The sequence below is a fragment of the Dromaius novaehollandiae genome, chromosome Z (genome assembly GCF_036370855.1).
Source record: "Dromaius novaehollandiae isolate bDroNov1 chromosome Z, bDroNov1.hap1, whole genome shotgun sequence".
Classification (NCBI taxonomy): domain Eukaryota; kingdom Metazoa; phylum Chordata; class Aves; order Casuariiformes; family Dromaiidae; genus Dromaius; species Dromaius novaehollandiae.
Window position 1 is genome coordinate 2,838,310 of NC_088132.1, and position 69,217 is coordinate 2,907,526.

Sequence of the window (69,217 nt, forward strand, 5' to 3'; positions counted from 1 at the left end):
GTGAGGTTCCTTGGTGAGCCACACCCCCGGGGTCCCTCTGTTTGCAACTTGCTCCTAGGCCCAGCTGCCCCTGCCCGGCAGCAAGCCCTGTGGCTGCCAGGGCCCAGACTGCCTGGTGCAGGGCCTGGGCTTGCAGGAGCCCCGCTGGGTGGACGGGAGACTTGCTCGTTCCCACCCCAGCCCCCGAACCTCCCCCATCGGCTACTGTGCTTCCCTGGGCTCAGCCCCGCCAAAGGGGAGGAGGGTGTGTCGCGAAGCTGGCAGGGCCGGCGGGGAGCTGTGCTGCGGCGAGCGTGCTGGGGAGCGTCAGGTGTGAAGGCTGCTGTGTGCCTAGGGCTTGCCGGGCGACGCTTGAAGAACTCAAGGGAGGAGACGCTGCGGGATATCTGCAACGGTGAGTAAGAGCAGTGCCGTGCTGGCAGCGGTGGGCAGAGGGCAAGGGAGGCGGAGCGTGGGCAGTGTGCTGCAGTTGCCATGGCCTGCTACCATCCTCATCTTGAGAACTCCATGGAAACAGCCAGCATCAGGCCGGAACCTGCAGGCTCTGCGCTGCTGGCTCCGGAGAGCACGGGAGGGCTGGAAGTGTCCTCTGGGAAACGGCTCTGCTTGTGAGGAGAAGGAGGACAACAATCCCAGGCCCACGGTGCCCTTGCACTGGCGACCGCCTGAGCAGGCAAACAGTCTGGGTCGTCTGCAACAGTGTCATCATCCTGCTTCCCAGGATCCAGACCAGGGGGTGAGTTCAATGGCGTTGTGCCACCTGAAGCAGGACAGAAGCCCTTGGACGGGAGAGGTGCGTGCGTATGACTTCATCCATGCCCTCTTGGTGGTGGGCTGCCTGGGCCCTGCGGCTGATGCAGCCCAGCTGCTCCCCTGCTCCTACACTGGAAGGGTTTCCCGTTGCTTCCTGTGGCTGAGGAGCGTGGCAGGGTGGCGCGGTGCTTTGCTTGGACACCTGTCTGTGCCTGGAAGGACCCAACCCACGACACTTTGCCTTACTCTCTCGCTGCAGGGCGAATCTGTAGAGGTAGTGAAGAGCATCCGCAGCCCCACAGCTGGTCCTTGCCAGCACAGCAGAGGAGGAGTCGCCCCACCAGCTTCCCCAGCATGTGGAAGTCGTCCGTGGCAGCGAGGGCAGGCTTGTCTCTGACGCCATCAGAGGGGACGCAGGACTGGGGGAGGGCGGGAGCAGTGGGAGCAGGGCGAAGGTGAGGCGGTTGTGGGCGACACCTTGCTCACAGCCGTGATGAGAGGGCTGTGGCAGGGTGTGTCCCAGCCCATCCGCCTCTGCATACTGCCAGGTGTTTGGCCCAGCCAAGGGGCAACCTCGCCTCCCTCTGAGCAACCCCTGATCCTGCACAGCAGCCATGGCAAGGTGAGCAGGAGGCTGCCTCCCTGCCAAGGCTGAGGATTACCTGGCTTAGCACCAGGCTGATGGGGAAATGAGCCTGTCCCCAGTAGGGGCAGCATCCCATGCAGCCCTGTGGTCATTCAGAAATCGGCGGACTTCTCCGCAGCCGCGTCTTCTCCGTGGGAGAAGTCAACACCCCAGCGAGGAAGGAGGGGCGCCCCGGCAAACCTGGGCCTACACACAGCAGTCGCTCTTCCACAGAGCCCTGCCCAAAGTGGCCCCGAGGCTCGTCTGCTGGCCCCGTTGGCTTACCATTCTCTGAGAGGCCCTCAGAAAGCTGTGGGCGGCAAGCAGACCCAGCGCCTTCCCACTGCGCAGGCAGGAGCCATTGACGCTGCATGGCAGCGCTCACCGCGGCCCCTTGCTGGCCCCCACCAGCTCTCGGGACCACACTGCCATGCCTAAGCACAGGGCTTTTGGGGGGGCCTGGTCCTGTAGCAGAGCAGGTGATCTGAGCAGGTTTGTAAAGTGGGGCTTTGGCATCACAAGAGTCACCCGAAAAGCGCTAAGGTTGGGACAGTTCCAAAGGGACGGAGAATTTGTTGCTTGAAGAGCTGCATGCTATCCAGTGGCAGAAAGACTGGGGAAGCTTCTGAGGTCCGGAGGAAGCCTGTTTGCTGAGGCGGTGCGGCTGGGAAATCGGGAGGGGGACATGAGCTGGGTTGGAGGGCGGGGGGCACACAGTTCTGCACCCTTTTCCCCAGGCCATGTGGTCAGCAGGCACGGGGTGGTCTTCACCTCTCCATCGCCTCTACCTTCCCAGAGAAGCGAGCTCACAAGTACATCTGTGGCTGCGGGCAGCACCTGCTCACTGGGTGGGGAGCAAAGCAGGATTTGGCTCTGCAGCTCACCTGCCAACAACCTCCTCCCATCCTGGTGGGGGAGGGTGGGGCGGGTGGTGGAAGCAGAAGCCACCCCTTCCCCTACAGCTGGCCTTCTTTTCTGGGACACTTTTATTTTGTTGTTTTGTTTTTGTTTTTGCAGAAGTGGTAGACCTCTGACTGTGCGTCTGAGTGTGAAAAACCACGACCAAGCCCATGGTTTCTTTAAGCTCTACATACTGAAGGACTCGAGGCAGTGCTTGGCTGGGCAATATGCGTGTGCTGTCTGGGCAGCTTGCTGCTGTGAGGCTAGGAGGCTTTCAGCGCTGGGCAGGCTGCTGGTCACCACGATGTCCCCATGTGCAGCACTTTTGTCTTGTCTGGACAGCACAACACCTCCAGTACCTTTTGGTGTGTGCAGGTGTGGCTGCCGTTTGCTGCAGACGCATCCGATACGTGGGGCACGTGCAAGTGGCCAGAAACACAGATGGCAATCGGACTGACATATTTCAGGAGTGAGAGAGGGGCAATGAGGCATGGCGAAGGGAACTGAGGCACTGAGATGCGGAGTGTCCAGTTGGCTGGGAATGTGGCGGTGTTGCTGTGGAGGGGCAACCTCCGTGCAGAAACCTCAGCGTGCAAAAGCTCAAGCCCGCTTCCCCGCCCAAAAAAGCCAGGAGAAATGCTCAGAGGGCTCAAGGAGCAGAAGCTGAGCCTCACGGGCTTCGAGCACACAGCGCCCACAAGGCTCGACAAAAAGCTGACAAGCTGCTCGCCCCATGTGTGTGCTCACCACTGCTCCCTTGACCCCAGGTCCTAGTAGCACTGCCTCTAGCACCAAGCCGGGCTACGCGCTGCCACCCACAATGCAGGCACAAACCAGGATGTTGCCAGTGGCAGCACCAAACTAAAACACGCTCCTGCCTATGCACAGCAAGTCTTAGCGCCATTCCCTGCTGCAGCATGGGCATGTCACACGACAGCAGCACATCGGAGGAGGCCCTCACAGAGACTGCACGGGGAACGCAGAGAGACAGGGGCTGCTCAGCCCATTAAGACCGCTCTGGCCTTGGTCTGCATCCTGAATGGCACTGCTTGCCTAAGCATATTGGGCACAGGAAGGCAGCAGCCCTTGCCATTCCTTGCCCAGCTGCCTCCCTGCTTCACAAGAGCCCCACGGCAGAAGGCCTTCAGTTATCCCAGAAGCTGTCACCAAGCAAAGGACTAGCCTTCCAGAAGCCTCGCCAGTGCCTTCCTCTTCCCTCATCCCTCGCTGCTGCAGAGCAAAGCTTGCCCGAGGCCTGGCCGGCGAGAGACAAGCAGGAAAAAAAGCATGCTTGTGCTGCCTCTTTGCAGAAACGCTCCTTGCCTGTTAGGCGCCATGCTGCGGGGTGCAGAAGAAAGCACTTGCCTCTCCCTCAAACACCTCCTCCGCCACCCAGGGCTCAAGGGCAAGAGCTGTGCCCACGTCAAACTTGCCTCCACATGGCTGGGGCAGCCACACAACGGGTGCTCCGCTTCCCTTCCTCCGCTCCCAAGAAGGAGCGCAAGGCCCACTCGCAGCTTACTACTTGCAGAGCCGCCCTGCGAAAAAGTCTCCAGGACCCAGCAGGGCTCAAAGGGAAGACCAGGGCAGAAGCCGAGCATGCCTCCGCAAATCGAGGGCAGCCACGCAAGAAGTGCCCTGCAAGACTTTCTCCCATCCCCAAACTTACACTAGGCCTACTCACGCATCACTACTAGGCGGGCCAAACTGCTAAATGCCTACCTAGCCTACCATCTACAGCTCTCAGGCAAGAGCTTAGGGCATGCTAAGATTCCTCGGCTTTGGGAGGGCAGCCATAAAGCACGTGCCCTGCCGCCATTCCTCCCTTGCTGACGATTTCACCACTGCTGCCCTCAAGATCTGCCCAGATGCCTGGGCCGGGGCATGTCCCAGCTCTCCAAGGGCATGACCCCCCCGCCACCCGGGAACACAAGTCCTTCTCACTAGGCTCAGCCTGCATTAGGCCAGTGATGCAGAGGGAAGGTGCAGCACCTGCAAGGCATGAGAGAGAGAGCCAGCGCCCCTCCCCGCCCAGGACCCCCAGCCAGGGTAGGGACGAGTCAGCAAAAGGGAGATGCAGCCAGGACAGGGCACTGGCCAGCTATCCGGGGCTCAAGGCTCTGGCCAGCTGGAGCCTGGGCATGAGGGAGCAGTGATGGAGCAGCATGGGCGAGCCAGGCACTTTGAAGCCACTTGAGACTCTGCCCCCGCATCTTCCCACAATGGGCTGGCAAAGGGGCAGAGCTGAGCCAAGGTGAGGGGGACAGCAGGCCTCCTGCCCCAGGCTGTGCTGCCATTTCCTGGTCTCTGCTGCTGCCTGCGCAGGCCTCCTGGGAAGCCCTCGTTGCCGCTGCAGCATGCCTGAAGCGGGCACAGCTCAGGGACCAGACCCAGGCAGAGCAGCCCTGGAGGACTGGCGAATGCTTGGTAGGGAGAACGCCCACGGGCTCAGGCCGGACAAGGCCTTCGCCCCCACCAACAGCCGTACCTGGGGTAGGCAGCTGTGCCTCTGCTGTACTGCTCCAGCCCCAAGCCCACAGCCTGCACCTGCGTGCTTGATCCCTTTCCTCAAGCTCATCGCCCCAGTGGGCTCTTTGGCAGACCCCCCCTCCCCTCCCCTCCCCGACCTCCTGCCAGCTTGCTGCGACCTGGCATCCATCCCCACCTGGGCCTTGGCAGCACACAGGGTTCTCAGCACCCCCAGGCCACACGCTGACAGCTGTCCTCTCCAAACCTCAGCCCCACGTGGCTCCTGGCTGGGAGATGCCCGTGCCCTGATGCCCAGAAGGGAAAGAGAGGAGGTGCGGGGAGCAGGGCTTGGCCTGCCTCTTTGGGGAAGGCCTGTGGCAGCCCTGTGCTCTCTGCAGCTGGCAAGAGGCAGGAGCCAAGTGGACGACTACCTGTGTCAGAGCCTGCCGTACTTGGAGGACTCTCAGGCATCCTTGCGAGAGGTGGCCGTGAGGTTCCTTGGTGAGCCACACCCCCGGGGTCCCTCTGTTTGCAACTTGCTCCTAGGCCCAGCTGCCCCTGCCCGGCAGCAAGCCCTGTGGCTGCCAGGGCCCAGACTGCCTGGTGCAGGGCCTGGGCTTGCAGGAGCCCCGCTGGGTGGACGGGAGACTTGCTCGTTCCCACCCCAGCCCCCGAACCTCCCCCATCGGCTACTGTGCTTCCCTGGGCTCAGCCCCGCCAAAGGGGAGGAGGGTGTGTCGCGAAGCTGGCAGGGCCGGCGGGGAGCTGTGCTGCGGCGAGCGTGCTGGGGAGCGTCAGGTGTGAAGGCTGCTGTGTGCCTAGGGCTTGCCGGGCGACGCTTGAAGAACCCAAGGGAGGAGACGCTGCGGGATATCTGCAACGGTGAGTAAGAGCAGTGCCGTGCTGGCAGCGGTGGGCAGAGGGCAAGGGAGGCGGAGCGTGGGCAGTGTGCTGCAGTTGCCATGGCCTGCTACCATCCTCATCTTGAGAACTCCATGGAAACAGCCAGCATCAGGCCGGAACCTGCAGGCTCTGCGCTGCTGGCTCCGGAGAGCACGGGAGGGCTGGAAGTGTCCTCTGGGAAACGGCTCTGCTTGTGAGGAGAAGGAGGACAACAATCCCAGGCCCACGGTGCCCTTGCACTGGCGACCGCCTGAGCAGGCAAACAGTCTGGGTCGTCTGCAACAGTGTCATCATCCTGCTTCCCAGGATCCAGACCAGGGGGTGAGTTCAATGGCGTTGTGCCACCTGAAGCAGGACAGAAGCCCTTGGACGGGAGAGGTGCGTGCGTATGACTTCATCCATGCCCTCTTGGTGGTGGGCTGCCTGGGCCCTGCGGCTGATGCAGCCCAGCTGCTCCCCTGCTCCTACACTGGAAGGGTTTCCCGTTGCTTCCTGTGGCTGAGGAGCGTGGCAGGGTGGCGCGGTGCTTTGCTTGGACACCTGTCTGTGCCTGGAAGGACCCAACCCACGACACTTTGCCTTACTCTCTCGCTGCAGGGCGAATCTGTAGAGGTAGTGAAGAGCATCCGCAGCCCCACAGCTGGTCCTTGCCAGCACAGCAGAGGAGGAGTCGCCCCACCAGCTTCCCCAGCATGTGGAAGTCGTCCGTGGCAGCGAGGGCAGGCTTGTCTCTGACGCCATCAGAGGGGACGCAGGACTGGGGGAGGGCGGGAGCAGTGGGAGCAGGGCGAAGGTGAGGCGGTTGTGGGCGACACCTTGCTCACAGCCGTGATGAGAGGGCTGTGGCAGGGTGTGTCCCAGCCCATCCGCCTCTGCATACTGCCAGGTGTTTGGCCCAGCCAAGGGGCAACCTCGCCTCCCTCTGAGCAACCCCTGATCCTGCACAGCAGCCATGGCAAGGTGAGCAGGAGGCTGCCTCCCTGCCAAGGCTGAGGATTACCTGGCTTAGCACCAGGCTGATGGGGAAATGAGCCTGTCCCCAGTAGGGGCAGCATCCCATGCAGCCCTGTGGTCATTCAGAAATCGGCGGACTTCTCCGCAGCCGCGTCTTCTCCGTGGGAGAAGTCAACACCCCAGCGAGGAAGGAGGGGCGCCCCGGCAAACCTGGGCCTACACACAGCAGTCGCTCTTCCACAGAGCCCTGCCCAAAGTGGCCCCGAGGCTCGTCTGCTGGCCCCGTTGGCTTACCATTCTCTGAGAGGCCCTCAGAAAGCTGTGGGCGGCAAGCAGACCCAGCGCCTTCCCACTGCGCAGGCAGGAGCCATTGACGCTGCATGGCAGCGCTCACCGCGGCCCCTTGCTGGCCCCCACCAGCTCTCGGGACCACACTGCCACGCCTAAGCACAGGGCTTTTGGGGGGGCCTGGTCCTGTAGCAGAGCAGGTGATCTGAGCAGGTTTGTAAAGTGGGGCTTTGGCATCACAAGAGTCACCCGAAAAGCGCTAAGGTTGGGACAGTTCCAAAGGGACGGAGAATTTGTTGCTTGAAGAGCTGCATGCTACCCAGTGGCAGAAAGACTGGGGAAGCTTCTGAGGTCCGGAGGAAGCCTGTTTGCTGAGGCGGTGCGGCTGGGAAATCGGGAGGGGGACATGAGCTGGGTTGGAGGGCGGGGGGCACACAGTTCTGCACCCTTTTCCCCAGGCCATGTGGTCAGCAGGCATGGGGTGGTCTTCACCTCTCCATCGCCTCTACCTTCCCAGAGAAGCGAGCTCACAAGTACATCTGTGGCTGCGGGCAGCACCTGCTCACTGGGTGGGGAGCAAAGCAGGATTTGGCTCTGCAGCTCACCTGCCAACAACCTCCTCCCATCCTGGTGGGGGAGGGTGGGGCGGGTGGTGGAAGCAGAAGCCACCCCTTCCCCTACAGCTGGCCTTCTTTTCTGGGACACTTTTTTGTTGTTGTTTTGTTTTTGTTTTTGCAGAAGTGGTAGACCTCTGACTGTGCGTCTGAGTGTGAAAAACCACGACCAAGCCCATGGTTTCTTTAAGCTCTACATACTGAAGGACTCGAGGCAGTGCTTGGCTGGGCAATATGCGTGTGCTGTCTGGGCAGCTTGCTGCTGTGAGGCTAGGAGGCTTTCAGCGCTGGGCAGGCTGCTGGTCACCACGATGTCCCCATGTGCAGCACTTTTGTCTTGTCTGGACAGCACAACACCTCCAGTACCTTTTGGTGTGTGCAGGTGTGGCTGCCGTTTGCTGCAGACGCATCCGATACGTGGGGCACGTGCAAGTGGCCAGAACCCCAGAAGGCAATCGGATTGACATATTTCAGGAGAGAGAGGGGCAATGAGGCATGGCGAAGGGAACTGAGGCACTGAGATGCGGAGTGTCCAGTTGGCTGGGAATGTGGCGGTGTTGCTGTGGAGGGGCAACCTCCGTGCAGAAACCTCAGCGTGCAAAAGCTCAAGCCCGCTTCCCCGCCCAAAAAAGCCAGGAGAAATGCTCAGAGGGCTCAAGGAGCAGAAGCTGAGCCTCACGGGCTTCGAGCACACAGCGCCCACAAGGCTCGACAAAAAGCTGACAAGCTGCTCGCCCCATGTGTGTGCTCACCACTGCTCCCTTGACCCCAGGTCCTAGTAGCACTGCCTCTAGCACCAAGCCGGGCTACGCGCTGCCACCCACAATGCAGGCACAAACCAGGATGTTGCCAGTGGCAGCACCAAACTAAAACACGCTCCTGCCTATGCACAGCAAGTCTTAGCGCCATTCCCTGCTGCAGCATGGGCATGTCACACGACAGCAGCACATCGGAGGAGGCCCTCACAGAGACTGCACGGGGAACGCAGAGAGACAGGGGCTGCTCAGCCCATTAAGACCGCTCTGGCCTTGGTCTGCATCCTGAATGGCACTGCTTGCCTAAGCATATTGGGCACAGGAAGGCAGCAGCCCTTGCCATTCCTTGCCCAGCTGCCTCCCTGCTTCACAAGAGCCCCACGGCAGAAGGCCTTCAGTTATCCCAGAAGCTGTCACCAAGCAAAGGACTAGCCTTCCAGAAGCCTCGCCAGTGCCTTCCTCTTCCCTCATCCCTCGCTGCTGCAGAGCAAAGCTTGCCCGAGGCCTGGCCGGCGAGAGACAAGCAGGAAAAAAAGCATGCTTGTGCTGCCTCTTTGCAGAAACGCTCCTTGCCTGTTAGGCGCCATGCTGCGGGGTGCAGAAGAAAGCACTTGCCTCTCCCTCAAACACCTCCTCCGCCACCCAGGGCTCAAGGGCAAGAGCTGTGCCCACGTCAAACTTGCCTCCACATGGCTGGGGCAGCCACACAACGGGTGCTCCGCTTCCCTTCCTCCGCTCCCAAGAAGGAGCGCAAGGCCCACTCGCAGCTTACTACTTGCAGAGCCGCCCTGCGAAAAAGTCTCCAGGACCCAGCAGGGCTCAAAGGGAAGACCAGGGCAGAAGCCGAGCATGCCTCCGCAAATCGAGGGCAGCCACGCAAGAAGTGCCCTGCAAGACTTTCTCCCATCCCCAAACTTACACTAGGCCTACTCACGCATCACTACTAGGCGGGCCAAACTGCTAAATGCCTACCTAGCCTACCATCTACAGCTCTCAGGCAAGAGCTTAGGGCATGCTAAGATTCCTCGGCTTTGGGAGGGCAGCCATAAAGCACGTGCCCTGCCGCCATTCCTCCCTTGCTGACGATTTCACCACTGCTGCCCTCAAGATCTGCCCAGATGCCTGGGCCGGGGCATGTCCCAGCTCTCCAAGGGCATGACCCCCCCGCCACCCGGGAACACAAGTCCTTCTCACTAGGCTCAGCCTGCATTAGGCCAGTGATGCAGAGGGAAGGTGCAGCACCTGCAAGGCATGAGAGAGAGAGCCAGCGCCCCTCCCCGCCCAGGACCCCCAGCCAGGGTAGGGACGAGTCAGCAAAAGGGAGATGCAGCCAGGACAGGGCACTGGCCAGCTATCCGGGGCTCAAGGCTCTGGCCAGCTGGAGCCTGGGCATGAGGGAGCAGTGATGGAGCAGCATGGGCGAGCCAGGCACTTTGAAGCCACTTGAGACTCTGCCCCCGCATCTTCCCACAATGGGCTGGCAAAGGGGCAGAGCTGAGCCAAGGTGAGGGGGACAGCAGGCCTCCTGCCCCAGGCTGTGCTGCCATTTCCTGGTCTCTGCTGCTGCCTGCGCAGGCCTCCTGGGAAGCCCTCGTTGCCGCTGCAGCATGCCTGAAGCGGGCACAGCTCAGGGACCAGACCCAGGCAGAGCAGCCCTGGAGGACTGGCGAATGCTTGGTAGGGAGAACGCCCACGGGCTCAGGCCGGACAAGGCCTTCGCCCCCACCAACAGCCGTACCTGGGGTAGGCAGCTGTGCCTCTGCTGTACTGCTCCAGCCCCAAGCCCACAGCCTGCACCTGCGTGCTTGATCCCTTTCCTCAAGCTCATCGCCCCAGTGGGCTCTTTGGCAGACCCCCCCTCCCCTCCCCTCCCCGACCTCCTGCCAGCTTGCTGCGACCTGGCATCCATCCCCACCTGGGCCTTGGCAGCACACAGGGTTCTCAGCACCCCCAGGCCACACGCTGACAGCTGTCCTCTCCAAACCTCAGCCCCACGTGGCTCCTGGCTGGGAGATGCCCGTGCCCTGATGCCCAGAAGGGAAAGAGAGGAGGTGCGGGGAGCAGGGCTTGGCCTGCCTCTTTGGGGAAGGCCTGTGGCAGCCCTGTGCTCTCTGCAGCTGGCAAGAGGCAGGAGCCAAGTGGACGACTACCTGTGTCAGAGCCTGCCGTACTTGGAGGACTCTCAGGCATCCTTGCGAGAGGTGGCCGTGAGGTTCCTTGGTGAGCCACACCCCCGGGGTCCCTCTGTTTGCAACTTGCTCCTAGGCCCAGCTGCCCCTGCCCGGCAGCAAGCCCTGTGGCTGCCAGGGCCCAGACTGCCTGGTGCAGGGCCTGGGCTTGCAGGAGCCCCGCTGGGTGGACGGGAGACTTGCTCGTTCCCACCCCAGCCCCCGAACCTCCCCCATCGGCTACTGTGCTTCCCTGGGCTCAGCCCCGCCAAAGGGGAGGAGGGTGTGTCGCGAAGCTGGCAGGGCCGGCGGGGAGCTGTGCTGCGGCGAGCGTGCTGGGGAGCGTCAGGTGTGAAGGCTGCTGTGTGCCTAGGGCTTGCCGGGCGACGCTTGAAGAACTCAAGGGAGGAGACGCTGCGGGATATCTGCAACGGTGAGTAAGAGCAGTGCCGTGCTGGCAGCGGTGGGCAGAGGGCAAGGGAGGCGGAGCGTGGGCAGTGTGCTGCAGTTGCCATGGCCTGCTACCATCCTCATCTTGAGAACTCCATGGAAACAGCCAGCATCAGGCCGGAACCTGCAGGCTCTGCGCTGCTGGCTCCGGAGAGCACGGGAGGGCTGGAAGTGTCCTCTGGGAAACGGCTCTGCTTGTGAGGAGAAGGAGGACAACAATCCCAGGCCCACGGTGCCCTTGCACTGGCGACCGCCTGAGCAGGCAAACAGTCTGGGTCGTCTGCAACAGTGTCATCATCCTGCTTCCCAGGATCCAGACCAGGGGGTGAGTTCAATGGCGTTGTGCCACCTGAAGCAGGACAGAAGCCCTTGGACGGGAGAGGTGCGTGCGTATGACTTCATCCATGCCCTCTTGGTGGTGGGCTGCCTGGGCCCTGCGGCTGATGCAGCCCAGCTGCTCCCCTGCTCCTACACTGGAAGGGTTTCCCGTTGCTTCCTGTGGCTGAGGAGCGTGGCAGGGTGGCGCGGTGCTTTGCTTGGACACCTGTCTGTGCCTGGAAGGACCCAACCCACGACACTTTGCCTTACTCTCTCGCTGCAGGGCGAATCTGTAGAGGTAGTGAAGAGCATCCGCAGCCCCACAGCTGGTCCTTGCCAGCACAGCAGAGGAGGAGTCGCCCCACCAGCTTCCCCAGCATGTGGAAGTCGTCCGTGGCAGCGAGGGCAGGCTTGTCTCTGACGCCATCAGAGGGGACGCAGGACTGGGGGAGGGCGGGAGCAGTGGGAGCAGGGCGAAGGTGAGGCGGTTGTGGGCGACACCTTGCTCACAGCCGTGATGAGAGGGCTGTGGCAGGGTGTGTCCCAGCCCATCCGCCTCTGCATACTGCCAGGTGTTTGGCCCAGCCAAGGGGCAACCTCGCCTCCCTCTGAGCAACCCCTGATCCTGCACAGCAGCCATGGCAAGGTGAGCAGGAGGCTGCCTCCCTGCCAAGGCTGAGGATTACCTGGCTTAGCACCAGGCTGATGGGGAAATGAGCCTGTCCCCAGTAGGGGCAGCATCCCATGCAGCCCTGTGGTCATTCAGAAATCGGCGGACTTCTCCGCAGCCGCGTCTTCTCCGTGGGAGAAGTCAACACCCCAGCGAGGAAGGAGGGGCGCCCCGGCAAACCTGGGCCTACACACAGCAGTCGCTCTTCCACAGAGCCCTGCCCAAAGTGGCCCCGAGGCTCGTCTGCTGGCCCCGTTGGCTTACCATTCTCTGAGAGGCCCTCAGAAAGCTGTGGGCGGCAAGCAGACCCAGCGCCTTCCCACTGCGCAGGCAGGAGCCATTGACGCTGCATGGCAGCGCTCACCGCGGCCCCTTGCTGGCCCCCACCAGCTCTCGGGACCACACTGCCATGCCTAAGCACAGGGCTTTTGGGGGGGCCTGGTCCTGTAGCAGAGCAGGTGATCTGAGCAGGTTTGTAAAGTGGGGCTTTGGCATCACAAGAGTCACCCGAAAAGCGCTAAGGTTGGGACAGTTCCAAAGGGACGGAGAATTTGTTGCTTGAAGAGCTGCATGCTATCCAGTGGCAGAAAGACTGGGGAAGCTTCTGAGGTCCGGAGGAAGCCTGTTTGCTGAGGCGGTGCGGCTGGGAAATCGGGAGGGGGACATGAGCTGGGTTGGAGGGCGGGGGGCACACAGTTCTGCACCCTTTTCCCCAGGCCATGTGGTCAGCAGGCACGGGGTGGTCTTCACCTCTCCATCGCCTCTACCTTCCCAGAGAAGCGAGCTCACAAGTACATCTGTGGCTGCGGGCAGCACCTGCTCACTGGGTGGGGAGCAAAGCAGGATTTGGCTCTGCAGCTCACCTGCCAACAACCTCCTCCCATCCTGGTGGGGGAGGGTGGGGCGGGTGGTGGAAGCAGAAGCCACCCCTTCCCCTACAGCTGGCCTTCTTTTCTGGGACACTTTTATTTTGTTGTTTTGTTTTTGTTTTTGCAGAAGTGGTAGACCTCTGACTGTGCGTCTGAGTGTGAAAAACCACGACCAAGCCCATGGTTTCTTTAAGCTCTACATACTGAAGGACTCGAGGCAGTGCTTGGCTGGGCAATATGCGTGTGCTGTCTGGGCAGCTTGCTGCTGTGAGGCTAGGAGGCTTTCAGCGCTGGGCAGGCTGCTGGTCACCACGATGTCCCCATGTGCAGCACTTTTGTCTTGTCTGGACAGCACAACACCTCCAGTACCTTTTGGTGTGTGCAGGTGTGGCTGCCGTTTGCTGCAGACGCATCCGATACGTGGGGCACGTGCAAGTGGCCAGAAACACAGATGGCAATCGGACTGACATATTTCAGGAGTGAGAGAGGGGCAATGAGGCATGGCGAAGGGAACTGAGGCACTGAGATGCGGAGTGTCCAGTTGGCTGGGAATGTGGCGGTGTTGCTGTGGAGGGGCAACCTCCGTGCAGAAACCTCAGCGTGCAAAAGCTCAAGCCCGCTTCCCCGCCCAAAAAAGCCAGGAGAAATGCTCAGAGGGCTCAAGGAGCAGAAGCTGAGCCTCACGGGCTTCGAGCACACAGCGCCCACAAGGCTCGACAAAAAGCTGACAAGCTGCTCGCCCCATGTGTGTGCTCACCACTGCTCCCTTGACCCCAGGTCCTAGTAGCACTGCCTCTAGCACCAAGCCGGGCTACGCGCTGCCACCCACAATGCAGGCACAAACCAGGATGTTGCCAGTGGCAGCACCAAACTAAAACACGCTCCTGCCTATGCACAGCAAGTCTTAGCGCCATTCCCTGCTGCAGCATGGGCATGTCACACGACAGCAGCACATCGGAGGAGGCCCTCACAGAGACTGCACGGGGAACGCAGAGAGACAGGGGCTGCTCAGCCCATTAAGACCGCTCTGGCCTTGGTCTGCATCCTGAATGGCACTGCTTGCCTAAGCATATTGGGCACAGGAAGGCAGCAGCCCTTGCCATTCCTTGCCCAGCTGCCTCCCTGCTTCACAAGAGCCCCACGGCAGAAGGCCTTCAGTTATCCCAGAAGCTGTCACCAAGCAAAGGACTAGCCTTCCAGAAGCCTCGCCAGTGCCTTCCTCTTCCCTCATCCCTCGCTGCTGCAGAGCAAAGCTTGCCCGAGGCCTGGCCGGCGAGAGACAAGCAGGAAAAAAAGCATGCTTGTGCTGCCTCTTTGCAGAAACGCTCCTTGCCTGTTAGGCGCCATGCTGCGGGGTGCAGAAGAAAGCACTTGCCTCTCCCTCAAACACCTCCTCCGCCACCCAGGGCTCAAGGGCAAGAGCTGTGCCCACGTCAAACTTGCCTCCACATGGCTGGGGCAGCCACACAACGGGTGCTCCGCTTCCCTTCCTCCGCTCCCAAGAAGGAGCGCAAGGCCCACTCGCAGCTTACTACTTGCAGAGCCGCCCTGCGAAAAAGTCTCCAGGACCCAGCAGGGCTCAAAGGGAAGACCAGGGCAGAAGCCGAGCATGCCTCCGCAAATCGAGGGCAGCCACGCAAGAAGTGCCCTGCAAGACTTTCTCCCATCCCCAAACTTACACTAGGCCTACTCACGCATCACTACTAGGCGGGCCAAACTGCTAAATGCCTACCTAGCCTACCATCTACAGCTCTCAGGCAAGAGCTTAGGGCATGCTAAGATTCCTCGGCTTTGGGAGGGCAGCCATAAAGCACGTGCCCTGCCGCCATTCCTCCCTTGCTGACGATTTCACCACTGCTGCCCTCAAGATCTGCCCAGATGCCTGGGCCGGGGCATGTCCCAGCTCTCCAAGGGCATGACCCCCCCGCCACCCGGGAACACAAGTCCTTCTCACTAGGCTCAGCCTGCATTAGGCCAGTGATGCAGAGGGAAGGTGCAGCACCTGCAAGGCATGAGAGAGAGAGCCAGCGCCCCTCCCCGCCCAGGACCCCCAGCCAGGGTAGGGACGAGTCAGCAAAAGGGAGATGCAGCCAGGACAGGGCACTGGCCAGCTATCCGGGGCTCAAGGCTCTGGCCAGCTGGAGCCTGGGCATGAGGGAGCAGTGATGGAGCAGCATGGGCGAGCCAGGCACTTTGAAGCCACTTGAGACTCTGCCCCCGCATCTTCCCACAATGGGCTGGCAAAGGGGCAGAGCTGAGCCAAGGTGAGGGGGACAGCAGGCCTCCTGCCCCAGGCTGTGCTGCCATTTCCTGGTCTCTGCTGCTGCCTGCGCAGGCCTCCTGGGAAGCCCTCGTTGCCGCTGCAGCATGCCTGAAGCGGGCACAGCTCAGGGACCAGACCCAGGCAGAGCAGCCCTGGAGGACTGGCGAATGCTTGGTAGGGAGAACGCCCACGGGCTCAGGCCGGACAAGGCCTTCGCCCCCACCAACAGCCGTACCTGGGGTAGGCAGCTGTGCCTCTGCTGTACTGCTCCAGCCCCAAGCCCACAGCCTGCACCTGCGTGCTTGATCCCTTTCCTCAAGCTCATCGCCCCAGTGGGCTCTTTGGCAGACCCCCCCTCCCCTCCCCTCCCCGACCTCCTGCCAGCTTGCTGCGACCTGGCATCCATCCCCACCTGGGCCTTGGCAGCACACAGGGTTCTCAGCACCCCCAGGCCACACGCTGACAGCTGTCCTCTCCAAACCTCAGCCCCACGTGGCTCCTGGCTGGGAGATGCCCGTGCCCTGATGCCCAGAAGGGAAAGAGAGGAGGTGCGGGGAGCAGGGCTTGGCCTGCCTCTTTGGGGAAGGCCTGTGGCAGCCCTGTGCTCTCTGCAGCTGGCAAGAGGCAGGAGCCAAGTGGACGACTACCTGTGTCAGAGCCTGCCGTACTTGGAGGACTCTCAGGCATCCTTGCGAGAGGTGGCCGTGAGGTTCCTTGGTGAGCCACACCCCCGGGGTCCCTCTGTTTGCAACTTGCTCCTAGGCCCAGCTGCCCCTGCCCGGCAGCAAGCCCTGTGGCTGCCAGGGCCCAGACTGCCTGGTGCAGGGCCTGGGCTTGCAGGAGCCCCGCTGGGTGGACGGGAGACTTGCTCGTTCCCACCCCAGCCCCCGAACCTCCCCCATCGGCTACTGTGCTTCCCTGGGCTCAGCCCCGCCAAAGGGGAGGAGGGTGTGTCGCGAAGCTGGCAGGGCCGGCGGGGAGCTGTGCTGCGGCGAGCGTGCTGGGGAGCGTCAGGTGTGAAGGCTGCTGTGTGCCTAGGGCTTGCCGGGCGACGCTTGAAGAACCCAAGGGAGGAGACGCTGCGGGATATCTGCAACGGTGAGTAAGAGCAGTGCCGTGCTGGCAGCGGTGGGCAGAGGGCAAGGGAGGCGGAGCGTGGGCAGTGTGCTGCAGTTGCCATGGCCTGCTACCATCCTCATCTTGAGAACTCCATGGAAACAGCCAGCATCAGGCCGGAACCTGCAGGCTCTGCGCTGCTGGCTCCGGAGAGCACGGGAGGGCTGGAAGTGTCCTCTGGGAAACGGCTCTGCTTGTGAGGAGAAGGAGGACAACAATCCCAGGCCCACGGTGCCCTTGCACTGGCGACCGCCTGAGCAGGCAAACAGTCTGGGTCGTCTGCAACAGTGTCATCATCCTGCTTCCCAGGATCCAGACCAGGGGGTGAGTTCAATGGCGTTGTGCCACCTGAAGCAGGACAGAAACCCTTGGACGGGAGAGGTGCGTGCGTATGACTTCATCCATGCCCTCTTGGTGGTGGGCTGCCTGGGCCCTGCGGCTGATGCAGCCCAGCTGCTCCCCTGCTCCTACACTGGAAGGGTTTCCCGTTGCTTCCTGTGGCTGAGGAGCGTGGCAGGGTGGCGCGGTGCTTTGCTTGGACAACTGTCTGTGCCTGGAAGGACCCAACCCACGACACTTTGCCTTACTCTCTCGCTGCAGGGCGAATCTGTAGAGGTAGTGAAGAGCATCCGCAGCCCCACAGCTGGTCCTTGCCAGCACAGCAGAGGAGGAGTCGCCCCACCAGCTTCCCCAGCATGTGGAAGTCCTCCGTGGCAGCGAGGGCAGGCTTGTCTCTGACGCCATCAGAGGGGACGCAGGACTGGGGGAGGGCGGGAGCAGTGGGAGCAGGGCGAAGGTGAGGCGGTTGTGGGCGACACCTTGCTCACAGCCGTGATGAGAGGGCTGTGGCAGGGTGTGTCCCAGCCCATCCGCCTCTGCATACTGCCAGGTGTTTGGCCCAGCCAAGGGGCAACCTCGCCTCCCTCTGAGCAACCCCTGATCCTGCACAGCAGCCATGGCAAGGTGAGCAGGAGGCTGCCTCCCTGCCAAGGCTGAGGATTACCTGGCTTAGCACCAGGCTGATGGGGAAATGAGCCTGTCCCCAGTAGGGGCAGCATCCCATGCAGCCCTGTGGTCATTCAGAAATCGGCGGACTTCTCCGCAGCCGCGTCTTCTCCGTGGGAGAAGTCAACACCCCAGCGAGGAAGGAGGGGCGCCCCGGCAAACCTGGGCCTACACACAGCAGTCGCTCTTCCACAGAGCCCTGCCCAAAGTGGCCCCGAGGCTCGTCTGCTGGCCCCGTTGGCTTACCATTCTCTGAGAGGCCCTCAGAAAGCTGTGGGCGGCAAGCAGACCCAGCGCCTTCCCACTGCGCAGGCAGGAGCCATTGACGCTGCATGGCAGCGCTCACCGCGGCCCCTTGCTGGCCCCCACCAGCTCTCGGGACCACACTGCCATGCCTAAGCACAGGGCTTTTGGGGGGGCCTGGTCCTGTAGCAGAGCAGGTGATCTGAGCAGGTTTGTAAAGTGGGGCTTTGGCATCACAAGAGTCACCCGAAAAGCGCTAAGGTTGGGACAGTTCCAAAGGGACGGAGAATTTGTTGCTTGAAGAGCTGCATGCTACCCAGTGGCAGAAAGACTGGGGAAGCTTCTGAGGTCCGGAGGAAGCCTGTTTGCTGAGGCGGTGCGGCTGGGAAATCGGGAGGGGGACATGAGCTGGGTTGGAGGGCGGGGGGCACACAGTTCTGCACCCTTTTCCCCAGGCCATGTGGTCAGCAGGCACGGGGTGGTCTTCACCTCTCCATCGCCTCTACCTTCCCAGAGAAGCGAGCTCACAAGTACATCTGTGGCTGCGGGCAGCACCTGCTCACTGGGTGGGGAGCAAAGCAGGATTTGGCTCTGCAGCTCACCTGCCAACAACCTCCTCCCATCCTGGTGGGGGAGGGTGGGGCGGGTGGTGGAAGCAGAAGCCACCCCTTCCCCTACAGCTGGCCTTCTTTTCTGGGACACTTTTTTGTTGTTGTTTTGTTTTTGTTTTTGCAGAAGTGGTAGACCTCTGACTGTGCGTCTGAGTGTGAAAAACCACGACCAAGCCCATGGTTTCTTTAAGCTCTACATACTGAAGGACTCGAGGCAGTGCTTGGCTGGGCAATATGCGTGTGCTGTCTGGGCAGCTTGCTGCTGTGAGGCTAGGAGGCTTTCAGCGCTGGGCAGGCTGCTGGTCACCACGATGTCCCCATGTGCAGCACTTTTGTCTTGTCTGGACAGCACAACACCTCCAGTACCTTTTGGTGTGTGCAGGTGTGGCTGCCGTTTGCTGCAGACGCATCCGATACGTGGGGCACGTGCAAGTGGCCAGAAACACAGATGGCAATCGGACTGACATATTTCAGGAGTGAGAGAGGGGCAATGAGGCATGGCGAAGGGAACTGAGGCACTGAGATGCGGAGTGTCCAGTTGGCTGGGAATGTGGCGGTGTTGCTGTGGAGGGGCAACCTCCGTGCAGAAACCTCAGCGTGCAAAAGCTCAAGCCCGCTTCCCCGCCCAAAAAAGCCAGGAGAAATGCTCAGAGGGCTCAAGGAGCAGAAGCTGAGCCTCACGGGCTTCGAGCACACAGCGCCCACAAGGCTCGACAAAAAGCTGACAAGCTGCTCGCCCCATGTGTGTGCTCACCACTGCTCCCTTGACCCCAGGTCCTAGTAGCACTGCCTCTAGCACCAAGCCGGGCTACGCGCTGCCACCCACAATGCAGGCACAAACCAGGATGTTGCCATTGGCAGCACCAAACTAAAACACGCTCCTGCCTATGCACAGCAAGTCTTAGCGCCATTCCCTGCTGCAGCATGGGCATGTCACACGACAGCAGCACATCGGAGGAGGCCCTCACAGAGACTGCACGGGGAACGCAGAGAGACAGGGGCTGCTCAGCCCATTAAGACCGCTCTGGCCTTGGTCTGCATCCTGAATGGCACTGCTTGCCTAAGCATATTGGGCACAGGAAGGCAGCAGCCCTTGCCATTCCTTGCCCAGCTGCCTCCCTGCTTCACAAGAGCCCCACGGCAGAAGGCCTTCAGTTATCCCAGAAGCTGTCACCAAGCAAAGGACTAGCCTTCCAGAAGCCTCGCCAGTGCCTTCCTCTTCCCTCATCCCTCGCTGCTGCAGAGCAAAGCTTGCCCGAGGCCTGGCCGGCGAGAGACAAGCAGGAAAAAAGCATGCTTGTGCTGCCTCTTTGCAGAAACGCTCCTTGCCTGTTAGGCGCCATGCTGCGGGGTGCAGAAGAAAGCACTTGCCTCTCCCTCAAACACCTCCTCTGCCACCCAGGGCTCAAGGGCAAGAGCTGTGCCCACGTCAAACTTGCCTCCACATGGCTGGGGCAGCCACACAACGGGTGCTCCGCTTCCCTTCCTCCGCTCCCAAGAAGGAGCGCAAGGCCCACTCGCAGCTTACTACTTGCAGAGCCGCCCTGCGAAAAAGTCTCCAGGACCCAGCAGGGCTCAAAGGGAAGACCAGGGCAGAAGCCGAGCATGCCTCCGCAAATCGAGGGCAGCCACGCAAGAAGTGCCCTGCAAGACTTTCTCCCATCCCCAAACTTACACTAGGCCTACTCACGCATCACTACTAGGCGGGCCAAACTGCTAAATGCCTACCTAGCCTACCATCTACAGCTCTCAGGCAAGAGCTTAGGGCATGCTAAGATTCCTCGGCTTTGGGAGGGCAGCCATAAAGCACGTGCCCTGCCGCCATTCCTCCCTTGCTGACGATTTCACCACTGCTGCCCTCAAGATCTGCCCAGATGCCTGGGCCGGGGCATGTCCCAGCTCTCCAAGGGCATGACCCCCCCGCCACCCGGGAACACAAGTCCTTCTCACTAGGCTCAGCCTGCATTAGGCCAGTGATGCAGAGGGAAGGTGCAGCACCTGCAAGGCATGAGAGAGAGAGCCAGCGCCCCTCCCCGCCCAGGACCCCCAGCCAGGGTAGGGACGAGTCAGCAAAAGGGAGATGCAGCCAGGACAGGGCACTGGCCAGCTATCCGGGGCTCAAGGCTCTGGCCAGCTGGAGCCTGGGCATGAGGGAGCAGTGATGGAGCAGCATGGGCGAGCCAGGCACTTTGAAGCCACTTGAGACTCTGCCCCCGCATCTTCCCACAATGGGCTGGCAAAGGGGCAGAGCTGAGCCAAGGTGAGGGGGACAGCACGCCTCCTGCCCCAGGCTGTGCTGCCATTTCCTGGTCTCTGCTGCTGCCTGCGCAGGCCTCCTGGGAAGCCCTCGTTGCCGCTGCAGCATGCCTGAAGCGGGCACAGCTCAGGGACCAGACCCAGGCAGAGCAGCCCTGGAGGACTGGCGAATGCTTGGTAGGGAGAACGCCCACGGGCTCAGGCCGGACAAGGCCTTCGCCCCCACCAACAGCCGTACCTGGGGTAGGCAGCTGTGCCTCTGCTGTACTGCTCCAGCCCCAAGCCCACAGCCTGCACCTGCGTGCTTGATCCCTTTCCTCAAGCTCATCGCCCCAGTGGGCTCTTTGGCAGACCCCCCCTCCCCCCCGACCTCCTGCCAGCTTGCTGCGACCTGGCATCCATCCCCACCTGGGCCTTGGCAGCACACAGGGTTCTCAGCACCCCCAGGCCACACGCTGACAGCTGTCCTCTCCAAACCTCAGCCCCACGTGGCTCCTGGCTGGGAGATGCCCGTGCCCTGATGCCCAGAAGGGAAAGAGAGGAGGTGCGGGGAGCAGGGCTTGGCCTGCCTCTTTGGGGAAGGCCTGTGGCAGCCCCGTGCTCTCTGCAGCTGGCAAGAGGCAGGAGCCAAGTGGACGACTACCTGTGTCAGAGCCTGCCGTACTTGGAGGACTCTCAGGCATCCTTGCGAGAGGTGGCCGTGAGGTTCCTTGGTGAGCCACACCCCCGGGGTCCCTCTGTTTGCAACTTGCTCCTAGGCCCAGCTGCCCCTGCCCGGCAGCAAGCCCTGTGGCTGCCAGGGCCCAGACTGCCTGGTGCAGGGCCTGGGCTTGCAGGAGCCCCGCTGGGTGGACGGGAGACTTGCTCGTTCCCACCCCAGCCCCCGAACCTCCCCCATCGGCTACTGTGCTTCCCTGGGCTCAGCCCCGCCAAAGGGGAGGAGGGTGTGTCGCGAAGCTGGCAGGGCCGGCGGGGAGCTGTGCTGCGGCGAGCGTGCTGGGGAGCGTCAGGTGTGAAGGCTGCTGTGTGCCTAGGGCTTGCCGGGCGACGCTTGAAGAACCCAAGGGAGGAGACGCTGCGGGATATCTGCAACGGTGAGTAAGAGCAGTGCCGTGCTGGCAGCGGTGGGCAGAGGGCAAGGGAGGCGGAGCGTGGGCAGTGTGCTGCAGTTGCCATGGCCTGCTACCATCCTCATCTTGAGAACTCCATGGAAACAGCCAGCATCAGGCCGGAACCTGCAGGCTCTGCGCTGCTGGCTCCGGAGAGCACGGGAGGGCTGGAAGTGTCCTCTGGGAAACGGCTCTGCTTGTGAGGAGAAGGAGGACAACAATCCCAGGCCCACGGTGCCCTTGCACTGGCGACCGCCTGAGCAGGCAAACAGTCTGGGTCGTCTGCAACAGTGTCATCATCCTGCTTCCCAGGATCCAGACCAGGGGGTGAGTTCAATGGCGTTGTGCCACCTGAAGCAGGACAGAAGCCCTTGGACGGGAGAGGTGCGTGCGTATGACTTCATCCATGCCCTCTTGGTGGTGGGCTGCCTGGGCCCTGCGGCTGATGCAGCCCAGCTGCTCCCCTGCTCCTACACTGGAAGGGTTTCCCGTTGCTTCCTGTGGCTGAGGAGCGTGGCAGGGTGGCGCGGTGCTTTGCTTGGACACCTGTCTGTGCCTGGAAGGACCCAACCCACGACACTTTGCCTTACTCTTTCGCTGCAGGGCGAATCTGTAGAGGTAGTGAAGAGCATCCGCAGCCCCACAGCTGGTCCTTGCCAGCACAGCAGAGGAGGAGTCGCCCCACCAGCTTCCCCAGCATGTGGAAGTCGTCCGTGGCAGCGAGGGCAGGCTTGTCTCTGACGCCATCAGAGGGGACGCAGGACTGGGGGAGGGCGGGAGCAGTGGGAGCAGGGCGAAGGTGAGGCGGTTGTGGGCGACACCTTGCTCACAGCCGTGATGAGAGGGCTGTGGCAGGGTGTGTCCCAGCCCATCCGCCTCTGCATACTGCCAGGTGTTTGGCCCAGCCAAGGGGCAACCTCGCCTCCCTCTGAGCAACCCCTGATCCTGCACAGCAGCCATGGCAAGGTGAGCAGGAGGCTGCCTCCCTGCCAAGGCTGAGGATTACCTGGCTTAGCACCAGGCTGATGGGGAAATGAGCCTGTCCCCAGTAGGGGCAGCATCCCATGCAGCCCTGTGGTCATTCAGAAATCGGCGGACTTCTCCGCAGCCGCGTCTTCTCCGTGGGAGAAGTCAACACCCCAGCGAGGAAGGAGGGGCGCCCCGGCAAACCTGGGCCTACACACAGCAGTCGCTCTTCCACAGAGCCCTGCCCAAAGTGGCCCCGAGGCTCGTCTGCTGGCCCCGTTGGCTTACCATTCTCTGAGAGGCCCTCAGAAAGCTGTGGGCGGCAAGCAGACCCAGCGCCTTCCCACTGCGCAGGCAGGAGCCATTGACGCTGCATGGCAGCGCTCACCGCGGCCCCTTGCTGGCCCCCACCAGCTCTCGGGACCACACTGCCATGCCTAAGCACAGGGCTTTTGGGGGGGCCTGGTCCTGTAGCAGAGCAGGTGATCTGAGCAGGTTTGTAAAGTGGGGCTTTGGCATCACAAGAGTCACCCGAAAAGCACTAAGGTTGGGACAGTTCCAAAGGGACGGAGAATTTGTTGCTTGAAGAGCTGCATGCTACCCAGTGGCAGAAAGACTGGGGAAGCTTCTGAGGTCCGGAGGAAGCCTGTTTGCTGAGGCGGTGCGGCTGGGAAATCGGGAGGGGGACATGAGCTGGGTTGGAGGGCGGGGGGCACACAGTTCTGCACCCTTTTCCCCAGGCCATGTGGTCAGCAGGCACGGGGTGGTCTTCACCTCTCCATCGCCTCTACCTTCCCAGAGAAGCGAGCTCACAAGGACATCTGTGGCTGCGGGCAGCACCTGCTCACTGGGTGGGGAGCAAAGCAGGATTTGGCTCTGCAGCTCACCTGCCAACAACCTCCTCCCATCCTGGTGGGGGAGGGGGGGGCGGGTGGTGGAAGCAGAAGCCACCCCTTCCCCTACAGCTGGCCTTCTTTTCTGGGACACTTTTATTTTGTTGTTTTGTTTTTGTTTTTGCAGAAGTGGTAGACCTCTGACTGTGCGTCTGAGTGTGAAAAACCACGACCAAGCCCATGGTTTCTTTAAGCTCTACATACTGAAGGACTCGAGGCAGTGCTTGGCTGGGCAATATGCGTGTGCTGTCTGGGCAGCTTGCTGCTGTGAGGCTAGGAGGCTTTCAGCGCTGGGCAGGCTGCTGGTCACCACGATGTCCCCATGTGCAGCACTTTTGTCTTGTCTGGACAGCACAACACCTCCAGTACCTTTTGGTGTGTGCAGGTGTGGCTGCCGTTTGCTGCAGACGCATCCGATACGTGGGGCACGTGCAAGTGGCCAGAACCACAGAAGGCAATCGGATTGACATATTTCAGGAGAGAGAGGGGCAATGAGGCATGGCGAAGGGAACTGAGGCACTGAGATGCGGAGTGTCCAGTTGGCTGGGAATGTGGCGGTGTTGCTGTGGAGGGGCAACCTCCGTGCAGAAACCTCAGCGTGCAAAAGCTCAAGCCCGCTTCCCCGCCCAAAAAAGCCAGGAGAAATGCTCAGAGGGCTCAAGGAGCAGAAGCTGAGCCTCACGGGCTTCGAGCACACAGCGCCCACAAGGCTCGACAAAAAGCTGACAAGCTGCTCGCCCCATGTGTGTGCTCACCACTGCTCCCTTGACCCCAGGTCCTAGTAGCACTGCCTCTAGCACCAAGCCGGGCTACGCGCTGCCACCCACAATGCAGGCACAAACCAGGATGTTGCCAGTGGCAGCACCAAACTAAAACACGCTCCTGCCTATGCACAGCGAGTCTTAGCGCCATTCCCTGCTGCAGCATGGGCATGTCACACGACAGCAGCACATCGGAGGAGGCCCTCACAGAGACTGCACGGGGAACGCAGAGAGACAGGGGCTGCTCAGCCCATTAAGACCGCTCTGGCCTTGGTCTGCATCCTGAATGGCACTGCTTGCCTAAGCATATTGGGCACAGGAAGGCAGCAGCCCTTGCCATTCCTTGCCCAGCTGCCTCCCTGCTTCACAAGAGCCCCACGGCAGAAGGCCTTCAGTTATCCCAGAAGCTGTCACCAAGCAAAGGACTAGCCTTCCAGAAGCCTCGCCAATGCCTTCCTCTTCCCTCATCCCTCGCTGCTGCAGAGCAAAGCTTGCCCGAGGCCTGGCCGGCGGGAGACAAGCAGGAAAAAAGCATGCTTGTGCTGCCTCTTTGCAGAAACGCTCCTTGCCTGTTAGGCGCCATGCTGCGGGGTGCAGAAGAAAGCACTTGCCTCTCCCTCAAACACCTCCTCCGCCACCCAGGGCTCAAGGGCAAGAGCTGTGCCCACGTCAAACTTGCCTCCACATGGCTGGGGCAGCCACACAACGGGTGCTCCGCTTCCCTTCCTCCGCTCCCAAGAAGGAGCGCAAGGCCCACTCGCAGCTTACTACTTGCAGAGCCGCCCTGCGAAAAAGTCTCCAGGACCCAGCAGGGCTCAAAGGGAAGACCAGGGCAGAAGCCGAGCATGCCTCCGCAAATCGAGGGCAGCCACGCAAGAAGTGCCCTGCAAGACTTTCTCCCATCCCCAAACTTACACTAGGCCTACTCACGCATCACTACTAGGCGGGCCAAACTGCTAAATGCCTACCTAGCCTACCATCTACAGCTCTCAGGCAAGAGCTTAGGGCATGCTAAGATTCCTCGGCTTTGGGAGGGCAGCCATAAAGCACGTGCCCTGCCGCCATTCCTCCCTTGCTGACGATTTCACCACTGCTGCCCTCAAGATCTGCCCAGATGCCTGGGCCGGGGCATGTCCCAGCTCTCCAAGGGCATGACCCCCCCGCCACCCGGGAACACAAGTCCTTCTCACTAGGCTCAGCCTGCATTAGGCCAGTGATGCAGAGGGAAGGTGCAGCACCTGCAAGGCATGAGAGAGAGAGAGCCAGCGCCCCTCCCCGCCCAGGACCCCCAGCCAGGGTAGGGACGAGTCAGCAAAAGGGAGATGCAGCCAGGACAGGGCACTGGCCAGCTATCCGGGGCTCAAGGCTCTGGCCAGCTGGAGCCTGGGCATGAGGGAGCAGTGATGGAGCAGCATGGGCGAGCCAGGCACTTTGAAGCCACTTGAGACTCTGCCCCCGCATCTTCCCACAATGGGCTGGCAAAGGGGCAGAGCTGAGCCAAGGTGAGGGGGACAGCAGGCCTCCTGCCCCAGGCTGTGCTGCCATTTCCTGGTCTCTGCTGCTGCCTGCGCAGGCCTCCTGGGAAGCCCTCGTTGCCGCTGCAGCATGCCTGAAGCGGGCACAGCTCAGGGACCAGACCCAGGCAGAGCAGCCCTGGAGGACTGGCGAATGCTTGGTAGGGAGAACGCCCACGGGCTCAGGCCGGACAAGGCCTTCGTCCCCACCAACAGCCGTACCTGGGGTAGGCAGCTGTGCCTCTGCTGTACTGCTCCAGCCCCAAGCCCACAGCCTGCACCTGCGTGCTTGATCCCTTTCCTCAAGCTCATCGCCCCAGTGGGCTCTTTGGCAGACCCACCCTCCCCCCCCGACCTCCTGCCAGCTTGCTGCGACCTGGCATCCATCCCCACCTGGGCCTTGGCAGCACACAGGGTTCTCAGCACCCCCAGGCCACACGCTGACAGCTGTCCTCTCCAAACCTCAGCCCCACGTGGCTCCTGGCTGGGAGATGCCCGTGCCCTGATGCCCAGAAGGGAAAGAGAGGAGGTGCGGGGAGCAGGGCTTGGCCTGCCTCTTTGGGGAAGGCCTGTGGCAGCCCCGTGCTCTCTGCAGCTGGCAAGAGGCAGGAGCCAAGTGGACGACTACCTGTGTCAGAGCCTGCCGTACTTGGAGGACTCTCAGGCATCCTTGCGAGAGGTGGCCGTGAGGTTCCTTGGTGAGCCACACCCCCGGGGTCCCTCTGTTTGCAACTTGCTCCTAGGCCCAGCTGCCCCTGCCCGGCAGCAAGCCCTGTGGCTGCCAGGGCCCAGACTGCCTGGTGCAGGGCCTGGGCTTGCAGGAGCCCCGCTGGGTGGACGGGAGACTTGCTCGTTCCCACCCCAGCCCCCGAACCTCCCCCATCGGCTACTGTGCTTCCCTGGGCTCAGCCCCGCCAAAGGGGAGGAGGGTGTGTCGCGAAGCTGGCAGGGCTGGCGGGGAGCTGTGCTGCGGTGAGCGTGCTGGGGAGCGTCAGGTGTGAAGGCTGCTGTGTGCCTAGGGCTTGCCGGGCGACGCTTGAAGAACCCAAGGGAGGAGACGCTGCGGGATATCTGCAACGGTGAGTAAGAGCAGTGCCGTGCTGGCAGCGGTGGGCAGAGGGCAAGGGAGGCGGAGCGTGGGCAGTGTGCTGCAGTTGCCATGGCCTGCTACCATCCTCATCTTGAGAACTCCATGGAAACAGCCAGCATCAGGCCGGAACCTGCAGGCTCTGCGCTGCTGGCTCCGGAGAGCACGGGAGGGCTGGAAGTGTCCTCTGGGAAACGGCTCTGCTTGTGAGGAGAAGGAGGACAACAATCCCAGGCCCACGGTGCCCTTGCACTGGCGACCGCCTGAGCAGGCAAACAGTCTGGGTCGTCTGCAACAGTGTCATCATCCTGCTTCCCAGGATCCAGACCAGGGGGTGAGTTCAATGGCGTTGTGCCACCTGAAGCAGGACAGAAGCCCTTGGACGGGAGAGGTGCGTGCGTATGACTTCATCCATGCCCTCTTGGTGGTGGGCTGCCTGGGCCCTGCGGCTGATGCAGCCCAGCTGCTCCCCTGCTCCTACACTGGAAGGGTTTCCCGTTGCTTCCTGTGGCTGAGGAGCGTGGCAGGGTGGCGCGGTGCTTTGCTTGGACACCTGTCTGTGCCTGGAAGGACCCAACCCACGACACTTTGCCTTACTCTTTCGCTGCAGGGCGAATCTGTAGAGGTAGTGAAGAGCATCCGCAGCCCCACAGCTGGTCCTTGCCAGCACAGCAGAGGAGGAGTCGCCCCACCAGCTTCCCCAGCATGTGGAAGTCGTCCGTGGCAGCGAGGGCAGGCTTGTCTCTGACGCCATCAGAGGGGACGCAGGACTGGGGGAGGGCGGGAGCAGTGGGAGCAGGGCGAAGGTGAGGCGGTTGTGGGCGACACCTTGCTCACAGCCGTGATGAGAGGGCTGTGGCAGGGTGTGTCCCAGCCCATCCGCCTCTGCATACTGCCAGGTGTTTGGCCCAGCCAAGGGGCAACCTCGCCTCCCTCTGAGCAACCCCTGATCCTGCACAGCAGCCATGGCAAGGTGAGCAGGAGGCTGCCTCCCTGCCAAGGCTGAGGATTACCTGGCTTAGCACCAGGCTGATGGGGAAATGAGCCTGTCCCCAGTAGGGGCAGCATCCCATGCAGCCCTGTGGTCATTCAGAAATCGGCGGACTTCTCCGCAGCCGCGTCTTCTCCGTGGGAGAAGTCAACACCCCAGCGAGGAAGGAGGGGCGCCCCGGCAAACCTGGGCCTACACACAGCAGTCGCTCTTCCACAGAGCCCTGCCCAAAGTGGCCCCGAGGCTCGTCTGCTGGCCCCGTTGGCTTACCATTCTCTGAGAGGCCCTCAGAAAGCTGTGGGCGGCAAGCAGACCCAGCGCCTTCCCACTGCGCAGGCAGGAGCCATTGACGCTGCATGGCAGCGCTCACCGCGGCCCCTTGCTGGCCCCCACCAGCTCTCGGGACCACACTGCCATGCCTAAGCACAGGGCTTTTGGGGGGGCCTGGTCCTGTAGCAGAGCAGGTGATCTGAGCAGGTTTGTAAAGTGGGGCTTTGGCATCACAAGAGTCACCCGAAAAGCACTAAGGTTGGGACAGTTCCAAAGGGACGGAGAATTTGTTGCTTGAAGAGCTGCATGCTACCCAGTGGCAGAAAGACTGGGGAAGCTTCTGAGGTCCGGAGGAAGCCTGTTTGCTGAGGCGGTGCGGCTGGGAAATCGGGAGGGGGACATGAGCTGGGTTGGAGGGCGGGGGGCACACAGTTCTGCACCCTTTTCCCCAGGCCATGTGGTCAGCAGGCACGGGGTGGTCTTCACCTCTCCATCGCCTCTACCTTCCCAGAGAAGCGAGCTCACAAGGACATCTGTGGCTGCGGGCAGCACCTGCTCACTGGGTGGGGAGCAAAGCAGGATTTGGCTCTGCAGCTCACCTGCCAACAACCTCCTCCCATCCTGGTGGGGGAGGGGGGGGCGGGTGGTGGAAGCAGAAGCCACCCCTTCCCCTACAGCTGGCCTTCTTTTCTGGGACACTTTTATTTTGTTGTTTTGTTTTTGTTTTTGCAGAAGTGGTAGACCTCTGACTGTGCGTCTGAGTGTGAAAAACCACGACCAAGCCCATGGTTTCTTTAAGCTCTACATACTGAAGGACTCGAGGCAGTGCTTGGCTGGGCAATATGCGTGTGCTGTCTGGGCAGCTTGCTGCTGTGAGGCTAGGAGGCTTTCAGCGCTGGGCAGGCTGCTGGTCACCACGATGTCCCCATGTGCAGCACTTTTGTCTTGTCTGGACAGCACAACACCTCCAGTACCTTTTGGTGTGTGCAGGTGTGGCTGCCGTTTGCTGCAGACGCATCCGATACGTGGGGCACGTGCAAGTGGCCAGAACCACAGAAGGCAATCGGATTGACATATTTCAGGAGAGAGAGGGGCAATGAGGCATGGCGAAGGGAACTGAGGCACTGAGATGCGGAGTGTCCAGTTGGCTGGGAATGTGGCGGTGTTGCTGTGGAGGGGCAACCTCCGTGCAGAAACCTCAGCGTGCAAAAGCTCAAGCCCGCTTCCCCGCCCAAAAAAGCCAGGAGAAATGCTCAGAGGGCTCAAGGAGCAGAAGCTGAGCCTCACGGGCTTCGAGCACACAGCGCCCACAAGGCTCGACAAAAAGCTGACAAGCTGCTCGCCCCATGTGTGTGCTCACCACTGCTCCCTTGACCCCAGGTCCTAGTAGCACTGCCTCTAGCACCAAGCCGGGCTACGCGCTGCCACCCACAATGCAGGCACAAACCAGGATGTTGCCAGTGGCAGCACCAAACTAAAACACGCTCCTGCCTATGCACAGCGAGTCTTAGCGCCATTCCCTGCTGCAGCATGGGCATGTCACACGACAGCAGCACATCGGAGGAGGCCCTCACAGAGACTGCACGGGGAACGCAGAGAGACAGGGGCTGCTCAGCCCATTAAGACCGCTCTGGCCTTGGTCTGCATCCTGAATGGCACTGCTTGCCTAAGCATATTGGGCACAGGAAGGCAGCAGCCCTCGCCATTCCTTGCCCAGCTGCCTCCCTGCTTCACAAGAGCCCCACGGCAGAAGGCCTTCAGTTATCCCAGAAGCTGTCACCAAGCAAAGGACTAGCCTTCCAGAAGCCTCGCCAATGCCTTCCTCTTCCCTCATCCCTCGCTGCTGCAGAGCAAAGCTTGCCCGAGGCCTGGCCGGCGGGAGACAAGCAGGAAAAAAGCATGCTTGTGCTGCCTCTTTGCAGAAACGCTCCTTGCCTGTTAGGCGCCATGCTGCGGGGTGCAGAAGAAAGCACTTGCCTCTCCCTCAAACACCTCCTCCGCCACCCAGGGCTCAAGGGCAAGAGCTGTGCCCACGTCAAACTTGCCTCCACATGGCTGGGGCAGCCACACAACGGGTGCTCCGCTTCCCTTCCTCCGCTCCCAAGAAGGAGCGCAAGGCCCACTCGCAGCTTACTACTTGCAGAGCCGCCCTGCGAAAAAGTCTCCAGGACCCAGCAGGGCTCAAAGGGAAGACCAGGGCAGAAGCCGAGCATGCCTCCGCAAATCGAGGGCAGCCACGCAAGAAGTGCCCTGCAAGACTTTCTCCCATCCCCAAACTTACACTAGGCCTACTCACGCATCACTACTAGGCGGGCCAAACTGCTAAATGCCTACCTAGCCTACCATCTACAGCTCTCAGGCAAGAGCTTAGGGCATGCTAAGATTCCTCGGCTTTGGGAGGGCAGCCATAAAGCACGTGCCCTGCCGCCATTCCTCCCTTGCTGACGATTTCACCACTGCTGCCCTCAAGATCTGCCCAGATGCCTGGGCCGGGGCATGTCCCAGCTCTCCAAGGGCATGACCCCCCCGCCACCCGGGAACACAAGTCCTTCTCACTAGGCTCAGCCTGCATTAGGCCAGTGATGCAGAGGGAAGGTGCAGCACCTGCAAGGCATGAGAGAGAGAGCCAGCGCCCCTCCCCGCCCAGGACCCCCAGCCAGGGTAGGGACGAGTCAGCAAAAGGGAGATGCAGCCAGGACAGGGCACTGGCCAGCTATCCGGGGCTCAAGGCTCTGGCCAGCTGGAGCCTGGGCATGAGGGAGCAGTGATGGAGCAGCATGGGCGAGCCAGGCACTTTGAAGCCACTTGAGACTCTGCCCCCGCATCTTCCCACAATGGGCTGGCAAAGGGGCAGAGCTGAGCCAAGGTGAGGGGGACAGCAGGCCTCCTGCCCCAGGCTGTGCTGCCATTTCCTGGTCTCTGCTGCTGCCTGCGCAGGCCTCCTGGGAAGCCCTCGTTGCCGCTGCAGCATGCCTGAAGCGGGCACAGCTCAGGGACCAGACCCAGGCAGAGCAGCCCTGGAGGACTGGCGAATGCTTGGTAGGGAGAACGCCCACGGGCTCAGGCCGGACAAGGCCTTCGCCCCCACCAACAGCCGTACCTGGGGTAGGCAGCTGTGCCTCTGCTGTACTGCTCCAGCCCCAAGCCCACAGCCTGCACCTGCGTGCTTGATCCCTTTCCTCAAGCTCATCGCCCCAGTGGGCTCTTTGGCAGACCCACCCTCCCCCCCCGACCTCCTGCCAGCTTGCTGCGACCTGGCATCCATCCCCACCTGGGCCTTGGCAGCACACAGGGTTCTCAGCACCCCCAGGCCACACGCTGACAGCTGTCCTCTCCAAACCTCAGCCCCACGTGGCTCCTGGCTGGGAGATGCCCGTGCCCTGATGCCCAGAAGGGAAAGAGAGGAGGTGCGGGGAGCAGGGCTTGGCCTGCCTCTTTGGGGAAGGCCTGTGGCAGCCCCGTGCTCTCTGCAGCTGGCAAGAGGCAGGAGCCAAGTGGACGACTACCTGTGTCAGAGCCTGCCGTACTTGGAGGACTCTCAGGCATCCTTGCGAGAGGTGGCCGTGAGGTTCCTTGGTGAGCCACACCCCCGGGGTCCCTCTGTTTGCAACTTGCTCCTAGGCCCAGCTGCCCCTGCCCGGCAGCAAGCCCTGTGGCTGCCAGGGCCCAGACTGCCTGGTGCAGGGCCTGGGCTTGCAGGAGCCCCGCTGGGTGGACGGGAGACTTGCTCGTTCCCACCCCAGCCCCCGAACCTCCCCCATCGGCTACTGTGCTTCCCTGGGGTCAGCCCCGCCAAAGGGGAGGAGGGTGTGTCGCGAAGCTGGCAGGGCTGGCGGGGAGCTGTGCTGCGGTGAGCGTGCTGGGGAGCGTCAGGTGTGAAGGCTGCTGTGTGCCTAGGGCTTGCCGGGCGACGCTTGAAGAACCCAAGGGAGGAGACGCTGCGGGATATCTGCAACGGTGAGTAAGAGCAGTGCCGTGCTGGCAGCGGTGGGCAGAGGGCAAGGGAGGCGGAGCGTGGGCAGTGTGCTGCAGTTGCCATGGCCTGCTACCATCCTCATCTTGAGAACTCCATGGAAACAGCCAGCATCAGGCCGGAACCTGCAGGCTCTGCGCTGCTGGCTCCGGAGAGCACGGGAGGGCTGGAAGTGTCCTCTGGGAAATGGCTCTGCTTGTGAGGAGAAGGAGGACAACAATCCCAGGCCCACGGTGCCCTTGCACTGGCGACCGCCTGAGCAGGCAAACAGTCTGGGTCGTCTGCAACAGTGTCATCATCCTGCTTCCCAGGATCCAGACCAGGGGGTGAGTTCAATGGCGTTGTGCCACCTGAAGCAGGACAGAAGCCCTTGGACGGGAGAGGTGCGTGCGTATGACTTCATCCATGCCCTCTTGGTGGTGGGCTGCCTGGGCCCTGCGGCTGATGCAGCCCAGCTGCTCCCCTGCTCCTACACTGGAAGGGTTTCCCGTTGCTTCCTGTGGCTGAGGAGCGTGGCAGGGTGGCGCGGTGCTTTGCTTGGACACCTGTCTGTGCCTGGAAGGACCCAACCCACGACACTTTGCCTTACTCTTTCGCTGCAGGGCGAATCTGTAGAGGTAGTGAAGAGCATCCGCAGCCCCACAGCTGGTCCTTGCCAGCACAGCAGAGGAGGAGTCGCCCCACCAGCTTCCCCAGCATGTGGAAGTCGTCCGTGGCAGCGAGGGCAGGCTTGTCTCTGACGCCATCAGAGGGGACGCAGGACTGGGGGAGGGCGGGAGCAGTGGGAGCAGGGCGAAGGTGAGGCGGTTGTGGGCGACACCTTGCTCACAGCCGTGATGAGAGGGCTGTGGCAGGGTGTGTCCCAGCCCATCCGCCTCTGCATACTGCCAGGTGTTTGGCCCAGCCAAGGGGCAACCTCGCCTCCCTCTGAGCAACCCCTGATCCTGCACAGCAGCCATGGCAAGGTGAGCAGGAGGCTGCCTCCCTGCCAAGGCTGAGGATTACCTGGCTTAGCACCAGGCTGATGGGGAAATGAGCCTGTCCCCAGTAGGGGCAGCATCCCATGCAGCCCTGTGGTCATTCAGAAATCGGCGGACTTCTCCGCAGCCGCGTCTTCTCCGTGGGAGAAGTCAACACCCCAGCGAGGAAGGAGGGGCGCCCCGGCAAACCTGGGCCTACACACAGCAGTCGCTCTTCCACAGAGCCCTGCCCAAAGTGGCCCCGAGGCTCGTCTGCTGGCCCCGTTGGCTTACCATTCTCTGAGAGGCCCTCAGAAAGCTGTGGGCGGCAAGCAGACCCAGCGCCTTCCCACTGCGCAGGCAGGAGCCATTGACGCTGCATGGCAGCGCTCACCGCGGCCCCTTGCTGGCCCCCACCAGCTCTCGGGACCACACTGCCACGCCTAAGCACAGGGCTTTTGGGGGGGCCTGGTCCTGTAGCAGAGCAGGTGATCTGAGCAGGTTTGTAAAGTGGGGCTTTGGCATCACAAGAGTCACCCGAAAAGCGCTAAGGTTGGGACAGTTCCAAAGGGACGGAGAATTTGTTGCTTGAAGAGCTGCATGCTACCCAGTGGCGGAAAGACTGGGGAAGCTTCTGAGGTCCGGAGGAAGCCTGTTTGCTGAGGCGGTGCGGCTGGGAAATCGGGAGGGGGACATGAGCTGGGTTGGAGGGCGGGGGGCACACAGTTCTGCACCCTTTTCCCCAGGCCATGTGGTCAGCAGGCACGGGGTGGTCTTCACCTCTCCATCGCCTCTACCTTCCCAGAGAAGCGAGCTCACAAGTACATCTGTGGCTGCGGGCAGCACCTGCTCACTGGGTGGGGAGCAAAGCAGGATTTGGCTCTGCAGCTCACCTGCCAACAACCTCCTCCCATCCTGGTGGGGGAGGGTGGGGCGGGTGGTGGAAGCAGAAGCCACCCCTTCCCCTACAGCTGGCCTTCTTTTCTGGGACACTTTTTTGTTGTTATTTTGTTTTTGTTTTTGCAGAAGTGGTAGACCTCTGACTGTGCGTCTGAGTGTGAAAAACCACGACCAAGCCCATGGTTTCTTTAAGCTCTACATACTGAAGGACTCGAGGCAGTGCTTGGCTGGGCAATATGCGTGTGCTGTCTGGGCAGCTTGCTGCTGTGAGGCTAGGAGGCTTTCAGCGCTGGGCAGGCTGCTGGTCACCACGATGTCCCCATGTGGAGCACTTTTGTCTTGTCTGGACAGCACAACACCTCCAGTACCTTTTGGTGTGTGCAGGTGTGGCTGCCGTTTGCTGCAGACGCATCCGATACGTGGGGCACGTGCAAGTGGCCAGAAACACAGAAGGCAATCGGATTGACATATTTCAGGAGTGAGAGAGAGAGAGAGAGGGGCAATGAGGCATGGCGAAGGGAACTGAGGCACTAAGATGCGGAGTGTCCAGTTGGCTGGGAATGTGGCGGTGTTGCTGTGGAGGGGCAACCTCCGTGCAGAAACCTCAGCGTGCAAAAGCTCAAGCCCGCTTCCCCGCCCAAAAAAGCCAGGAGAAATGCTCAGAGGGCTCAAGGAGCAGAAGCTGAGCCTCACGGGCTTCGAGCACACAGCGCCCACAAGGCTCGACAAAAAGCTGACAAGCTGCTCGCCCCATGTGTGTGCTCACCACTGCTCCCTTGACCCCAGGTCCTAGTAGCACTGCCTCTAGCACCAAGCCGGGCTACGCGCTGCCACCCACAATGCAGGCACAAACCAGGATGTTGCCAGTGGCAGCACCAAACTAAAACACGCTCCTGCCTATGCACAGCGAGTCTTAGCGCCATTCCCTGCTGCAGCATGGGCATGTCACACGACAGCAGCACATCGGAGGAGGCCCTCACAGAGACTGCACGGGGAACGCAGAGAGACAGGGGCTGCTCAGCCCATTAAGACCGCTCTGGCCTTGGTCTGCATCCTGAATGGCACTGCTTGCCTAAGCATATTGGGCACAGGAAGGCAGCAGCCCTTGCCATTCCTTGCCCAGCTGCCTCCCTGCTTCACAAGAGCCCCACGGCAGAAGGCCTTCAGTTATCCCAGAAGCTGTCACCAAGCAAAGGACTAGCCTTCCAGAAGCCTCGCCAATGCCTTCCTCTTCCCTCATCCCTCGCTGCTGCAGAGCAAAGCTTGCCCGAGGCCTGGCCGGCGAGAGACAAGCAGGAAAAAAAGCATGCTTGTGCTGCCTCTTTGCAGAAACGCTCCTTGCCTGTTAGGCGCCATGCTGCGGGGTGCAGAAGAAAGCACTTGCCTCTCCCTCAAACACCTCCTCCGCCACCCAGGGCTCAAGGGCAAGAGCTGTGCCCACGTCAAACTTGCCTCCACATGGCTGGGGCAGCCACACAACGGGTGCTCCGCTTCCCTTCCTCCGCTCCCAAGAAGGAGCGCAAGGCCCACTCGCAGCTTACTACTTGCAGAGGCGCCCTGCGAAAAAGTCTCCAGGACCCAGCAGGGCTCAAAGGGAAGACCAGGGCAGAAGCCGAGCATGCCTCCGCAAATCGAGGGCAGCCACGCAAGAAGTGCCTTGCAAGACTTTCTCCCATCCCCAAACTTACACTAGGCCTACTCACGCATCACTACTAGGCGGGCCAAACTGCTAAATGCCTACCTAGCCTACCATCTACAGCTCTCAGGCAAGAGCTTAGGGCATGCTAAGATTCCTCGGCTTTGGGAGGGCAGCCATAAAGCACGTGCCCTGCCGCCATTCCTCCCTTGCTGACGATTTCACCACTGCTGCCCTCAAGATCTGCCCAGATGCCTGGGCCGGGGCATGTCCCAGCTCTCCAAGGGCATGACCCCCCCGCCACCCGGGAACACAAGTCCTTCTCACTAGGCTCAGCCTGCATTAGGCCAGTGATGCAGAGGGAAGGTGCAGCACCTGCAAGGCATGAGAGAGAGAGCCAGCGCCCCTCCCCGCCCAGGACCCCCAGCCAGGGTAGGGACGAGTCAGCAAAAGGGAGATGCAGCCAGGACAGGGCACTGGCCAGCTATCCGGGGCTCAAGGCTCTGGCCAGCTGGAGCCTGGGCATGAGGGAGCAGTGATGGAGCAGGATGGGCGAGCCAGGCACTTTGAAGCCACTTGAGACTCTGCCCCCGCATCTTCCCACAATGGGCTGGCAAAGGGGCAGAGCTGAGCCAAGGTGAGGGGGACAGCACGCCTCCTGCCCCAGGCTGTGCTGCCATTTCCTGGTCTCTGCTGCTGCCTGCGCAGGCCTCCTGGGAAGCCCTCGTTGCCGCTGCAGCATGCCTGAAGCGGGCACAGCTCAGGGACCAGACCCAGGCAGAGCAGCCCTGGAGGACTGGCGAATGCTTGGTAGGGAGAACGCCCACGGGCTCAGGCCGGACAAGGCCTTCGCCCCCACCAACAGCCGTACCTGGGGTAGGCAGCTGTGCCTCTGCTGTACTGCTCCAGCCCCAAGCCCACAGCCTGCACCTGCGTGCTTGATCCCTTTCCTCAAGCTCATCGCCCCAGTGGGCTCTTTGGCAGACCCCCCCTCCCCTCCCCTCCCTGACCTCCTGCCAGCTTGCTGCGACCTGGCATCCATCCCCACCTGGGCCTTGGCAGCACACAGGGTTCTCAGCACCCCCAGGCCACACGCTGACAGCTGTCCTCTCCAAACCTCAGCCCCACGTGGCTCCTGGCTGGGAGATGCCCGTGCCCTGATGCCCAGAAGGGAAAGAGAGGAGGTGCGGGGAGCAGGGCTTGGCCTGCCTCTTTGGGGAAGGCCTGTGGCAGCCCTGTGCTCTCTGCAGCTGGCAAGAGGCAGGAGCCAAGTGGACGACTACCTGTGTCAGAGCCTGCCGTACTTGGAGGACTCTCAGGCATCCTTGCGAGAGGTGGCCGTGAGGTTCCTTGGTGAGCCACACCCCCGGGGTCCCTCTGTTTGCAACTTGCTCCTAGGCCCAGCTGCCCCTGCCCGGCAGCAAGCCCTGTGGCTGCCAGGGCCCAGACTGCCTGGTGCAGGGCCTGGGCTTGCAGGAGCCCCGCTGGGTGGACGGGAGACTTGCTCGTTCCCACCCCAGCCCCCGAACCTCCCCCATCGGCTACTGTGCTTCCCTGGGCTCAGCCCCGCCAAAGGGGAGGAGGGTGTGTCGCGAAGCTGGCAGGGCCGGCGGGGAGCTGTGCTGCGGTGAGCGTGCTGGGGAGCGTCAGGTGTGAAGGCTGCTGTGTGCCTAGGGCTTGCCGGGCGACGCTTGAAGAACCCAAGGGAGGAGACGCTGCGGGATATCTGCAACGGTGAGTAAGAGCAGTGCCGTGCTGGCAGCGGTGGGCAGAGGGCAAGGGAGGCGGAGCGTGGGCAGTGTGCTGCAGTTGCCATGGCCTGCTACCATCCTCATCTTGAGAACTCCATGGAAACAGCCAGCATCAGGCCGGAACCTGCAGGCTCTGCGCTGCTGGCTCCGGAGAGCACGGGAGGGCTGGAAGTGTCCTCTGGGAAACGGCTCTGCTTGTGAGGAGAAGGAGGACAACAATCCCAGGCCCACGGTGCCCTTGCACTGGCGACCGCCTGAGCAGGCAAACAGTCTGGGTCGTCTGCAACAGTGTCATCATCCTGCTTCCCAGGATCCAGACCAGGGGGTGAGTTCAATGGCGTTGTGCCACCTGAAGCAGGACAGAAGCCCTTGGACGGGAGAGGTGCGTGCGTATGACTTCATCCATGCCCTCTTGGTGGTGGGCTGCCTGGGCCCTGCGGCTGATGCAGCCCAGCTGCTCCCCTGCTCCTACACTGGAAGGGTTTCCCGTTGCTTCCTGTGGCTGAGGAGCGTGGCAGGGTGGCGCGGTGCTTTGCTTGGACACCTGTCTGTGCCTGGAAGGACCCAACCCACGACACTTTGCCTTACTCTCTCGCTGCAGGGCGAATCTGTAGAGGTAGTGAAGAGCATCCGCAGCCCCACAGCTGGTCCTTGCCAGCACAGCAGAGGAGGAGTCGCCCCACCAGCTTCCCCAGCATGTGGAAGTCGTCCGTGGCAGCGAGGGCAGGCTTGTCTCTGACGCCATCAGAGGGGACGCAGGACTGGGGGAGGGCGGGAGCAGTGGGAGCAGGGCGAAGGTGAGGCGGTTGTGGGCGACACCTTGCTCACAGCCGTGATGAGAGGGCTGTGGCAGGGTGTGTCCCAGCCCATCCGCCTCTGCATACTGCCAGGTGTTTGGCCCAGCCAAGGGGCAACCTCGCCTCCCTCTGAGCAACCCCTGATCCTGCACAGCAGCCATGGCAAGGTGAGCAGGAGGCTGCCTCCCTGCCAAGGCTGAGGATTACCTGGCTTAGCACCAGGCTGATGGGGAAATGAGCCTGTCCCCAGTAGGGGCAGCATCCCATGCAGCCCTGTGGTCATTCAGAAATCGGCGGACTTCTCCGCAGCCGCGTCTTCTCCGTGGGAGAAGTCAACACCCCAGCGAGGAAGGAGGGGCGCCCCGGCAAACCTGGGCCTACACACAGCAGTCGCTCTTCCACAGAGCCCTGCCCAAAGTGGCCCCGAGGCTCGTCTGCTGGCCCCGTTGGCTTACCATTCTCTGAGAGGCCCTCAGAAAGCTGTGGGCGGCAAGCAGACCCAGCGCCTTCCCACTGCGCAGGCAGGAGCCATTGACGCTGCATGGCAGCGCTCACCGCGGCCCCTTGCTGGCCCCCACCAGCTCTCGGGACCACACTGCCATGCCTAAGCACAGGGCTTTTGGGGGGGCCTGGTCCTGTAGCAGAGCAGGTGATCTGAGCAGGTTTGTAAAGTGGGGCTTTGGCATCACAAGAGTCACCCGAAAAGCACTAAGGCTGGGACAGTTCCAAAGGGACGGAGAATTTGTTGCTTGAAGAGCTGCATGCTACCCAGTGGCAGAAAGACTGGGGAAGCTTCTGAGGTCCGGAGGAAGCCTGTTTGCTGAGGCGGTGCGGCTGGGAAATCGGGAGGGGGACATGAGCTGGGTTGGAGGGCGGGGGGCACACAGTTCTGCACCCTTTTCCCCAGGCCATGTGGTCAGCAGGCACGGGGTGGTCTTCACCTCTCCATCGCCTCTACCTTCCCAGAGAAGCGAGCTCACAAGGACATCTGTGGCTGCGGGCAGCACCTGCTCACTGGGTGGGGAGCAAAGCAGGATTTGGCTCTGCAGCTCACCTGCCAACAACCTCCTCCCATCCTGGTGGGGGAGGGTGGGGCGGGTGGTGGAAGCAGAAGCCACCCCTTCCCCTACAGCTGGCCTTCTTTTCTGGGACACTTTTTTGTTGTTGTTTTGTTTTTGTTTTTGCAGAAGTGGTAGACCTCTGACTGTGCGTCTGAGTGTGAAAAACCACGACCAAGCCCATGGTTTCTTTAAGCTCTACATACTGAAGGACTCGAGGCAGTGCTTGGCTGGGCAATATGCGTGTGCTGTCTGGGCAGCTTGCTGCTGTGAGGCTAGGAGGCTTTCAGCGCTGGGCAGGCTGCTGGTCACCACGATGTCCCCATGTGCAGCACTTTTGTCTTGTCTGGACAGCACAACACCTCCAGTACCTTTTGGTGTGTGCAGGTGTGGCTGCCGTTTGCTGCAGACGCATCCGATACGTGGGGCACGTGCAAGTGGCCAGAACCACAGAAGGCAATCGGATTGACATATTTCAGGAGAGAGAGGGGCAATGAGGCATGGCGAAGGGAACTGAGGCACTGAGATGCGGAGTGTCCAGTTGGCTGGGAATGTGGCGGTGTTGCTGTGGAGGGGCAACCTCCGTGCAGAAACCTCAGCGTGCAAAAGCTCAAGCCCGCTTCCCCGCCCAAAAAAGCCAGGAGAAATGCTCAGAGGGCTCAAGGAGCAGAAGCTGAGCCTCACGGGCTTCGAGCACACAGCGCCCACAAGGCTCGACAAAAAGCTGACAAGCTGCTCGCCCCATGTGTGTGCTCACCACTGCTCCCTTGACCCCAGGTCCTAGTAGCACTGCCTCTAGCACCAAGCCGGGCTACGCGCTGCCACCCACAATGCAGGCACAAACCAGGATGTTGCCAGTGGCAGCACCAAACTAAAACACGCTCCTGCCTATGCACAGCGAGTCTTAGCGCCATTCCCTGCTGCAGCATGGGCATGTCACACGACAGCAGCACATCGGAGGAGGCCCTCACAGAGACTGCACGGGGAACGCAGAGAGACAGGGGCTGCTCAGCCCATTAAGACCGCTCTGGCCTTGGTCTGCATCCTGAATGGCACTGCTTGCCTAAGCATATTGGGCACAGGAAGGCAGCAGCCCTTGCCATTCCTTGCCCAGCTGCCTCCCTGCTTCACAAGAGCCCCACGGCAGAAGGCCTTCAGTTATCCCAGAAGCTGTCACCAAGCAAAGGACTAGCCTTCCAGAAGCCTCGCCAATGCCTTCCTCTTCCCTCATCCCTCGCTGCTGCAGAGCAAAGCTTGCCCGAGGCCTGGCCGGCGGGAGACAAGCAGGAAAAAAGCATGCTTGTGCTGCCTCTTTGCAGAAACGCTCCTTGCCTGTTAGGCGCCATGCTGCGGGGTGCAGAAGAAAGCACTTGCCTCTCCCTCAAACACCTCCTCCGCCACCCAGGGCTCAAGGGCAAGAGCTGTGCCCACGTCAAACTTGCCTCCACATGGCTGGGGCAGCCACACAACGGGTGCTCCGCTTCCCTTCCTCCGCTCCCAAGAAGGAGCGCAAGGCCCACTCGCAGCTTACTACTTGCAGAGCCGCCCTGCGAAAAAGTCTCCAGGACCCAGCAGGGCTCAAAGGGAAGACCAGGGCAGAAGCCGAGCATGCCTCCGCAAATCGAGGGCAGCCACGCAAGAAGTGCCCTGCAAGACTTTCTCCCATCCCCAAACTTACACTAGGCCTACTCACGCATCACTACTAGGCGGGCCAAACTGCTAAATGCCTACCTAGCCTACCATCTACAGCTCTCAGGCAAGAGCTTAGGGCATGCTAAGATTCCTCGGCTTTGGGAGGGCAGCCATAAAGCACGTGCCCTGCCGCCATTCCTCCCTTGCTGACGATTTCACCACTGCTGCCCTCAAGATCTGCCCAGATGCCTGGGCCGGGGCATGTCCCAGCTCTCCAAGGGCATGACCCCCCCGCCACCCGGGAACACAAGTCCTTCTCACTAGGCTCAGCCTGCATTAGGCCAGTGATGCAGAGGGAAGGTGCAGCACCTGCAAGGCATGAGAGAGAGAGCCAGCGCCCCTCCCCGCCCAGGACCCCCAGCCAGGGTAGGGACGAGTCAGCAAAAGGGAGATGCAGCCAGGACAGGGCACTGGCCAGCTATCCGGGGCTCAAGGCTCTGGCCAGCTGGAGCCTGGGCATGAGGGAGCAGTGATGGAGCAGCATGGGCGAGCCAGGCACTTTGAAGCCACTTGAGACTCTGCCCCCGCATCTTCCCACAATGGGCTGGCAAAGGGGCAGAGCTGAGCCAAGGTGAGGGGGACAGCACGCCTCCTGCCCCAGGCTGTGCTGCCATTTCCTGGTCTCTGCTGCTGCCTGCGCAGGCCTCCTGGGAAGCCCTCGTTGCCGCTGCAGCATGCCTGAAGCGGGCACAGCTCAGGGACCAGACCCAGGCAGAGCAGCCCTGGAGGACTGGCGAATGCTTGGTAGGGAGAACGCCCACGGGCTCAGGCCGGACAAGGCCTTCGCCCCCACCAACAGCCGTACCTGGGGTAGGCAGCTGTGCCTCTGCTGTACTGCTCCAGCCCCAAGCCCACAGCCTGCACCTGCGTGCTTGATCCCTTTCCTCAAGCTCATCGCCCCAGTGGGCTCTTTGGCAGACCCACCCTCCCCTCCCCTCCCCTCCCTGACCTCCTGCCAGCTTGCTGCGACCTGGCATCCATCCCCACCTGGGCCTTGGCAGCACACAGGGTTCTCAGCACCCCCAGGCCACACGCTGACAGCTGTCCTCTCCAAACCTCAGCCCCACGTGGCTCCTGGCTGGGAGATGCCCGTGCCCTGATGCCCAGAAGGGAAAGAGAGGAGGTGCGGGGAGCAGGGCTTGGCCTGCCTCTTTGGGGAAGGCCTGTGGCAGCCCCGTGCTCTCTGCAGCTGGCAAGAGGCAGGAGCCAAGTGGACGACTACCTGTGTCAGAGCCTGCCGTACTTGGAGGACTCTCAGGCATCCTTGCGAGAGGTGGCCGTGAGGTTCCTTGGTGAGCCACACCCCCGGGGTCCCTCTGTTTGCAACTTGCTCCTAGGCCCAGCTGCCCCTGCCCGGCAGCAAGCCCTGTGGCTGCCAGGGCCCAGACTGCCTGGTGCAGGGCCTGGGCTTGCAGGAGCCCCGCTGGGTGGACGGGAGACTTGCTCGTTCCCACCCCAGCCCCCGAACCTCCCCCATCGGCTACTGTGCTTCCCTGGGCTCAGCCCCGCCAAAGGGGAGGAGGGTGTGTCGCGAAGCTGGCAGGGCCGGCGGGGAGCTGTGCTGCGGTGAGCGTGCTGGGGAGCGTCAGGTGTGAAGGCTGCTGTGTGCCTAGGGCTTGCCGGGCGACGCTTGAAGAACCCAAGGGAGGAGACGCTGCGGGATATCTGCAACGGTGAGTAAGAGCAGTGCCGTGCTGGCAGCGGTGGGCAGAGGGCAAGGGAGGCGGAGCGTGGGCAGTGTGCTGCAGTTGCCATGGCCTGCTACCATCCTCATCTTGAGAACTCCATGGAAACAGCCAGCATCAGGCCGGAACCTGCAGGCTCTGCGCTGCTGGCTCCGGAGAGCACGGGAGGGCTGGAAGTGTCCTCTGGGAAACGGCTCTGCTTGTGAGGAGAAGGAGGACAACAATCCCAGGCCCATGGTGCCCTTGCACTGGCGACCGCCTGAGCAGGCAAACAGTCTGGGTCGTCTGCAACAGTGTCATCATCCTGCTTCCCAGGATCCAGACCAGGGGGTGAGTTCAATGGCGTTGTGCCACCTGAAGCAGGACAGAAGCCCTTGGACGGGAGAGGTGCGTGCGTATGACTTCATCCATGCCCTCTTGGTGGTGGGCTGCCTGGGCCCTGCGGCTGATGCAGCCCAGCTGCTCCCCTGCTCCTACACTGGAAGGGTTTCCCGTTGCTTCCTGTGGCTGAGGAGCGTGGCAGGGTGGCGCGGTGCTTTGCTTGGACACCTGTCTGTGCCTGGAAGGACCCAACCCACGACACTTTGCCTTACTCTCTCGCTGCAGGGCGAATCTGTAGAGGTAGTGAAGAGCATCCGCAGCCCCACAGCTGGTCCTTGCCAGCACAGCAGAGGAGGAGTCGCCCCACCAGCTTCCCCAGCATGTGGAAGTCGTCCGTGGCAGCGAGGGCAGGCTTGTCTCTGACGCCATCAGAGGGGACGCAGGACTGGGGGAGGGCGGGAGCAGTGGGAGCAGGGCGAAGGTGAGGCGGTTGTGGGCGACACCTTGCTCACAGCCGTGATGAGAGGGCTGTGGCAGGGTGTGTCCCAGCCCATCCGCCTCTGCATACTGCCAGGTGTTTGGCCCAGCCAAGGGGCAACCTCGCCTCCCTCTGAGCAACCCCTGATCCTGCACAGCAGCCATGGCAAGGTGAGCAGGAGGCTGCCTCCCTGCCAAGGCTGAGGATTACCTGGCTTAGCACCAGGCTGATGGGGAAATGAGCCTGTCCCCAGTAGGGGCAGCATCCCATGCAGCCCTGTGGTCATTCAGAAATCGGCGGACTTCTCCGCAGCCGCGTCTTCTCCGTGGGAGAAGTCAACACCCCAGCGAGGAAGGAGGGGCGCCCCGGCAAACCTGGGCCTACACACAGCAGTCGCTCTTCCACAGAGCCCTGCCCAAAGTGGCCCCGAGGCTCGTCTGCTGGCCCCGTTGGCTTACCATTCTCTGAGAGGCCCTCAGAAAGCTGTGGGCGGCAAGCAGACCCAGCGCCTTCCCACTGCGCAGGCAGGAGCCATTGACGCTGCATGGCAGCGCTCACCGCGGCCCCTTGCTGGCCCCCACCAGCTCTCGGGACCACACTGCCATGCCTAAGCACAGGGCTTTTGGGGGGGCCTGGTCCTGTAGCAGAGCAGGTGATCTGAGCAGGTTTGTAAAGTGGGGCTTTGGCATCACAAGAGTCACCCGAAAAGCACTAAGGCTGGGACAGTTCCAAAGGGACGGAGAATTTGTTGCTTGAAGAGCTGCATGCTACCCAGTGGCAGAAAGACTGGGGAAGCTTCTGAGGTCCGGAGGAAGCCTGTTTGCTGAGGCGGTGCGGCTGGGAAATCGGGAGGGGGACATGAGCTGGGTTGGAGGGCGGGGGGCACACAGTTCTGCACCCTTTTCCCCAGGCCATGTGGTCAGCAGGCACGGGGTGGTCTTCACCTCTCCATCGCCTCTACCTTCCCAGAGAAGCGAGCTCACAAGGACATCTGTGGCTGCGGGCAGCACCTGCTCACTGGGTGGGGAGCAAAGCAGGATTTGGCTCTGCAGCTCACCTGCCAACAACCTCCTCCCATCCTGGTGGGGGAGGGTGGGGCGGGTGGTGGAAGCAGAAGCCACCCCTTCCCCTACAGCTGGCCTTCTTTTCTGGGACACTTTTATTTTGTTGTTTTGTTTTTGTTTTTGCAGAAGTGGTAGACCTCTGACTGTGCGTCTGAGTGTGAAAAACCACGACCAAGCCCATGGTTTCTTTAAGCTCTACATACTGAAGGACTCGAGGCAGTGCTTGGCTGGGCAATATGCGTGTGCTGTCTGGGCAGCTTGCTGCTGTGAGGCTAGGAGGCTTTCAGCGCTGGGCAGGCTGCTGGTCACCACGATGTCCCCATGTGCAGCACTTTTGTCTTGTCTGGACAGCACAACACCTCCAGTACCTTTTGGTGTGTGCAGGTGTGGCTGCCGTTTGCTGCAGACGCATCCGATACGTGGGGCACGTGCAAGTGGCCAGAACCACAGAAGGCAATCGGATTGACATATTTCAGGAGAGAGAGGGGCAATGAGGCATGGCGAAGGGAACTGAGGCACTGAGATGCGGAGTGTCCAGTTGGCTGGGAATGTGGCGGTGTTGCTGTGGAGGGGCAACCTCCGTGCAGAAACCTCAGCGTGCAAAAGCTCAAGCCCGCTTCCCCGCCCAAAAAAGCCAGGAGAAATGCTCAGAGGGCTCAAGGAGCAGAAGCTGAGCCTCACGGGCTTCGAGCACACAGCGCCCACAAGGCTCGACAAAAAGCTGACAAGCTGCTCGCCCCATGTGTGTGCTCACCACTGCTCCCTTGACCCCAGGTCCTAGTAGCACTGCCTCTAGCACCAAGCCGGGCTACGCGCTGCCACCCACAATGCAGGCACAAACCAGGATGTTGCCAGTGGCAGCACCAAACTAAAACACGCTCCTGCCTATGCACAGCAAGTCTTAGCGCCATTCCCTGCTGCAGCATGGGCATGTCACATGACAGCAGCACATCGGAGGAGGCCCTCACAGAGACTGCACGGGGAACGCAGAGAGACAGGGGCTGCTCAGCCCATTAAGACCGCTCTGGCCTTGGTCTGCATCCTGAATGGCACTGCTTGCCTAAGCATATTGGGCACAGGAAGGCAGCAGCCCTTGCCATTCCTTGCCCAACTGCCTCCCTGCTTCACAAGAGCCCCACGGCAGAAGGCCTTCAGTTATCCCAGAAGCTGTCACCAAGCAAAGGACTAGCCTTCCAGAAGCCTCGCCAATGCCTTCCTCTTCCCTCATCCCTCGCTGCTGCAGAGCAAAGCTTGCCCGAGGCCTGGCCGGCGAGAGACAAGCAGGAAAAAAGCATGCTTGTGCTGCCTCTTTGCAGAAACGCTCCTTGCCTGTTAGGCGCCATGCTGCGGGGTGCAGAAGAAAGCACTTGCCTCTCCCTCAAACACCTCCTCCGCCACCCAGGGCTCAAGGGCAAGAGCTGTGCCCACGTCAAACTTGCCTCCACATGGCTGGGGCAGCCACACAACGGGTGCTCCGCTTCCCTTCCTCCGCTCCCAAGAAGGAGCGCAAGGCCCACTCGCAGCTTACTACTTGCAGAGCCGCCCTGCGAAAAAGTCTCCAGGACCCAGCAGGGCTCAAAGGGAAGACCAGGGCAGAAGCCGAGCATGCCTCCGCAAATCGAGGGCAGCCACGCAAGAAGTGCCCTGCAAGACTTTCTCCCATCCCCAAACTTACACTAGGCCTACTCACGCATCACTACTAGGCGGGCCAAACTGCTAAATGCCTACCTAGCCTACCATCTACAGCTCTCAGGCAAGAGCTTAGGGCATGCTAAGATTCCTCGGCTTTGGGAGGGCAGCCATAAAGCACGTGCCCTGCCGCCATTCCTCCCTTGCTGACGATTTCACCACTGCTGCCCTCAAGATCTGCCCAGATGCCTGGGCCGGGGCATGTCCCAGCTCTCCAAGGGCATGACCCCCCCGCCACCCGGGAACACAAGTCCTTCTCACTAGGCTCAGCCTGCATTAGGCCAGTGATGCAGAGGGAAGGTGCAGCACCTGCAAGGCATGAGAGAGAGAGCCAGCGCCCCTCCCCGCCCAGGACCCCCAGCCAGGGTAGGGACGAGTCAGCAAAAGGGAGATGCAGCCAGGACAGGGCACTGGCCAGCTATCCGGGGCTCAAGGCTCTGGCCAGCTGGAGCCTGGGCATGAGGGAGCAGTGATGGAGCAGCATGGGCGAGCCAGGCACTTTGAAGCCACTTGAGACTCTGCCCCCGCATCTTCCCACAATGGGCTGGCAAAGGGGCAGAGCTGAGCCAAGGTGAGGGGGACAGCAGGCCTCCTGCCCCAGGCTGTGCTGCCATTTCCTGGTCTCTGCTGCTGCCTGCGCAGGCCTCCTGGGAAGCCCTCGTTGCCGCTGCAGCATGCCTGAAGCGGGCACAGCTCAGGGACCAGACCCAGGCAGAGCAGCCCTGGAGGACTGGCGAATGCTTGGTAGGGAGAACGCCCACGGGCTCAGGCCGGACAAGGCCTTCGCCCCCACCAACAGCCGTACCTGGGGTAGGCAGCTGTGCCTCTGCTGTACTGCTCCAGCCCCAAGCCCACAGCCTGCACCTGCGTGCTTGATCCCTTTCCTCAAGCTCATCGCCCCAGTGGGCTCTTTGGCAGACCCACCCTCCCCTCCCCTCCCCTCCCTGACCTCCTGCCAGCTTGCTGCGACCTGGCATCCATCCCCACCTGGGCCTTGGCAGCACACAGGGTTCTCAGCACCCCCAGGCCACACGCTGACAGCTGTCCTCTCCAAACCTCAGCCCCACGTGGCTCCTGGCTGGGAGATGCCCGTGCCCTGATGCCCAGAAGGGAAAGAGAGGAGGTGCGGGGAGCAGGGCTTGGCCTGCCTCTTTGGGGAAGGCCTGTGGCAGCCCCGTGCTCTCTGCAGCTGGCAAGAGGCAGGAGCCAAGTGGACGACTACCTGTGTCAGAGCCTGCCGTACTTGGAGGACTCTCAGGCATCCTTGCGAGAGGTGGCCGTGAGGTTCCTTGGTGAGCCACACCCCCGGGGTCCCTCTGTTTGCAACTTGCTCCTAGGCCCAGCTGCCCCTGCCCGGCAGCAAGCCCTGTGGCTGCCAGGGCCCAGACTGCCTGGTGCAGGGCCTGGGCTTGCAGGAGCCCCGCTGGGTGGACGGGAGACTTGCTCGTTCCCACCCCAGCCCCCGAACCTCCCCCATCGGCTACTGTGCTTCCCTGGGGTCAGCCCCGCCAAAGGGGAGGAGGGTGTGTCGCGAAGCTGGCAGGGCCGGCGGGGAGCTGTGCTGCGGCGAGCGTGCTGGGGAGCGTCAGGTGTGAAGGCTGCTGTGTGCCTAGGGCTTGCCGGGCGACGCTTGAAGAACCCAAGGGAGGAGACGCTGCGGGATATCTGCAACGGTGAGTAAGAGCAGTGCCGTGCTGGCAGCGGTGGGCAGAGGGCAAGGGAGGCGGAGCGTGGGCAGTGTGCTGCAGTTGCCATGGCCTGCTACCATCCTCATCTTGAGAACTCCATGGAAACAGCCAGCATCAGGCCGGAACCTGCAGGCTCTGCGCTGCTGGCTCCGGAGAGCACGGGAGGGCTGGAAGTGTCCTCTGGGAAACGGCTCTGCTTGTGAGGAGAAGGAGGACAACAATCCCAGGCCCACGGTGCCCTTGCACTGGCGACCGCCTGAGCAGGCAAACAGTCTGGGTCGTCTGCAACAGTGTCATCATCCTGCTTCCCAGGATCCAGACCAGGGGGTGAGTTCAATGGCGTTGTGCCACCTGAAGCAGGACAGAAGCCCTTGGACGGGAGAGGTGCGTGCGTATGACTTCATCCATGCCCTCTTGGTGGTGGGCTGCCTGGGCCCTGCGGCTGATGCAGCCCAGCTGCTCCCCTGCTCCTACACTGGAAGGGTTTCCCGTTGCTTCCTGTGGCTGAGGAGCGTGGCAGGGTGGCGCGGTGCTTTGCTTGGACACCTGTCTGTGCCTGGAAGGACCCAACCCACGACACTTTGCCTTACTCTCTCGCTGCAGGGCGAATCTGTAGAGGTAGTGAAGAGCATCCGCAGCCCCACAGCTGGTCCTTGCCAGCACAGCAGAGGAGGAGTCGCCCCACCAGCTTCCCCAGCATGTGGAAGTCGTCCGTGGCAGCGAGGGCAGGCTTGTCTCTGACGCCATCAGAGGGGACGCAGGACTGGGGGAGGGCGGGAGCAGTGGGAGCAGGGCGAAGGTGAGGCGGTTGTGGGCGACACCTTGCTCACAGCCGTGATGAGAGGGCTGTGGCAGGGTGTGTCCCAGCCCATCCGCCTCTGCATACTGCCAGGTGTTTGGCCCAGCCAAGGGGCAACCTCGCCTCCCTCTGAGCAACCCCTGATCCTGCACAGCAGCCATGGCAAGGTGAGCAGGAGGCTGCCTCCCTGCCAAGGCTGAGGATTACCTGGCTTAGCACCAGGCTGATGGGGAAATGAGCCTGTCCCCAGTAGGGGCAGCATCCCATGCAGCCCTGTGGTCATTCAGAAATCGGCGGACTTCTCCGCAGCCGCGTCTTCTCCGTGGGAGAAGTCAACACCCCAGCGAGGAAGGAGGGGCGCCCCGGCAAACCTGGGCCTACACACAGCAGTCGCTCTTCCACAGAGCCCTGCCCAAAGTGGCCCCGAGGCTCGTCTGCTGGCCCCGTTGGCTTACCATTCTCTGAGAGGCCCTCAGAAAGCTGTGGGCGGCAAGCAGACCCAGCGCCTTCCCACTGCGCAGGCAGGAGCCATTGACGCTGCATGGCAGCGCTCACCGCGGCCCCTTGCTGGCCCCCACCAGCTCTCGGGACCACACTGCCATGCCTAAGCACAGGGCTTTTGGGGGGGCCTGGTCCTGTAGCAGAGCAGGTGATCTGAGCAGGTTTGTAAAGTGGGGCTTTGGCATCACAAGAGTCACCCGAAAAGCACTAAGGTTGGGACAGTTCCAAAGGGACGGAGAATTTGTTGCTTGAAGAGCTGCATGCTACCCAGTGGCAGAAAGACTGGGGAAGCTTCTGAGGTCCGGAGGAAGCCTGTTTGCTGAGGCGGTGCGGCTGGGAAATCGGGAGGGGGACATGAGCTGGGTTGGAGGGCGGGGGGCACACAGTTCTGCACCCTTTTCCCCAGGCCATGTGGTCAGCAGGCACGGGGTGGTCTTCACCTCTCCATCGCCTCTACCTTCCCAGAGAAGCGAGCTCACAAGGACATCTGTGGCTGCGGGCAGCACCTGCTCACTGGGTGGGGAGCAAAGCAGGATTTGGCTCTGCAGCTCACCTGCCAACAACCTCCTCCCATCCTGGTGGGGGAGGGGCGGGTGGTGGAAGCAGAAGCCACCCCTTCCCCTACAGCTGGCCTTCTTTTCTGGGACACTTTTATTTTGTTGTTTTGTTTTTGTTTTTGCAGAAGTGGTAGACCTCTGACTGTGCGTCTGAGTGTGAAAAACCACGACCAAGCCCATGGTTTCTTTAAGCTCTACATACTGAAGGACTCGAGGCAGTGCTTGGCTGGGCAATATGCGTGTGCTGTCTGGGCAGCTTGCTGCTGTGAGGCTAGGAGGCTTTCAGCGCTGGGCAGGCTGCTGGTCACCACGATGTCCCCATGTGCAGCACTTTTGTCTTGTCTGGACAGCACAACACCTCCAGTACCTTTTGGTGTGTGCAGGTGTGGCTGCCGTTTGCTGCAGACGCATCCGATACGTGGGGCACGTGCAAGTGGCCAGAACCACAGAAGGCAATCGGATTGACATATTTCAGGAGAGAGAGGGGCAATGAGGCATGGCGAAGGGAACTGAGGCACTGAGATGCGGAGTGTCCAGTTGGCTGGGAATGTGGCGGTGTTGCTGTGGAGGGGCAACCTCCGTGCAGAAACCTCAGCGTGCAAAAGCTCAAGCCCGCTTCCCCGCCCAAAAAAGCCAGGAGAAATGCTCAGAGGGCTCAAGGAGCAGAAGCTGAGCCTCACGGGCTTCGAGCACACAGCGCCCACAAGGCTCGACAAAAAGCTGACAAGCTGCTCGCCCCATGTGTGTGCTCACCACTGCTCCCTTGACCCCAGGTCCTAGTAGCACTGCCTCTAGCACCAAGCCGGGCTACGCGCTGCCACCCACAATGCAGGCACAAACCAGGATGTTGCCAGTGGCAGCACCAAACTAAAACACGCTCCTGCCTATGCACAGCGAGTCTTAGCGCCATTCCCTGCTGCAGCATGGGCATGTCACACGACAGCAGCACATCGGAGGAGGCCCTCACAGAGACTGCACGGGGAACGCAGAGAGACAGGGGCTGCTCAGCCCATTAAGACCGCTCTGGCCTTGGTCTGCATCCTGAATGGCACTGCTTGCCTAAGCATATTGGGCACAGGAAGGCAGCAGCCCTTGCCATTCCTTGCCCAGCTGCCTCCCTGCTTCACAAGAGCCCCACGGCAGAAGGCCTTCAGTTATCCCAGAAGCTGTCACCAAGCAAAGGACTAGCCTTCCAGAAGCCTCGCCAATGCCTTCCTCTTCCCTCATCCCTCGCTGCTGCAGAGCAAAGCTTGCCCGAGGCCTGGCCGGCGGGAGACAAGCAGGAAAAAAGCATGCTTGTGCTGCCTCTTTGCAGAAACGCTCCTTGCCTGTTAGGCGCCATGCTGCGGGGTGCAGAAGAAAGCACTTGCCTCTCCCTCAAACACCTCCTCCGCCACCCAGGGCTCAAGGGCAAGAGCTGTGCCCACGTCAAACTTGCCTCCACATGGCTGGGGCAGCCACACAACGGGTGCTCCGCTTCCCTTCCTCCGCTCCCAAGAAGGAGCGCAAGGCCCACTCGCAGCTTACTACTTGCAGAGCCGCCCTGCGAAAAAGTCTCCAGGACCCAGCAGGGCTCAAAGGGAAGACCAGGGCAGAAGCCGAGCATGCCTCCGCAAATCGAGGGCAGCCACGCAAGAAGTGCCCTGCAAGACTTTCTCCCATCCCCAAACTTACACTAGGCCTACTCACGCATCACTACTAGGCGGGCCAAACTGCTAAATGCCTACCTAGCCTACCATCTACAGCTCTCAGGCAAGAGCTTAGGGCATGCTAAGATTCCTCGGCTTTGGGAGGGCAGCCATAAAGCACGTGCCCTGCCGCCATTCCTCCCTTGCTGACGATTTCACCACTGCTGCCCTCAAGATCTGCCCAGATGCCTGGGCCGGGGCATGTCCCAGCTCTCCAAGGGCATGACCCCCCCGCCACCCGGGAACACAAGTCCTTCTCACTAGGCTCAGCCTGCATTAGGCCAGTGATGCAGAGGGAAGGTGCAGCACCTGCAAGGCATGAGAGAGAGAGCCAGCGCCCCTCCCCGCCCAGGACCCCCAGCCAGGGTAGGGACGAGTCAGCAAAAGGGAGATGCAGCCAGGACAGGGCACTGGCCAGCTATCCGGGGCTCAAGGCTCTGGCCAGCTGGAGCCTGGGCATGAGGGAGCAGTGATGGAGCAGCATGGGCGAGCCAGGCACTTTGAAGCCACTTGAGACTCTGCCCCCGCATCTTCCCACAATGGGCTGGCAAAGGGGCAGAGCTGAGCCAAGGTGAGGGGGACAGCAGGCCTCCTGCCCCAGGCTGTGCTGCCATTTCCTGGTCTCTGCTGCTGCCTGCGCAGGCCTCCTGGGAAGCCCTCGTTGCCGCTGCAGCATGCCTGAAGCGGGCACAGCTCAGGGACCAGACCCAGGCAGAGCAGCCCTGGAGGACTGGCGAATGCTTGGTAGGGAGAACGCCCACGGGCTCAGGCCGGACAAGGCCTTCGCCCCCACCAACAGCCGTACCTGGGGTAGGCAGCTGTGCCTCTGCTGTACTGCTCCAGCCCCAAGCCCACAGCCTGCACCTGCGTGCTTGATCCCTTTCCTCAAGCTCATCGCCCCAGTGGGCTCTTTGGCAGACCCACCCTCCCCTCCCCTCCCCTCCCTGACCTCCTGCCAGCTTGCTGCGACCTGGCATCCATCCCCACCTGGGCCTTGGCAGCACACAGGGTTCTCAGCACCCCCAGGCCACACGCTGACAGCTGTCCTCTCCAAACCTCAGCCCCACGTGGCTCCTGGCTGGGAGATGCCCGTGCCCTGATGCCCAGAAGGGAAAGAGAGGAGGTGCGGGGAGCAGGGCTTGGCCTGCCTCTTTGGGGAAGGCCTGTGGCAGCCCCGTGCTCTCTGCAGCTGGCAAGAGGCAGGAGCCAAGTGGACGACTACCTGTGTCAGAGCCTGCCGTACTTGGAGGACTCTCAGGCATCCTTGCGAGAGGTGGCCGTGAGGTTCCTTGGTGAGCCACACCCCCGGGGTCCCTCTGTTTGCAACTTGCTCCTAGGCCCAGCTGCCCCTGCCCGGCAGCAAGCCCTGTGGCTGCCAGGGCCCAGACTGCCTGGTGCAGGGCCTGGGCTTGCAGGAGCCCCGCTGGGTGGACGGGAGACTTGCTCGTTCCCACCCCAGCCCCCGAACCTCCCCCATCGGCTACTGTGCTTCCCTGGGCTCAGCCCCGCCAAAGGGGAGGAGGGTGTGTCGCGAAGCTGGCAGGGCCGGCGGGGAGCTGTGCTGCGGCGAGCGTGCTGGGGAGCGTCAGGTGTGAAGGCTGCTGTGTGCCTAGGGCTTGCCGGGCGACGCTTGAAGAACCCAAGGGAGGAGACGCTGCGGGATATCTGCAACGGTGAGTAAGAGCAGTGCCGTGCTGGCAGCGGTGGGCAGAGGGCAAGGGAGGCGGAGCGTGGGCAGTGTGCTGCAGTTGCCATGGCCTGCTACCATCCTCATCTTGAGAACTCCATGGAAACAGCCAGCATCAGGCCGGAACCTGCAGGCTCTGCGCTGCTGGCTCCGGAGAGCACGGGAGGGCTGGAAGTGTCCTCTGGGAAACGGCTCTGCTTGTGAGGAGAAGGAGGACAACAATCCCAGGCCCACGGTGCCCTTGCACTGGCGACCGCCTGAGCAGGCAAACAGTCTGGGTCGTCTGCAACAGTGTCATCATCCTGCTTCCCAGGATCCAGACCAGGGGGTGAGTTCAATGGCGTTGTGCCACCTGAAGCAGGACAGAAGCCCTTGGACGGGAGAGGTGCGTGCGTATGACTTCATCCATGCCCTCTTGGTGGTGGGCTGCCTGGGCCCTGCGGCTGATGCAGCCCAGCTGCTCCCCTGCTCCTACACTGGAAGGGTTTCCCGTTGCTTCCTGTGGCTGAGGAGCGTGGCAGGGTGGCGCGGTGCTTTGCTTGGACACCTGTCTGTGCCTGGAAGGACCCAACCCACGACACTTTGCCTTACTCTCTCGCTGCAGGGCGAATCTGTAGAGGTAGTGAAGAGCATCCGCAGCCCCACAGCTGGTCCTTGCCAGCACAGCAGAGGAGGAGTCGCCCCACCAGCTTCCCCAGCATGTGGAAGTCGTCCGTGGCAGCGAGGGCAGGCTTGTCTCTGACGCCATCAGAGGGGACGCAGGACTGGGGGAGGGCGGGAGCAGTGGGAGCAGGGCGAAGGTGAGGCGGTTGTGGGCGACACCTTGCTCACAGCCGTGATGAGAGGGCTGTGGCAGGGTGTGTCCCAGCCCATCCGCCTCTGCATACTGCCAGGTGTTTGGCCCAGCCAAGGGGCAACCTCGCCTCCCTCTGAGCAACCCCTGATCCTGCACAGCAGCCATGGCAAGGTGAGCAGGAGGCTGCCTCCCTGCCAAGGCTGAGGATTACCTGGCTTAGCACCAGGCTGATGGGGAAATGAGCCTGTCCCCAGTAGGGGCAGCATCCCATGCAGCCCTGTGGTCATTCAGAAATCGGCGGACTTCTCCGCAGCCGCGTCTTCTCCGTGGGAGAAGTCAACACCCCAGCGAGGAAGGAGGGGCGCCCCGGCAAACCTGGGCCTACACACAGCAGTCGCTCTTCCACAGAGCCCTGCCCAAAGTGGCCCCGAGGCTCGTCTGCTGGCCCCGTTGGCTTACCATTCTCTGAGAGGCCCTCAGAAAGCTGTGGGCGGCAAGCAGACCCAGCGCCTTCCCACTGCGCAGGCAGGAGCCATTGACGCTGCATGGCAGCGCTCACCGCGGCCCCTTGCTGGCCCCCACCAGCTCTCGGGACCACACTGCCATGCCTAAGCACAGGGCTTTTGGGGGGGCCTGGTCCTGTAGCAGAGCAGGTGATCTGAGCAGGTTTGTAAAGTGGGGCTTTGGCATCACAAGAGTCACCCGAAAAGCACTAAGGTTGGGACAGTTCCAAAGGGACGGAGAATTTGTTGCTTGAAGAGCTGCATGCTACCCAGTGGCAGAAAGACTGGGGAAGCTTCTGAGGTCCGGAGGAAGCCTGTTTGCTGAGGCGGTGCGGCTGGGAAATCGGGAGGGGGACATGAGCTGGGTTGGAGGGCGGGGGGCACACAGTTCTGCACCCTTTTCCCCAGGCCATGTGGTCAGCAGGCACGGGGTGGTCTTCACCTCTCCATCGCCTCTACCTTCCCAGAGAAGCGAGCTCACAAGGACATCTGTGGCTGCGGGCAGCACCTGCTCACTGGGTGGGGAGCAAAGCAGGATTTGGCTCTGCAGCTCACCTGCCAACAACCTCCTCCCATCCTGGTGGGGGAGGGGCGGGTGGTGGAAGCAGAAGCCACCCCTTCCCCTACAGCTGGCCTTCTTTTCTGGGACACTTTTATTTTGTTGTTTTGTTTTTGTTTTTGCAGAAGTGGTAGACCTCTGACTGTGCGTCTGAGTGTGAAAAACCACGACCAAGCCCATGGTTTCTTTAAGCTCTACATACTGAAGGACTCGAGGCAGTGCTTGGCTGGGCAATATGCGTGTGCTGTCTGGGCAGCTTGCTGCTGTGAGGCTAGGAGGCTTTCAGCGCTGGGCAGGCTGCTGGTCACCACGATGTCCCCATGTGCAGCACTTTTGTCTTGTCTGGACAGCACAACACCTCCAGTACCTTTTGGTGTGTGCAGGTGTGGCTGCCGTTTGCTGCAGACGCATCCGATACGTGGGGCACGTGCAAGTGGCCAGAACCACAGAAGGCAATCGGATTGACATATTTCAGGAGAGAGAGGGGCAATGAGGCATGGCGAAGGGAACTGAGGCACTGAGATGCGGAGTGTCCAGTTGGCTGGGAATGTGGCGGTGTTGCTGTGGAGGGGCAACCTCCGTGCAGAAACCTCAGCGTGCAAAAGCTCAAGCCCGCTTCCCCGCCCAAAAAAGCCAGGAGAAATGCTCAGAGGGCTCAAGGAGCAGAAGCTGAGCCTCACGGGCTTCGAGCACACAGCGCCCACAAGGCTCGACAAAAAGCTGACAAGCTGCTCGCCCCATGTGTGTGCTCACCACTGCTCCCTTGACCCCAGGTCCTAGTAGCACTGCCTCTAGCACCAAGCCGGGCTACGCGCTGCCACCCACAATGCAGGCACAAACCAGGATGTTGCCAGTGGCAGCACCAAACTAAAACACGCTCCTGCCTATGCACAGCGAGTCTTAGCGCCATTCCCTGCTGCAGCATGGGCATGTCACACGACAGCAGCACATCGGAGGAGGCCCTCACAGAGACTGCACGGGGAACGCAGAGAGACAGGGGCTGCTCAGCCCATTAAGACCGCTCTGGCCTTGGTCTGCATCCTGAATGGCACTGCTTGCCTAAGCATATTGGGCACAGGAAGGCAGCAGCCCTTGCCATTCCTTGCCCAGCTGCCTCCCTGCTTCACAAGAGCCCCACGGCAGAAGGCCTTCAGTTATCCCAGAAGCTGTCACCAAGCAAAGGACTAGCCTTCCAGAAGCCTCGCCAATGCCTTCCTCTTCCCTCATCCCTCGCTGCTGCAGAGCAAAGCTTGCCCGAGGCCTGGCCGGCGGGAGACAAGCAGGAAAAAAGCATGCTTGTGCTGCCTCTTTGCAGAAACGCTCCTTGCCTGTTAGGCGCCATGCTGCGGGGTGCAGAAGAAAGCACTTGCCTCTCCCTCAAACACCTCCTCCGCCACCCAGGGCTCAAGGGCAAGAGCTGTGCCCACGTCAAACTTGCCTCCACATGGCTGGGGCAGCCACACAACGGGTGCTCCGCTTCCCTTCCTCCGCTCCCAAGAAGGAGCGCAAGGCCCACTCGCAGCTTACTACTTGCAGAGCCGCCCTGCGAAAAAGTCTCCAGGACCCAGCAGGGCTCAAAGGGAAGACCAGGGCAGAAGCCGAGCATGCCTCCGCAAATCGAGGGCAGCCACGCAAGAAGTGCCCTGCAAGACTTTCTCCCATCCCCAAACTTACACTAGGCCTACTCACGCATCACTACTAGGCGGGCCAAACTGCTAAATGCCTACCTAGCCTACCATCTACAGCTCTCAGGCAAGAGCTTAGGGCATGCTAAGATTCCTCGGCTTTGGGAGGGCAGCCATAAAGCACGTGCCCTGCCGCCATTCCTCCCTTGCTGACGATTTCACCACTGCTGCCCTCAAGATCTGCCCAGATGCCTGGGCCGGGGCATGTCCCAGCTCTCCAAGGGCATGACCCCCCCGCCACCCGGGAACACAAGTCCTTCTCACTAGGCTCAGCCTGCATTAGGCCAGTGATGCAGAGGGAAGGTGCAGCACCTGCAAGGCATGAGAGAGAGAGCCAGCGCCCCTCCCCGCCCAGGACCCCCAGCCAGGGTAGGGACGAGTCAGCAAAAGGGAGATGCAGCCAGGACAGGGCACTGGCCAGCTATCCGGGGCTCAAGGCTCTGGCCAGCTGGAGCCTGGGCATGAGGGAGCAGTGATGGAGCAGCATGGGCGAGCCAGGCACTTTGAAGCCACTTGAGACTCTGCCCCCGCATCTTCCCACAATGGGCTGGCAAAGGGGCAGAGCTGAGCCAAGGTGAGGGGGACAGCACGCCTCCTGCCCCAGGCTGTGCTGCCATTTCCTGGTCTCTGCTGCTGCCTGCGCAGGCCTCCTGGGAAGCCCTCGTTGCCGCTGCAGCATGCCTGAAGCGGGCACAGCTCAGGGACCAGACCCAGGCAGAGCAGCCCTGGAGGACTGGCGAATGCTTGGTAGGGAGAACGCCCACGGGCTCAGGCCGGACAAGGCCTTCGCCCCCACCAACAGCCGTACCTGGGGTAGGCAGCTGTGCCTCTGCTGTACTGCTCCAGCCCCAAGCCCACAGCCTGCACCTGCGTGCTTGATCCCTTTCCTCAAGCTCATCGCCCCAGTGGGCTCTTTGGCAGACCCACCCTCCCCTCCCCTCCCCTCCCTGACCTCCTGCCAGCTTGCTGCGACCTGGCATCCATCCCCACCTGGGCCTTGGCAGCACACAGGGTTCTCAGCACCCCCAGGCCACACGCTGACAGCTGTCCTCTCCAAACCTCAGCCCCACGTGGCTCCTGGCTGGGAGATGCCCGTGCCCTGATGCCCAGAAGGGAAAGAGAGGAGGTGCGGGGAGCAGGGCTTGGCCTGCCTCTTTGGGGAAGGCCTGTGGCAGCCCCGTGCTCTCTGCAGCTGGCAAGAGGCAGGAGCCAAGTGGACGACTACCTGTGTCAGAGCCTGCCGTACTTGGAGGACTCTCAGGCATCCTTGCGAGAGGTGGCCGTGAGGTTCCTTGGTGAGCCACACCCCCGGGGTCCCTCTGTTTGCAACTTGCTCCTAGGCCCAGCTGCCCCTGCCCGGCAGCAAGCCCTGTGGCTGCCAGGGCCCAGACTGCCTGGTGCAGGGCCTGGGCTTGCAGGAGCCCCGCTGGGTGGACGGGAGACTTGCTCGTTCCCACCCCAGCCCCCGAACCTCCCCCATCGGCTACTGTGCTTCCCTGGGGTCAGCCCCGCCAAAGGGGAGGAGGGTGTGTCGCGAAGCTGGCAGGGCCGGCGGGGAGCTGTGCTGCGGCGAGCGTGCTGGGGAGCGTCAGGTGTGAAGGCTGCTGTGTGCCTAGGGCTTGCCGGGCGACGCTTGAAGAACCCAAGGGAGGAGACGCTGCGGGATATCTGCAACGGTGAGTAAGAGCAGTGCCGTGCTGGCAGCGGTGGGCAGAGGGCAAGGGAGGCGGAGCGTGGGCAGTGTGCTGCAGTTGCCATGGCCTGCTACCATCCTCATCTTGAGAACTCCATGGAAACAGCCAGCATCAGGCCGGAACCTGCAGGCTCTGCGCTGCTGGCTCCGGAGAGCACGGGAGGGCTGGAAGTGTCCTCTGGGAAACGGCTCTGCTTGTGAGGAGAAGGAGGACAACAATCCCAGGCCCACGGTGCCCTTGCACTGGCGACCGCCTGAGCAGGCAAACAGTCTGGGTCGTCTGCAACAGTGTCATCATCCTGCTTCCCAGGATCCAGACCAGGGGGTGAGTTCAATGGCGTTGTGCCACCTGAAGCAGGACAGAAGCCCTTGGACGGGAGAGGTGCGTGCGTATGACTTCATCCATGCCCTCTTGGTGGTGGGCTGCCTGGGCCCTGCGGCTGATGCAGCCCAGCTGCTCCCCTGCTCCTACACTGGAAGGGTTTCCCGTTGCTTCCTGTGGCTGAGGAGCGTGGCAGGGTGGCGCGGTGCTTTGCTTGGACACCTGTCTGTGCCTGGAAGGACCCAACCCACGACACTTTGCCTTACTCTTTCGCTGCAGGGCGAATCTGTAGAGGTAGTGAAGAGCATCCGCAGCCCCACAGCTGGTCCTTGCCAGCACAGCAGAGGAGGAGTCGCCCCACCAGCTTCCCCAGCATGTGGAAGTCGTCCGTGGCAGCGAGGGCAGGCTTGTCTCTGACGCCATCAGAGGGGACGCAGGACTGGGGGAGGGCGGGAGCAGTGGGAGCAGGGCGAAGGTGAGGCGGTTGTGGGCGACACCTTGCTCACAGCCGTGATGAGAGGGCTGTGGCAGGGTGTGTCCCAGCCCATCCGCCTCTGCATACTGCCAGGTGTTTGGCCCAGCCAAGGGGCAACCTCGCCTCCCTCTGAGCAACCCCTGATCCTGCACAGCAGCCATGGCAAGGTGAGCAGGAGGCTGCCTCCCTGCCAAGGCTGAGGATTACCTGGCTTAGCACCAGGCTGATGGGGAAATGAGCCTGTCCCCAGTAGGGGCAGCATCCCATGCAGCCCTGTGGTCATTCAGAAATCGGCGGACTTCTCCGCAGCCGCGTCTTCTCCGTGGGAGAAGTCAACACCCCAGCGAGGAAGGAGGGGCGCCCCGGCAAACCTGGGCCTACACACAGCAGTCGCTCTTCCACAGAGCCCTGCCCAAAGTGGCCCCGAGGCTCGTCTGCTGGCCCCGTTGGCTTACCATTCTCTGAGAGGCCCTCAGAAAGCTGTGGGCGGCAAGCAGACCCAGCGCCTTCCCACTGCGCAGGCAGGAGCCATTGACGCTGCATGGCAGCGCTCACCGCGGCCCCTTGCTGGCCCCCACCAGCTCTCGGGACCACACTGCCACGCCTAAGCACAGGGCTTTTGGGGGGGCCTGGTCCTGTAGCAGAGCAGGTGATCTGAGCAGGTTTGTAAAGTGGGGCTTTGGCATCACAAGAGTCACCCGAAAAGCGCTAAGGTTGGGACAGTTCCAAAGGGACGGAGAATTTGTTGCTTGAAGAGCTGCATGCTACCCAGTGGCGGAAAGACTGGGGAAGCTTCTGAGGTCCGGAGGAAGCCTGTTTGCTGAGGCGGTGCGGCTGGGAAATCGGGAGGGGGACATGAGCTGGGTTGGAGGGCGGGGGGCACACAGTTCTGCACCCTTTTCCCCAGGCCATGTGGTCAGCAGGCACGGGGTGGTCTTCACCTCTCCATCGCCTCTACCTTCCCAGAGAAGCGAGCTCACAAGTACATCTGTGGCTGCGGGCAGCACCTGCTCACTGGGTGGGGAGCAAAGCAGGATTTGGCTCTGCAGCTCACCTGCCAACAACCTCCTCCCATCCTGGTGGGGGAGGGTGGGGCGGGTGGTGGAAGCAGAAGCCACCCCTTCCCCTACAGCTGGCCTTCTTTTCTGGGACACTTTTTTGTTGTTGTTTTGTTTTTGTTTTTGCAGAAGTGGTAGACCTCTGACTGTGCGTCTGAGTGTGAAAAACCACGACCAAGCCCATGGTTTCTTTAAGCTCTACATACTGAAGGACTCGAGGCAGTGCTTGGCTGGGCAATATGCGTGTGCTGTCTGGGCAGCTTGCTGCTGTGAGGCTAGGAGGCTTTCAGCGCTGGGCAGGCTGCTGGTCACCACGATGTCCCCATGTGGAGCACTTTTGTCTTGTCTGGACAGCACAACACCTCCAGTACCTTTTGGTGTGTGCAGGTGTGGCTGCCGTTTGCTGCAGACGCATCCGATACGTGGGGCACGTGCAAGTGGCCAGAAACACAGAAGGCAATCGGATTGACATATTTCAGGAGTGAGAGAGAGAGAGAGAGGGGCAATGAGGCATGGCGAAGGGAACTGAGGCACTGAGATGCGGAGTGTCCAGTTGGCTGGGAATGTGGCGGTGTTGCTGTGGAGGGGCAACCTCCGTGCAGAAACCTCAGCGTGCAAAAGCTCAAGCCCGCTTCCCCGCCCAAAAAAGCCAGGAGAAATGCTCAGAGGGCTCAAGGAGCAGAAGCTGAGCCTCACGGGCTTCGAGCACACAGCGCCCACAAGGCTCGACAAAAAGCTGACAAGCTGCTCGCCCCATGTGTGTGCTCACCACTGCTCCCTTGACCCCAGGTCCTAGTAGCACTGCCTCTAGCACCAAGCCGGGCTACGCGCTGCCACCCACAATGCAGGCACAAACCAGGATGTTGCCAGTGGCAGCACCAAACTAAAACACGCTCCTGCCTATGCACAGCGAGTCTTAGCGCCATTCCCTGCTGCAGCATGGGCATGTCACACGACAGCAGCACATCGGAGGAGGCCCTCACAGAGACTGCACGGGGAACGCAGAGAGACAGGGGCTGCTCAGCCCATTAAGACCGCTCTGGCCTTGGTCTGCATCCTGAATGGCACTGCTTGCCTAAGCATATTGGGCACAGGAAGGCAGCAGCCCTTGCCATTCCTTGCCCAGCTGCCTCCCTGCTTCACAAGAGCCCCACGGCAGAAGGCCTTCAGTTATCCCAGAAGCTGTCACCAAGCAAAGGACTAGCCTTCCAGAAGCCTCGCCAATGCCTTCCTCTTCCCTCATCCCTCGCTGCTGCAGAGCAAAGCTTGCCCGAGGCCTGGCCGGCGAGAGACAAGCAGGAAAAAAAGCATGCTTGTGCTGCCTCTTTGCAGAAACGCTCCTTGCCTGTTAGGCGCCATGCTGCGGGGTGCAGAAGAAAGCACTTGCCTCTCCCTCAAACACCTCCTCCGCCACCCAGGGCTCAAGGGCAAGAGCTGTGCCCACGTCAAACTTGCCTCCACATGGCTGGGGCAGCCACACAACGGGTGCTCCGCTTCCCTTCCTCCGCTCCCAAGAAGGAGCGCAAGGCCCACTCGCAGCTTACTACTTGCAGAGGCGCCCTGCGAAAAAGTCTCCAGGACCCAGCAGGGCTCAAAGGGAAGACCAGGGCAGAAGCCGAGCATGCCTCCGCAAATCGAGGGCAGCCACGCAAGAAGTGCCTTGCAAGACTTTCTCCCATCCCCAAACTTACACTAGGCCTACTCACGCATCACTACTAGGCGGGCCAAACTGCTAAATGCCTACCTAGCCTACCATCTACAGCTCTCAGGCAAGAGCTTAGGGCATGCTAAGATTCCTCGGCTTTGGGAGGGCAGCCATAAAGCACGTGCCCTGCCGCCATTCCTCCCTTGCTGACGATTTCACCACTGCTGCCCTCAAGATCTGCCCAGATGCCTGGGCCGGGGCATGTCCCAGCTCTCCAAGGGCATGACCCCCCCGCCACCCGGGAACACAAGTCCTTCTCACTAGGCTCAGCCTGCATTAGGCCAGTGATGCAGAGGGAAGGTGCAGCACCTGCAAGGCATGAGAGAGAGAGCCAGCGCCCCTCCCCGCCCAGGACCCCCAGCCAGGGTAGGGACGAGTCAGCAAAAGGGAGATGCAGCCAGGACAGGGCACTGGCCAGCTATCCGGGGCTCAAGGCTCTGGCCAGCTGGAGCCTGGGCATGAGGGAGCAGTGATGGAGCAGCATGGGCGAGCCAGGCACTTTGAAGCCACTTGAGACTCTGCCCCCGCATCTTCCCACAATGGGCTGGCAAAGGGGCAGAGCTGAGCCAAGGTGAGGGGGACAGCACGCCTCCTGCCCCAGGCTGTGCTGCCATTTCCTGGTCTCTGCTGCTGCCTGCGCAGGCCTCCTGGGAAGCCCTCGTTGCCGCTGCAGCATGCCTGAAGCGGGCACAGCTCAGGGACCAGACCCAGGCAGAGCAGCCCTGGAGGACTGGCGAATGCTTGGTAGGGAGAACGCCCACGGGCTCAGGCCGGACAAGGCCTTCGCCCCCACCAACAGCCGTACCTGGGGTAGGCAGCTGTGCCTCTGCTGTACTGCTCCAGCCCCAAGCCCACAGCCTGCACCTGCGTGCTTGATCCCTTTCCTCAAGCTCATCGCCCCAGTGGGCTCTTTGGCAGACCCCCCCTCCCCTCCCCTCCCTGACCTCCTGCCAGCTTGCTGCGACCTGGCATCCATCCCCACCTGGGCCTTGGCAGCACACAGGGTTCTCAGCACCCCCAGGCCACACGCTGACAGCTGTCCTCTCCAAACCTCAGCCCCACGTGGCTCCTGGCTGGGAGATGCCCGTGCCCTGATGCCCAGAAGGGAAAGAGAGGAGGTGCGGGGAGCAGGGCTTGGCCTGCCTCTTTGGGGAAGGCCTGTGGCAGCCCTGTGCTCTCTGCAGCTGGCAAGAGGCAGGAGCCAAGTGGACGACTACCTGTGTCAGAGCCTGCCGTACTTGGAGGACTCTCAGGCATCCTTGCGAGAGGTGGCCGTGAGGTTCCTTGGTGAGCCACACCCCCGGGGTCCCTCTGTTTGCAACTTGCTCCTAGGCCCAGCTGCCCCTGCCCGGCAGCAAGCCCTGTGGCTGCCAGGGCCCAGACTGCCTGGTGCAGGGCCTGGGCTTGCAGGAGCCCCGCTGGGTGGACGGGAGACTTGCTCGTTCCCACCCCAGCCCCCGAACCTCCCCCATCGGCTACTGTGCTTCCCTGGGGTCAGCCCCGCCAAAGGGGAGGAGGGTGTGTCGCGAAGCTGGCAGGGCCGGCGGGGAGCTGTGCTGCGGTGAGCGTGCTGGGGAGCGTCAGGTGTGAAGGCTGCTGTGTGCCTAGGGCTTGCCGGGCGACGCTTGAAGAACCCAAGGGAGGAGACGCTGCGGGATATCTGCAACGGTGAGTAAGAGCAGTGCCGTGCTGGCAGCGGTGGGCAGAGGGCAAGGGAGGCGGAGCGTGGGCAGTGTGCTGCAGTTGCCATGGCCTGCTACCATCCTCATCTTGAGAACTCCATGGAAACAGCCAGCATCAGGACGGAACCTGCAGGCTCTGCGCTGCTGGCTCCGGAGAGCACGGGAGGGCTGGAAGTGTCCTCTGGGAAACGGCTCTGCTTGTGAGGAGAAGGAGGACAACAATCCCAGGCCCACGGTGCCCTTGCACTGGCGACCGCCTGAGCAGGCAAACAGTCTGGGTCGTCTGCAACAGTGTCATCATCCTGCTTCCCAGGATCCAGACCAGGGGGTGAGTTCAATGGCGTTGTGCCACCTGAAGCAGGACAGAAGCCCTTGGACGGGAGAGGTGCGTGCGTATGACTTCATCCATGCCCTCTTGGTGGTGGGCTGCCTGGGCCCTGCGGCTGATGCAGCCCAGCTGCTCCCCTGCTCCTACACTGGAAGGGTTTCCCGTTGCTTCCTGTGGCTGAGGAGCGTGGCAGGGTGGCGCGGTGCTTTGCTTGGACACCTGTCTGTGCCTGGAAGGACCCAACCCACGACACTTTGCCTTACTCTTTCGCTGCAGGGCGAATCTGTAGAGGTAGTGAAGAGCATCCGCAGCCCCACAGCTGGTCCTTGCCAGCACAGCAGAGGAGGAGTCGCCCCACCAGCTTCCCCAGCATGTGGAAGTCCTCCGTGGCAGCGAGGGCAGGCTTGTCTCTGACGCCATCAGAGGGGACGCAGGACTGGGGGAGGGCGGGAGCAGTGGGAGCAGGGCGAAGGTGAGGCGGTTGTGGGCGACACCTTGCTCACAGCCGTGATGAGAGGGCTGTGGCAGGGTGTGTCCCAGCCCATCCGCCTCTGCATACTGCCAGGTGTTTGGCCCAGCCAAGGGGCAACCTCGCCTCCCTCTGAGCAACCCCTGATCCTGCACAGCAGCCATGGCAAGGTGAGCAGGAGGCTGCCTCCCTGCCAAGGCTGAGGATTACCTGGCTTAGCACCAGGCTGATGGGGAAATGAGCCTGTCCCCAGTAGGGGCAGCATCCCATGCAGCCCTGTGGTCATTCAGAAATCGGCGGACTTCTCCGCAGCCGCGTCTTCTCCGTGGGAGAAGTCAACACCCCAGCGAGGAAGGAGGGGCGCCCCGGCAAACCTGGGCCTACACACAGCAGTCGCTCTTCCACAGAGCCCTGCCCAAAGTGGCCCCGAGGCTCGTCTGCTGGCCCCGTTGGCTTACCATTCTCTGAGAGGCCCTCAGAAAGCTGTGGGCGGCAAGCAGACCCAGCGCCTTCCCACTGCGCAGGCAGGAGCCATTGACGCTGCATGGCAGCGCTCACCGCGGCCCCTTGCTGGCCCCCACCAGCTCTCGGGACCACACTGCCATGCCTAAGCACAGGGCTTTTGGGGGGGCCTGGTCCTGTAGCAGAGCAGGTGATCTGAGCAGGTTTGTAAAGTGGGGCTTTGGCATCACAAGAGTCACCCGAAAAGCACTAAGGCTGGGACAGTTCCAAAGGGACGGAGAATTTGTTGCTTGAAGAGCTGCATGCTACCCAGTGGCAGAAAGACTGGGGAAGCTTCTGAGGTCCGGAGGAAGCCTGTTTGCTGAGGCGGTGCGGCTGGGAAATCGGGAGGGGGACATGAGCTGGGTTGGAGGGCGGGGGGCACACAGTTCTGCACCCTTTTCCCCAGGCCATGTGGTCAGCAGGCACGGGGTGGTCTTCACCTCTCCATCGCCTCTACCTTCCCAGAGAAGCGAGCTCACAAGGACATCTGTGGCTGCGGGCAGCACCTGCTCACTGGGTGGGGAGCAAAGCAGGATTTGGCTCTGCAGCTCACCTGCCAACAACCTCCTCCCATCCTGGTGGGGGAGGGTGGGGCGGGTGGTGGAAGCAGAAGCCACCCCTTCCCCTACAGCTGGCCTTCTTTTCTGGGACACTTTTATTTTGTTGTTTTGTTTTTGTTTTTGCAGAAGTGGTAGACCTCTGACTGTGCGTCTGAGTGTGAAAAACCACGACCAAGCCCATGGTTTCTTTAAGCTCTACATACTGAAGGACTCGAGGCAGTGCTTGGCTGGGCAATATGCGTGTGCTGTCTGGGCAGCTTGCTGCTGTGAGGCTAGGAGGCTTTCAGCGCTGGGCAGGCTGCTGGTCACCACGATGTCCCCATGTGCAGCACTTTTGTCTTGTCTGGACAGCACAACACCTCCAGTACCTTTTGGTGTGTGCAGGTGTGGCTGCCGTTTGCTGCAGACGCATCCGATACGTGGGGCACGTGCAAGTGGCCAGAACCACAGAAGGCAATCGGATTGACATATTTCAGGAGAGAGAGGGGCAATGAGGCATGGCGAAGGGAACTGAGGCACTGAGATGCGGAGTGTCCAGTTGGCTGGGAATGTGGCGGTGTTGCTGTGGAGGGGCAACCTCCGTGCAGAAACCTCAGCGTGCAAAAGCTCAAGCCCGCTTCCCCGCCCAAAAAAGCCAGGAGAAATGCTCAGAGGGCTCAAGGAGCAGAAGCTGAGCCTCACGGGCTTCGAGCACACAGCGCCCACAAGGCTCGACAAAAAGCTGACAAGCTGCTCGCCCCATGTGTGTGCTCACCACTGCTCCCTTGACCCCAGGTCCTAGTAGCACTGCCTCTAGCACCAAGCCGGGCTACGCGCTGCCACCCACAATGCAGGCACAAACCAGGATGTTGCCAGTGGCAGCACCAAACTAAAACACGCTCCTGCCTATGCACAGCAAGTCTTAGCGCCATTCCCTGCTGCAGCATGGGCATGTCACATGACAGCAGCACATCGGAGGAGGCCCTCACAGAGACTGCACGGGGAACGCAGAGAGACAGGGGCTGCTCAGCCCATTAAGACCGCTCTGGCCTTGGTCTGCATCCTGAATGGCACTGCTTGCCTAAGCATATTGGGCACAGGAAGGCAGCAGCCCTTGCCATTCCTTGCCCAACTGCCTCCCTGCTTCACAAGAGCCCCACGGCAGAAGGCCTTCAGTTATCCCAGAAGCTGTCACCAAGCAAAGGACTAGCCTTCCAGAAGCCTCGCCAATGCCTTCCTCTTCCCTCATCCCTCGCTGCTGCAGAGCAAAGCTTGCCCGAGGCCTGGCCGGCGAGAGACAAGCAGGAAAAAAGCATGCTTGTGCTGCCTCTTTGCAGAAACGCTCCTTGCCTGTTAGGCGCCATGCTGCGGGGTGCAGAAGAAAGCACTTGCCTCTCCCTCAAACACCTCCTCTGCCACCCAGGGCTCAAGGGCAAGAGCTGTGCCCACGTCAAACTTGCCTCCACATGGCTGGGGCAGCCACACAACGGGTGCTCCGCTTCCCTTCCTCCGCTCCCAAGAAGGAGCGCAAGGCCCACTCGCAGCTTACTACTTGCAGAGCCGCCCTGCGAAAAAGTCTCCAGGACCCAGCAGGGCTCAAAGGGAAGACCAGGGCAGAAGCCGAGCATGCCTCCGCAAATCGAGGGCAGCCACGCAAGAAGTGCCCTGCAAGACTTTCTCCCATCCCCAAACTTACACTAGGCCTACTCACGCATCACTACTAGGCGGGCCAAACTGCTAAATGCCTACCTAGCCTACCATCTACAGCTCTCAGGCAAGAGCTTAGGGCATGCTAAGATTCCTCGGCTTTGGGAGGGCAGCCATAAAGCACGTGCCCTGCCGCCATTCCTCCCTTGCTGACGATTTCACCACTGCTGCCCTCAAGATCTGCCCAGATGCCTGGGCCGGGGCATGTCCCAGCTCTCCAAGGGCATGACCCCCCCGCCACCCGGGAACACAAGTCCTTCTCACTAGGCTCAGCCTGCATTAGGCCAGTGATGCAGAGGGAAGGTGCAGCACCTGCAAGGCATGAGAGAGAGAGCCAGCGCCCCTCCCCGCCCAGGACCCCCAGCCAGGGTAGGGACGAGTCAGCAAAAGGGAGATGCAGCCAGGACAGGGCACTGGCCAGCTATCCGGGGCTCAAGGCTCTGGCCAGCTGGAGCCTGGGCATGAGGGAGCAGTGATGGAGCAGCATGGGCGAGCCAGGCACTTTGAAGCCACTTGAGACTCTGCCCCCGCATCTTCCCACAATGGGCTGGCAAAGGGGCAGAGCTGAGCCAAGGTGAGGGGGACAGCACGCCTCCTGCCCCAGGCTGTGCTGCCATTTCCTGGTCTCTGCTGCTGCCTGCGCAGGCCTCCTGGGAAGCCCTCGTTGCCGCTGCAGCATGCCTGAAGCGGGCACAGCTCAGGGACCAGACCCAGGCAGAGCAGCCCTGGAGGACTGGCGAATGCTTGGTAGGGAGAACGCCCACGGGCTCAGGCCGGACAAGGCCTTCGCCCCCACCAACAGCCGTACCTGGGGTAGGCAGCTGTGCCTCTGCTGTACTGCTCCAGCCCCAAGCCCACAGCCTGCACCTGCGTGCTTGATCCCTTTCCTCAAGCTCATCGCCCCAGTGGGCTCTTTGGCAGACCCACCCTCCCCTCCCCTCCCCTCCCTGACCTCCTGCCAGCTTGCTGCGACCTGGCATCCATCCCCACCTGGGCCTTGGCAGCACACAGGGTTCTCAGCACCCCCAGGCCACACGCTGACAGCTGTCCTCTCCAAACCTCAGCCCCACGTGGCTCCTGGCTGGGAGATGCCCGTGCCCTGATGCCCAGAAGGGAAAGAGAGGAGGTGCGGGGAGCAGGGCTTGGCCTGCCTCTTTGGGGAAGGCCTGTGGCAGCCCCGTGCTCTCTGCAGCTGGCAAGAGGCAGGAGCCAAGTGGACGACTACCTGTGTCAGAGCCTGCCGTACTTGGAGGACTCTCAGGCATCCTTGCGAGAGGTGGCCGTGAGGTTCCTTGGTGAGCCACACCCCCGGGGTCCCTCTGTTTGCAACTTGCTCCTAGGCCCAGCTGCCCCTGCCCGGCAGCAAGCCCTGTGGCTGCCAGGGCCCAGACTGCCTGGTGCAGGGCCTGGGCTTGCAGGAGCCCCGCTGGGTGGACGGGAGACTTGCTCGTTCCCACCCCAGCCCCCGAACCTCCCCCATCGGCTACTGTGCTTCCCTGGGCTCAGCCCCGCCAAAGGGGAGGAGGGTGTGTCGCGAAGCTGGCAGGGCCGGCGGGGAGCTGTGCTGCGGCGAGCGTGCTGGGGAGCGTCAGGTGTGAAGGCTGCTGTGTGCCTAGGGCTTGCCGGGCGACGCTTGAAGAACCCAAGGGAGGAGACGCTGCGGGATATCTGCAACGGTGAGTAAGAGCAGTGCCGTGCTGGCAGCGGTGGGCAGAGGGCAAGGGAGGCGGAGCGTGGGCAGTGTGCTGCAGTTGCCATGGCCTGCTACCATCCTCATCTTGAGAACTCCATGGAAACAGCCAGCATCAGGACGGAACCTGCAGGCTCTGTGCTGCTGGCTCCGGAGAGCACGGGAGGGCTGGAAGTGTCCTCTGGGAAACGGCTCTGCTTGTGAGGAGAAGGAGGACAACAATCCCAGGCCCACGGTGCCCTTGCACTGGCGACCGCCTGAGCAGGCAAACAGTCTGGGTCGTCTGCAACAGTGTCATCATCCTGCTTCCCAGGATCCAGACCAGGGGGTGAGTTCAATGGCGTTGTGCCACCTGAAGCAGGACAGAAGCCCTTGGACGGGAGAGGTGCGTGCGTATGACTTCATCCATGCCCTCTTGGTGGTGGGCTGCCTGGGCCCTGCGGCTGATGCAGCCCAGCTGCTCCCCTGCTCCTACACTGGAAGGGTTTCCCGTTGCTTCCTGTGGCTGAGGAGCGTGGCAGGGTGGCGCGGTGCTTTGCTTGGACACCTGTCTGTGCCTGGAAGGACCCAACCCATGACACTTTGCCTTACTCTTTCGCTGCAGGGCGAATCTGTAGAGGTAGTGAAGAGCATCCGCAGCCCCACAGCTGGTCCTTGCCAGCACAGCAGAGGAGGAGTCGCCCCACCAGCTTCCCCAGCATGTGGAAGTCCTCTGTGGCAGCGAGGGCAGGCTTGTCTCTGACGCCATCAGAGGGGAC